This window comes from Porites lutea, chromosome 11 (genome assembly GCF_958299795.1).
Source record: "Porites lutea chromosome 11, jaPorLute2.1, whole genome shotgun sequence".
NCBI lineage: Eukaryota > Metazoa > Cnidaria > Anthozoa > Scleractinia > Poritidae > Porites > Porites lutea.
In genome coordinates, this window is record NC_133211.1 from 14,630,586 (window position 1) to 14,701,368 (window position 70,783).

Below are 70,783 nucleotides of genomic sequence, written 5' to 3' on the forward strand. Positions count from 1 at the left end.
TAATATTATTATTAAGAAACAGTGTTTATCATTTTTAATAATATTTGTCAACGATAATACTATTGTTTGCTGTACTAACCACAAACAAAGAAAAAGAGACACATCCGGTTTTTTGAAAATATCTGAGAATAAAATGTGAAAACCATACTCCCTTCATAATGGCAAAAAAGTTCATAAATAATATGTTGTTCTTCCGGGTTCAGTTTTTTCAAGGAAATCAACAAAAAAATGTACTCTTAATACTGTCATTAATAGATGCACCCACCAAATAATTTGATTAAAATTTGGTCATATGGCTGAGTTCTGCTGTACCACCTTAACCCTTTCACTCCCAAAAGCAGCCAAAGTAACAAAAAAATCAAATCCTCATTTCATTTAGTTTAATGTTGAAAAACAAATACAGTTACTGTAGTACTATGTGGTCCACCAACTCAAAAGTTAGAACCACCTCTCAGGAATCAATTCATCGTGCACTGCGGACATTCTCTTCAGCTGGGGAAAACATTATGCTTGGGTAACTGCATTGCTGAATTCTAAAAACAGTGAGAAGCTGTGGGGAATCACAGTGGGTGGAGATGCCAGAAAGAAGTCTTTTTGCCACTCCTCCCTTGTCTCCTTCTTTTACCATTATGCCTACCCCAGGGGTTGATATTTCTACTCTATCTCTCCTGTCTTGCTTAGTGATATTCAAGGGTGGCAGTCATGGCATTACAAACATAAACAAGCTGCTTTCGCTTGCCCAATAAATAAGCCTGCAGATGGGACACATTTATGTACCATGTGCCTAGTTTATCTTGTAGGTGGTATTTACAGTATTTCATCTTTTTTGTAGAGTATGGTGAAAAAGAAAATGACCAACTAAGAGAGCGATTTAACATCAACAAGGATGACTTCCCGGTATACAAGCTATTCAAACAGAATGAGGCCAATCCAATTGACTTCAAGGGAGAGGTCAAAGCTGATGAACTCTCTCAGTTTATCAAAACAAACGCCCGTCTTTGGATAGGTAGCTGTGATGTATTACTGAATAGTTTTCATATGGATGGTCCTACTGCTCTCATAAAATAATAATAATGATAATAATAATAATAATAATAATAATAATGATAATAATGGTAATAATAATAATAATAATAATAATAATATTTTTTATGAAGAATTAGTTGTTAATTTAATTTTCAAAATATGTAGGTAATTTACAAAAATATTTGAGATAAAAAAGTAAGCAATATATAGCACTAACAACTATACAGTCACAAATTATCAAGAAATTCAGTAGCAATAATGATTTTCCAAATACTTTCCTTGTGGCTCGGATGCAATCATTTCTGGTAGCGCAATATCACTTGCACACAATTCAAGTGATATTGTGCTACCAGAAATGATTGCATCCGAGCCACAAGGAAAATCATTATTGTCACTGAATTTCTTGATAATTTATGACTGTATAGTTGTTAGTGTTATATAAAGAGAATAAATTAAACCTCGCATCCCTAACTGGTCTAAATGGCACTTTCTGCATTTCAATCTCAATGTCAACACTTTTTAAAATGTCATACCATGAATTAAGCGCAAATCATTAAGAACCACATATGCAGGGGTCTTTGTGTGACTTTTCGTAAGAGAACTCGTGTTTCCTCCCTTTTCTTTTCCTTTCTTTCCTTTTTTAATATTATGTTTTTTTGGAATCAGCTCTGCTTAGAAAACTTAGAAGACTTAAAAAGCAGGGTTAACGTAAGTGTGTGATAAAAGGGAGAATTTTTCTGCTCTATTCTCACTGTATATATAATGAGCGCTTTTCACCCCTCCCACCTCCCCTGGTGGCGGTGACCACATCACCAAGCCTTGCTGCATATCTTTGACAAGGAATTCGCGGATTTGTGCGATTACTTAGTTTGCCAGGATACGACAATACATATGCAGTGAGGATAAATTACTAATCCTGGCCAGACAGGGTGGCACAGAGGCAAGGTGGACAGGCAATTAAATATTTTTCTCTCATTTCAGGGATGCCAAATTGCATCGAGAAATTCGACAAACTCGCTGAGGAACTCTTGAAAAGCGACAGCTCCAGTTATGCAGACATCATTCAAAAAGCAGAAAAAGCTCTGGAAGAAAGCACAGACGAGATGGAAAAGACCAATGGAGAGATTTACGTCAAAATCATGAAGAAGATCCAAGAGAAAGGTGTTGAATACGTTGACAGTGAAGTGGTGCGCGTTCAAAAACTTTTGAAAGATAAAATAACTGACAAAAAGAAGGATCTGTTTAAGAAACGATTAGATATTTTAACATCTTTTCAGCTTGTTAAGCAAGGCAGTGAAAAAGATGAATTGTAGTATTGTTTTAGTGCCACCCTCACCTTAGGGAGGTTTGTAGTGAATTTCTATTTGAATTGCTAGCATGTTTGAGAGGTCTTTTTCAGTTGCAGCTATGCATGCCACTTTATCTAACAAATGCAACTTTTGAACATAAACAAATAAAATCGAGGACGGTAGTATTGAAGACTTAACGTTTTGAATGGACTGAGTCATTTTCTCAACCAACTGATTTTTGACAAGCATCTTTGAATTGATAATAGCTGGTTTATTGACCTGTGACCACACCCCAACGGTGACGTTGGGAATGTCATAACTTTAATAAATAATGGTAATAGGACTGAGTGGAGTCCAGTTAGGTCTGTAATCATAAGAGTGATTTACGATGGAGTCCCATTTGTTTAATCACGCGTATGATTGCAGACCGAATTGGATGACGTGTTACCAATTGGTCATAACTACAATTTGTTTTAGTTTTACCAGCTAGGGTTTTTTTAGGTATTTTCTAAACTTAAAACACAAAATATTCCGAAAGTGATTTTACTCGCAGTGAAAAAAAGAAAAGCTGCTTGTGTACAGATGCCCTGTCGTCTCTCTCCCCGATTTTTTCTGAGGGAAGGGGGGCGTCTGTACACAGGCTAAAGTGCACCCGTGATGGTGCGCACTATCCAATTACTTAGGCATGATGCGTACCGTCCTATTACACTGTACTATTAGTGCTGAAATCACGATAGTTGATAGCCAATCAGATTTTGTTATAGTTATGATTAACTAACTTACTGAGATATAAAATATCAGCAAGTCCACAACAACAAACCGTTGAGTGGTGTAGGATCTCTCAGTTGTATACCTGGATCAGTACAATAATGACTTGTACAAAATCATAAAACGGCAAACTGATCCTTACGGCAAGGGGATGAAGAAGTAAACAAAAGAATAGAACGAAAAGTATATATTTAAACAAAATTGCCCAATATTTCAGTTTGAAAGCAAATCTTTTTCAGGGGCTTAAAGAAAAACTTTAACTTACTGAGACACAAAGCTCCGGCCCACCGAAAGGTTGGATACTCGCGTGGCAAGCGTGCGCGCCAAGACATACGCTGGCAAAATATTAAACAGCAATTATTGAAATAGTGGCAAGTGTGCGCGCCAAGACATACGCTGGCAAAATATTAAACAGCGATAATTGAAATAGTGCAAAATCACAAAGCTTGGGGAAGTCGCCGCGATACTCATAGCCTGCGAGCAAGCTCTCCTGTTTGGGCGAGTGAAACAGGTCTCGCGAGAACGCACGAGCGAGCGGCGAAGCCCCTCGCTCTCGCGAGGCTCGCTTCGCTTGCCCAAATAGGAGAGCTTGCTTGCAGGCTACGATACTCACGGAAGAATAGCGACATTCAAGAGGTGAACCAGATTTCTTTGAATCATAATAACAATACCTCCAAAGGGAAGGAGGGAGGGAGGAAAGTATACAAAGAAAAATTTTAAAGGCAAGCAATCTAACGCAATACTGCTCTTACTACTGCCTGGTTGCAGCCGAATCAACATTTCTCCCTTAAGAAACATAGTTCTTGAAAATAAAGGGAATGTCGAACAAGAGATCTGGGAACGAGATTTCGTACCGAGAGTAATTAGCAAATGCAGGTGGTGATAAGCGCTGTAAGCAGCAGGCCTCTAGCCTGCTGGCAGACGTTCGAAAGGTCGGAAAAAAGGAATTGGGGCGTGAGAAGGGAGGGGGGTCCTTCGCGCTTCTCACGCGCCCAAAATCCCCTTTCCCTTTCAAACGCCTCGCACATGTTCTTGTGGGTGACGTGACGAGCTCAAACAACGTCTGCGTGGAAGGCTACTCGTCACGCAAGCTCGGCCACCTTGCGCAGTCCCCAAGATTAGGGACCAACCTCGACGTTGTCCAAAATTCCGGAAAATTGCCCTGGCGTCCCGATGATGAAAATCGCTTGCCCCAGTTTTTGAAAAGGTGGATATAAACGCTATCCCAGGGATAAATCTCCATCCAGTGGATAGCACAATTAGTTTCCGTTGTACTTATCTTCCGGATAGGGATTTATGGTCATTTATCAGATGGATAGTAGCCTGCGTAGCTGGCGGGATTGGCAGCGAGTGCTGTTGTTTTTTGGCAGCAGAACTGCGTACCCCGACCACAGCAATCTAGCCTGTTCCAGGCGTTCAGATCGTGGGGACGGCGCAAAAAGATGTGAGCAGAAAAAAAACACCTTATTTTTTTCTCGCTCTCTTCCTTCGCGTCGCACTCCACTATCCGAACGCCTGGAACGGGCTACATTAATCCCGCTGGCTACGCACGCTAATGGATGGCGATATCTAAGGTCTGAACCATCGGCGCCAGGGGATAAATGAATTCTTAGCGTAAAATGTTAGCGCTTTTCGTACAAAAAGCTTTTAAGCCTGTATTGCCGTTCAGGCAGCAGTATAATCGTCTGTACTGAGATCGAGACCGCTTGCTTTCAGTATATGTCGCCGAGCGGCGTTGCTAAAACGAGGGTAAGGGTAACACAAAGAGTGGGGGTAAGGGTAAGGGTGGGGGTAAGGGTAAGGGTAAGGGTGACTGTTAAGAAGGCATATTGTCATTAATTCCCTGTCATTAAGCATCATCTGGCATATTATTGGAAAACGGTGCTCTTTAAAATGAAAGGCTGGTCCAGAGCTGATCTAATTTCAAGGTTTGGCTAGCTTTCGCGTTTCTGTTTCAGTTAAGTATTTGCAACAACGTGACCGCAAATTAATTTTTTGCTCTTGAAAGGCTTGAATAAAGGCATGGATTAATAGTCTTCGATCGTTCTCTGTACACTAAAGGACTGTTTATTTGGGGATGTAGGACCCTGGGTTGGCGAGGTGATCCGCAAAAGGGTTAAAAAGCAAACCGCCTTTTCATGCAATCTTCGAACGTCCACAATCCCTCATGTTACAAAACATATGCCGACAATCTTTCAGATATGTTACATTTGGAGACGAGCAAACTGTACATCTAACACTCAGTTTCCCTTAAAAAAGGCAAATATATGGTCTTCAAACCGCGCCAAGTCCAAGACGTACGAATTGTAAAATTCAAAGAAATATAAAGTATAAAGAAGACAATTTTTGGGGGGAGAAATTTTGGATGAAAATCTAAATTGGAATTCCCACAACAATTCTCACCCTTTCCCTTACCCTCATCCTTCACCCCCACCCTTACCCTTACCCCCACCCTTACCCTTACCCTTACCCTTACTCTTTGTGTTACCCTTACCCTCGTTTTAGCAACGCCGGTCGCCGATCTACCTGCAACATACCCGCTGTAAATGACCGGGAAACTGAACACACGCTGCCGGCAACAAGAAACATCGCAGGTCTTTTCTTGTACCGCCGAATATTTGGGTCCCTCCCTCCCGAAACCGCGTGTACCTGGAACTAGTGTATTGCTTGCTTGTGATCTTTCCGCGCTGAAAAGCACGCTGTGGTCCACGCCGTTTAGTCGATCGCTTTTTGCGCGTTTGTAATCACACAGACCTGAAAATCAAGGTAGGTGGAAATTAAATGGTTTGGTTTTGTGTTTAAGGAAATAATAGGGTTCAAGGGTGGACTTAATCGTCAGTGTAACTGAATCACAACATCGGAAGCGTCCCATTATTGACTGCGTAGTGGAAGCTTATCAATCTTCTCGGTCGCGTAAATTTTCGAATAACTTGTAAGACTTAACTGCCTGTCTGCGTTTGTTAAATGCCAATGTATTTTTGTAAACTTTGGTTTGTGTCGCGTAGCATTTTTTCACTTCCGCAATTTTTAAGTTTATTCGCAGAGCATAAACGTTTGTCGAGTTAACGCGACGCCATTAAGTCTCGCCGTTACTAAGAATGCTTCGTTGTGTGGCGATTTTACGTCAGCTATGAGTAATAAATTATATTACACCGGAGATGAGCCCGATATTTTAGGTTACTTCAAAATATTATTCAATGTTTGGTTGGAACGATTCAGGCTGGTACGATCGTAAAAAGGAAATGTACAGGGCTTTCGTTGCTTTTAGGGACCGTCGCTCTAAAAACAAGTAAGTGCGCGAGCAAAATGACGAGTTTAATGCAACGAAGAAAAATAATGTCATATGTTTAACAATAAAGAACGCAAAAATACAAATACTGGTCATTTCTGGATGCATCTTTTAGCCACGAACGATGAATATCGCAGACGGGACATTTCTTAGCAATTTTTTGGATTTTGGCCAATTTAGCGTAGATTCAAGAGAGGTTAATATAGAAAATAACGAAAAAAGATTAATGTTTTTTCTCGTTCTACTCTCTACATTTGGCGTGTAAATTCGTCATGTTGTGGTGAAAACTCGTCATTTTGCTCGTGCATTCAGTTAGTTTTTTCCCGTATAAAGCGACGGTCCCCTAAAAGTAACGAAAGCCAGTTACAGTGCGTCAGTTTACTTTTTGTCAGAGCACAGTTGACATAAATTTTGTGGTCTCCGCTATTTTAAGCAAACTCTCTGTTAACAAGATCAAAGGGTGCCCATGGCTAACTTGTGGACTAATTATTTTAGAAATGAAAGGTGATAATAAAGCTGCAATTATTAGTCTACTGGTATATTGTAAGTCTGTCAAAAAATGAAAGTATGTTTTAAAAAAAGCAAAATAAGACAAATCAAAACGACCAAAAAAGGGAATAAAGGTCTCCTTCGGGGGGAGTCGAATCCCGGACCGGTTATCGATGAATGATTTTCCAGTAATCGGAGACCCATGTTTTGCGCACAGGGTTCTGTGATCGAAAGGGGGCAAACATTGTGAGTCGCTACAAGGAAATGTATGGCGTGGAGTTGTTTCTCTGTTAAAAGCAGTGTCTTTGGTCATAGAATGCCACATTTTGCCATGATTTTATGAGAAACGGAGGTGACTCATGTTGGTGCTTTGAAATTTCAAGTTTCTGTGTGATTAATGTGATAAATTCTATCGATAAACACTCCTTGTGTGAGGTTGAGTGTGAAATTTATGTTTACTGAATTTACACAGTGATCTACATAAAGAAAAGGTCTTGAAATATATAGTGCAAATTTAGGTATACATGTAGGGGGATTGGCTCATTTAAGCGTTTAAGTGATAATTACGTGTGGTGATATTTACAACGAGTGTAACTTCGCTTGGCCGCGATCAGCGCTCTGCGGCGCTGTGCGTGTTATGTCAAGACAACAATTGAAGGTATGTACGTGGCCATAAAAATAAAAAATCCTCCTTTACTTTGGTGTAAACAAAGTGACATCTGCGAAATATTTCATGGAAAGTACATGGTATTTAACCATTAGTAGATGAGGCAGAAATCGTATGAACGACTAAGATTTCCGATACAAAAGCAGTTAGAGTGTGTAAATAAATACCAAGTTGATATGCAAAATTCAGAGATTCTATTTCTTCCCTAAAAATGATTGGTGCTCTGGATCATGACAAAACATTTCGCTTGTGTTTTTTTGGCGAGAAGAAATCAAAATACTAATGTGGGGAAGATGTTTTTGTTTTTAAAGTTAACACATATCAAATTCAACAATACATAAACTTACCGCCGATTGTTGTGACAAACCAGCACAGCATTGTGATCGCTGCCGAGCGGAGCGTAATTACGCTCGTTGTAAATATGAGCACATGTAAGTACAACTGGAAAGGCTTAAATGAGTCCACATTCCCCCTCATTTATACCTAAGTTAGTACTATATATTTCAAGACCATTCAGACTGTAAATTTCACAGTCGACCTTAAGCAAGGAGTGTTTATCGATAGATTTCATCGCATTGATCCCACAAAAACTTACAATTTCAAAGCACCAACATTAGTTACCTCGGCTTCTCATAAAATCTCAGCAAAATGCGGCATTCTTGTCCAAAGACACTGCTTTTAACGGAGAAACAGCTCCACGCCATACATTTCTTTGTAGCGACTTGCAATGTTTGCCCCCTGGCGATCCCATAATCCTGTGTGTATAACTAAGTCTCACATTACTGGAAAATCATTCATTGTGCCAAAACAGCTAATGTAAAACAAGGCTGCTAAATTAATTATATTTAAAATTTTTTGCCCATGAAATTCTGCCAGAGGATGCTGTTTGAAGCTGGTAGAGCTTTATTTATGAAGAATTGAAAGATATATTCAAGGAAAACAAGCAGGGTTTTGACAGGAAAAGCCGTACTTTAACTCATTTCATTGCATTTGACGAATATATGGTCAAAAAGTGTCTCGCAAAACCGTCGCAAAGTCTCTTGCTGACGGCATTGTACAGCTGGCAATTCCCAGTCTTTTAATACATAAGGAGAATCAATATAATGATTCAGCGACTGTAAACATTTCCGTTTTTGTTGAACAAAGAAACATTTCATTTCAGAATGATATTTCACTAAAAAACATGAGATTGGGAGTCCTGTCATGAGAAAAGTGAAAAGTCATGAGCTTGGACCAGCTTGGGAGTTGAAGAGCAATTCAGTTGCTGATCTTTTTGTCATGATTATAGCCTGGGCAAATCAAGAAGCTTGAAAAGTTCTGTCTCAAAGTTAGCCATAGTGCTTATTTGAAACATTTAAAGTCCCCATGAAGACAACTTATCGTCCTGTGAAATGTACAAAGTCATAACATCAAAAGCTCTGGGCAATCACGGAAGAGGAACGATCTATGACGGTTGTTGTTTTTATATTGGGTGCTTTCGTGCGGAGCCAACTATATATTACGAACGGTGTCTACACCTGAGTGACACATTTGTATATTGCAGTGCCCACAATAACTTGTTCCTTACGCTACGTGTAATCCATAAGTTAAAAAAAGCATCAAGCAGCTATTATGAATTGTGTGTTTCATAACAGTCCGATTTACAGTTAAGCCTAACTGCCAATCATAATGATGTCTCTGAGTTATTGTATAAACTGCTGCAGTTAAAAATACAAACTACAGACTTTGAACCCTAATTTTTGGTCCCAACATCACAATTTATTGTTCTATTCAGGGAACATCATCTTTGAGGAACATACGATCCCATTCTCTACATTTTTGCAGTCTTGGTGCTTTGAATAAGTTGGGCAAGTGTCCCAAGAGTTCGATTCCACTTCAAGCCTGAAATTTTTCGGGTTCTTTTTCAACCACCTAGGCCCGGTTCACACACCGAACTTTTCATGAGCCAAACCTTATACTTTGAATTGAGTATATGAAAAGTTTGGCATCTGAATCATATTAGGGATGCCTGTTTCAATTTGAAACAACTCACCTGTTCTTTCTGCCTAGCCCAGCCGGAATTTCGCCTTTGGAGCAACTTTGGAATGGCTTTGATTCAGATGCCGAACTTTTCATGTACTGAACCTAATGCATAAATTATTATAACATATTTCGTAAGCAGTTTGACCAAAATGAGCATTTTTGGGGTTTTGAACTTAGTTCAGCTGCAATTAAGATCGGCGTCTGAATCAATTCAGGCCATCTTAATAATTTGGGTCAGCCTTAATTGGTATTAGGTTTGGTTCATGAAAAGTTCAGCATCTGAACCAGGCCTTAGGTTGTATTATTGTTCATTCTACTGCTAAGATCGTGTTCGCTTTCGTATCTTGTATCCGCAGTTCAAAATATGATTTGTTTCATATGTTTCATTTTGTGTTCCAAGAGTTAACATAATAATGGGAGTTGATTACCGTATACATATAATAATAATATGCAATTTTGTCATTGAGGGTCATGTGTTTACTAAGAATCTTCCTTTATCCAAAAAATGTTCTTTGTGGAATATTCTTAGAGAAGTTAGACAGACTAAATTGATAATTGCATGTGTTCATTTGTTTTTTTTGCAGATGGTAACCAAAGTGTATGTCGGAAACCTTGGGGATAATGGAAAGAAAGAAGAAATTCAGAGAGAGTTTGAGAAATATGGAAGACTTCGCGATGTTTGGGTGGCTCGTAATCCTCCAGGCTTTGCATTTGTGGAATTTGAGGATGCACGTGATGCTGATGATGCCATAAAGGATTTGGATGGGAAGCACATATGTGGAGCTCGTGTAAGAGTTGAACTGTCCCGACACAAAGGAGGTGGTCGCAGTCGAGGTGGAGGTGGAGGAGGCTACCGTGGAGGGGGAGGTCGCCGTTTTGAAGAAAGAGGTGGCTTTGGTCGTTATGATGACAGGTCCAGGTCACCCTATCGGTAGGTTTTGTTTTATTTTTCAGTGTGCTCTATGAATTATTAATAGATTGAATCCATTGGTTTAATGGGCAATAGTATTAGCTAGATTTAAAGAGGAAGGAAAAATCAGGCTGTTGTTTTGCTTGTAATTCTGCAATCAGTTTGCCATATTTAAACTAAGCTAATCATTTACAATTTGTACCTGTGTACAATCTGACACAAGCACCTTTATATGTAATCTACAGTTTTTATTTTTCAGTTATCTCCAATCATTAGAGAATATGTTATAGCTCTCCATAGTGCACTCCATTATTGTAGCCAATGAATTAACTGTAGTATGTTCTTTTATGTGTTTCATGCCAAATACATGTAACTGTTTGGGTTGTTCTTTAGGTTCATCCACTAACCTCGTCTTCGCATCTTTACCACATTTTTATGGTGGCAAGCTCAACAAAGTGTGGTGCCTAAGTGCACCTTTGTTCTCCATTCAAAATACCAGTACACAGGATGTTCAACAAAACATCAACATTTTGTCCAGCAGATTGTTCACTTCCTTCAATCAACCTCCAAATTCTGCCCTCGTCCATCTGCCACCAACCAATTCAACTCGACCTCCCTCTCTCTTTAAATTCACCACACTCTGCTTTTGTGCACTCGGATATAAGAAAGGATTTCTGCTGTCACCCACAACGTCACCCAAATGCTGCCCACGTGTCGTCAGTTCAAATCCATGGGTTTCGATTTGTTTGACAGCAGCATGCATTCCTCTCCTCGAATTTGTCAACCTCCCCCAGCCAACTCGTTAGTTTACCTCTTCAGCATGTGAATCGACACTCCAGTTTGTTTAACATGGAAACTTGTGTTTTTCCTCTCCTGCAATTAACCAAACTTCAGCTTTACAGGTAGTGGTTGAGATGTTTTGATTAGTTTTAAGGGGCAGTGTCACCTTTATTATTTTTCACTGTGAAAAGGCAAAAAAATTGACATGTAAACAATTCAATAACTTCAAATGAATTGTCTGATGTTATAAATGTTTACTACATACTGTATGCTAGAAGAAATTAAAAACTATTTTTGACTTTTATGTGGCTAGGATGGAAATCATTTCAGTTCAGTGAAGTTTATTATGCATGGTCAATTTGCTGCATTGTTTTTACACTCTGCTCATTCACTCTTACAACTAAAAGCTTTGGAGCAGTTTCCTAATGAATTTGTTTACCAGGCCCATGTCCTATGCCTTTTGATGTCAAATCATTTGCCTACATTGTAGTTACTAGCTTTGCCATGCTATATAGTTAAAGCAAACCATGTGTAATCTTTCATCATATCTGCACACGTAATTAATATTTAAATATTTCTACTAATATTGGTCTTTAAATGTAAAACAGGTCACCACCAAGACGAAGGGGAAGGTCTCCTGAAATGGACAGGTATAACTTTTGTGTTGCTAAATTATTAGCCTTGTTTTGGGACTGGAGTTGGCCTCTGAAAGAAAATGGCTTTTTTTGCAGAGACTTAAAGTTGGGTCTTGCAAAGGTAGCCCATAAGTAGAGCTGTCCACTTACACTGAGTAGAGCGTCTGTTAAAAGAGGGCTTTGACTGCACATTGTTCCATGGAGTGTTTATTGTCCAAAGCTGTTATTTGGGTTCTGTCTAGTGTACCTGTGGCATACCTGTAAATTATGTTAAAATTTTAAATAAAATTTACACCCTGTTATCTTCTTTTTTTGTCACAAGAAAAGGCATTAAACACTTTGCAGTCAATGCAAATTTTAAAGCTGGTTAACCTGTAGTAAGCAATCAGTCAGCCATTTTCGAAAGTGACTATTTGATACAAATTTGGCTGTATTGCCAGACTTGATCAGTTTCACATATTTATTGACTTATATATTGACCTTATTACCCTGTGTAATGTGTTACAAATATGGTTAAACGAACCTTTTTTCTCTCAGGTGGCAGTCAAGAAGGAGCAGATCTCGTAGCCCCAGACGTTTCTGAGTTTGGTCTTAGCAAATGCAGTTTTCAGCAACGGGTAACCTTACTCTTTTTTTTTTATCTTGTTTGATTATTTAAAGAATGCTCTGATATAGCGCAGATTCTGGCTGTTACTCCTGAAAAATTTCTGCTCTGATTTTAATGAAATAATATATTATCTTTCTTCTTTTTTCTGCAGATTTCTGGTGCTAAAGAACTCTAATGACCATTTGATTTACTCAAAACCATGTAGATGGCTACATATTCTTCATTCATATATACAAAGACAGTTTTTTTTATTTCTAATTTAATTGTTTTCCTATTTGTTCAGTTGTTTGTCATAGAAAAATTCAAGCATGTATCATTGAGTTTGTTCAACATTCCAATTTCTATCCAATGAAAGGTAGTTGTCCTGCATTACAATATAAAGCATGGATAGGTTTCCTTTCTCACCTTGCTCAGATCTACCTAATCACAGTAATAATACTTCATTCTTAAGACTTGCTTAACTGCATGTGATTCAATGAATTTGCTAGTTTCAGTGGTGGCTTTGGATAAACTTTGACTCACTGCTCACTACTAAAATCTTTCAATAAATCAGGCTAAATAAAATGAAAATCATTTACAGAAACCTCAGATGTGTACTTCTGAGTAGTCTGAGAAAATAACCAACTTTTCACAATACTACCAAGCAGCGTGCAAAGAATTTAAGTGGTGTTCGATAACCCGGATTTTGCTTTTGGGCTAGTGAATTCTGTTCTTAACTTGCCTGAAGGGCAAGTGAGGTTTTTTAAGGAATTCAAATTGAAAAAGAACTGTGAAATGAATCCTGCTCATCAAAAAGCTTTTTGGACTAGTTGAAATGAGTTTGGGCTAGTAGATGTTAGCTTGAGCTTGCCCAAATAGCAAGCTGTAAAAGTGATTTTCTTTGCACCCTGACCAAGGGTTTCTCGGGAAAATGATTTCTAAAGACAGGGAGCAGAAATTCCATATTGATGAGGTGTGAGTACCCAGATCTTGGTAGTGCTTCTGGTTGGTTGAAAATTTGACCGATCAGAAGTACTACCCAGATCAGGGTAGTGACACTTTATCAGTATGGAATTTACATGCTTGTTTCTCACTTGTCATTTCACGAAGAAACTGTTGGTGGTGTTGCAAAATGTCAGTCTAATGACGGCTGTTTTCTCAGGCTAATTTCTCAGGTGGCAAGTAAGCTTTGGCTTGTGCTTTTTAACTCTGCTAACTGAGTAGTTGACACACATGAAAGGTAAGAAAAAGACAGAAGGCAGTGTTCAAGGCAAAGTAACCACATTTTTTAAGTTTCTGGCCAGATGGCCTGTTGCCTACCATCTGATTTGAACTCTTTGTGGTGATGCACTTGATTTTAAAGCAAGTTTAAGCTTTAGTGTGATTGGTAAAATATAATCTTTTGTGATTTGATACTCTAGAACTTTGTATCTCGTGGAAATGCCATGAAGTCATGATTGATAAATACAGCGAGATAAGTGAGGATTGTTTTACTCAGAAGTGCATAAGAAACTTTTATTATTCTTGACATGTTTTTGCCTTTTTCCTTTATAACACAATCAGTGTGAGGATAGATAATCTTCTTACAGTTTAGAAATCAGTGTTTCTGTTTGTCAAATATAAGTGTTTGAGTATTATAGCCATTAAACTCTGTTATACTGTAATTGTTGCCTCGTACCTGTCTTTCACCTCTCATTTTTGTGCACCAGTACCGGGAGGGTGGTTAGGCATATCCACGGGCACGTGAAATTTTAGAGAGATTTTTTCATAAATCACAGCTCTCAGACTGTAAGGATGTCATTGAAACTTTTTATATAAAATGACTTCTTCCAAATCCTTTGCCCTCTACTTTTTCACTTACGCAAGTGCATGCCGTTCGTACAGGTAGCTACACCCTTGGTTTTATCCCCGGGGGGGGGGGGGGGCACTTGGGTATTTTTTGGGTGGGTCTGTGCCGCCCGGGACTCCAAATTGGCACCCCGTTCTAAAAAACAGTTCCTCTAAAATTGATACCCCATTCTAGAAATGAGCCAATTTTTTATACCCCGTTCAAGAATTCGCCCTAAAACTGACACCCCGTTCTAGAAACGGGACAATTTTTTATACTCCGTTCCAGAAAGATTGTAAATTGAAATAGCCCTGTTTTTTTAAAAAGATATTTCTTTATTTGTTCGACTTATACATCAAATAAATTCTTCTTCATAATCAGCAACAATTTTAAGCAGAAGATAAAGCCGTGATCCACAATTTTTTATACCCCGTTCTAGAAAACGCCTCTGAAATGGATACCCCGTTCTAAATCAGGAGCTTCAAAATCACGACCCCGTTGGGTGGCACATACCCGTATAGGTAATGTATGGGAGTAACCCCCCCCCCCCCCCGGGGGGGGTTTTATCCAAGTCAAAGTTTAACATAATAGGACAGCAGTGACTGAGACGACTTGACTTTTCCCGATATTTCGGACCGACAAGTCGTTCTTCTTCAAGGATCCCCTGAAGCTAACAAGGACGGCTTGTCCTCCAAACTCTTTATCAGCCGATTTCTCTTCGTCCCTTAAACCTGAAGAACGTTTGCTGGAGGAAAGTTATGCTCAAAAATACTCGGATATCCGGACTGAAGTTTTGTTTTATTTGCTTCTCTGCTGAACATGTACACGGTACTCGGAGATGCCCTGTGGCTATTTTCGTTAAAATTTGTTGTCGTGATGAGAAAGACGTGGAAATTCTCCCCGGAAATATCCTCTCGGAAGGTAAAAAAATGCGCACCTCTTCAGAGATAGTTCTACAGTTTTGGAGCCACAGGAGGTACATTGAGTATTCTTTACAGAGCAATGCTTCGGTGTACTCACCCTTTGTTCCTTACCAGGCTCTACCAGGCAAGAGAAGGAGCCTCGTTTCCAGATCAACATTCAAAATGGCGGCAACGTTTGACCGCGAAATATGCTTCTCGATTAGCAAAAGAAACAGCTTAGCCTCTCACGTTTAGTCATGGAGCGCTACCACATTCTAGAGCTTATTGGTGAGGGTTCCTTTGGGAAAGTTTACAAAGGACGGAAAAAATATAGTGGTCAGGTAAGCTGCCTGGAGGGTTCAAATATGTCGACAGCAACAAAATAAATTTATTATCGTCTGAATGTGGATGACCTTGATGTCTCTTTGGTTTCTTTTTGTTCAATCATTTATGTGTTTCATCTTAAACCGGAAACTCGTAAATGTAGTCTACATGTACAGCTGTTTTCTCAAGTGAATTTCATAAATGTTACACATTGGTATTAACTTAAGCTTATATTTTATTATTATTCATTCAAAATATTTCCCCGATTCTGATTGGCTAAAAGCACACGTTTAATTCACCATAACCAGTTACTGATGACCAAATTTGAAGGAATTTTGACTTTAACGAGGAAATGACGTCAAAAATGCAGCGTTTTCGCAGGTTAAGGCACCGTTAACCGAGAAGACCTGGGGACGAGGTTGAGTTGTTTTGGTTGTGAACTTGAAAAAATGGCGGACATTTCACTCGTTTCAAGAGTAAGAACTAGGCGAAAAAATATCTGAAAACATGGCAAGAACAGCAAGAAGACAGCTCGAAGGGCGACATCTGCTAGTTGGAGAATATTTGCGGAGCTGGACAAACCTAAACGTACACTATCGAAGATGAACTGAACACTGATGGATCGATGGACGTAAGCATGTTTTAGCTATGTTTTTGAACAAGGAATTATTTTGAATGAATAATAAAACAGTTATTGAATTCGGCTTTCGTATCATATAAAGAATTATGGAGATCCCAGAGGGTGTTATCCGTCGAGGCCGTACCCTCCTCGATCTCCATAATTCTTCATAAGATACTCAGCCTCATTCATTAACTGTTAAATATTCTAATCCTTTATATGTTAAATGATCAAGTTTAAAACTAACATAAACAGGAAGCAGTGTGCAATAAATGCAGACCCATAGACTGCCAGGTAGACAAGGTTAAAAAATGATGATTAAATGATGTGAAATGGTCTGAAAGCTATACCTATCCCTAGATCTTAAGTTTTCTGATGGTCTTGACAGTTTTCAAAGCTTTTCACAACAATATTTACCTGCCATTGTGCAAGTGTGAGTTTGTCACACACTTTGACACAAGAACTCTTTCTGTGGGTGAAATTTATACTAGTGAATACCGGAGAATTCCTGGAAAAGAGAACTGTACTATTTTCCCAGCATAATCTCCACTATACATGTAGATCAGGCAGCGGTTGTTCAAACATTGGATAGCACTATCCAGTGGATAAATAATTATTGCTATCCAGCAGATAAGTATTCCAGAAATCAATTGTGCTATCTGCTCGATAGAGATTTATCCGGTGGATAGTGCTATCCAACATTTGAACAAGCGGGACCAGGTATGCAATGTTGTACTCCAGTAATTTACCTTGCTAATGTTAACTTTCAGGTTGTGGCTTTGAAATTTATACCCAAAGTAGGGAGATCAGAGAAAGAGCTGAAAAATTTACAAAGAGAAATTGACATCATGAGGAACCTTGAGCATGAAAACATAATCAAATTACTGGACTCCTTTGCAACACCCAAAGAAGTATGTTGTTTTTGTTGCATTTATCAAAGTTTCAGAAAAGACAAATGTATCTCTCTTGGATGGTGGGTATGCTTATAATAAGTTAAGGTTGTAGGGAACCCCAAAGCTCTAATGTTTGAAATCCAGGGTGCCCGGTATATGTTTTCTCCAAAAGCTAAGATTTCCTGTCAAAGAATGTCAGAAGTGTATCAAGAATTTTGGGTTGAAAAAAATGGAAGTTAACTCTCAGAAAGCTCCTCTTGATTATTAACCCTCAAATTAATATTCTTAAAAACTGTTTCTTAAATTTAAAATTTGTGTTTATTTCTTGTAATGTTGTCAGAATAATTATCCCTCGTGTCCCTCATGCACTTCAACAAACAGTAAGCCACTGTATCTGGTTGGGCATCTTTAATGAAGGAACCAAGACCCTGAGGACTCTAGAGAAGCAGTGTGGGGTCCTTGGGCTAATTAAGTTATTCCCTAGCAATATTGACCATGTGTAATAGCAGAGAAGAACAAACTTGGGTGTTGATTGTCTAACAATTTGTTTTGTTGAAAAAGGTTTGTGTTGTAACGGAGTATGCTGAAGGGGAATTATTCCAGGTATTAGAAGATGATGGTTCTCTTCCGGAGCAACAGGTTTGACTTGTTAGGCAAATTATAATCACAAGAAAAAAATAACAGATTCCCATTTTTGGATATTTTAGGGTATGGTGAAGAGTGAAATTAGGAAATAATTTCACGAGTATTACCATTTGATTACCTATTAATATCATGGTGACGAATTACGTTAGCAATCTTGGATTTTTGACATGTTTATCCTGGATCGTATCGATCAACAACTCCACTGTCTCAAATGTTTAGACCTTAAATTTGGCTTATAAAGTTCAGAATTTTTCGGACTTTTTCGGCAAAATACCTGTTAGAATCCTTCTTGATGTTCTTCTTGTGTGTTCAGGTTTTCTAAAGCATCTTTTTGTGCCCTGACATCTTCATTCGCGGCATTTTAAAACTTCGTCGCCATCTTGACACTGAGACATACGGAAGGGTTGCCATGGCAATTTTGTAATTTCACATGTCAAATTACAAATTAATGCTGAAATTTTGCGCCAATATTAAGGAGTAATTGGTCACCTATGATATTATGTTAAAAATATTTTATTAATTTTAAGGCTAATGCTGTTTGGTGGGTTCTGGGGATGAGTGGAGGTTTTTTCTTCGTTGTTATCAATTTCTTAGAAAATTAACTGCTCCCATGTGTTGCATTACTGCAATGCTACCACAATCCTCCACCTTTCATCTGGTCACTGGTTAACAAAAGCAGAGTGTTTGGGCGGAGGGCGGGGGGGGGGGGAGTAGCAGTAATGAAACAATCCATGGACCAAATTCACTGCAAAAATTATGTGCCACACTTCAACATGCAGAAATACACTTCATGTTTCTACAACAAAGATTGCTAAGAGTCAGCACTATTAACCTTCTGTTACCACTAACAGCCATAAAAATACCATCTGCTCTTTGCTATTTAAGCTTTGTTAACCTGGGTTTACCTGTACAATGGAAGCTCTCCTGACGGACACTCTCGTAAGAGGACAGCTCTACTTACAGCCGCCTTCACAAAACCCCATTTCAATTCCCATACAAACCCTGTATTTTCACATTCCTATGAGCAGACATTTCCGTAAGGGGCCGTAGACACTTTCTGGATTTACAAGTTTAGATTTTGGCTTTGTTTTTAAGCTTCCATAAGTAGACCCCTGACATGAAATCCTAATCTTCTCTGAATCTTGTTTTCCAAGAAATCACCTTCAAATCACTGTTCTTCATAGTAAATTTACCAGTACATCTATTCAGTTTCTGTGTCAAGGTTTTTATAAATACACACCAGCCCAGTTACACTTCAAATGCCCCTTGAATTTTAATTTTTTCAGCGTTGTCAGAACAACAGTGTAGTTAATCACTGAAAAAAGTGTGGTGGACTCCTTGACTTTTAATTTTTCAGGTCAGAAAGATTGCATGCCAGCTGGTCAAAGCATTATATTACCTGCACTCTCACAGGATTCTTCACAGAGATATGAAACCACAGAATATTCTTCTGGGAAAAGGAGGAGTTGTGAAACTGTGTGATTTTGGGTATGATGGTGATACAGGATTAATTTCTATCAAAATGGTCATTTTAAGTTGGCAGAAGCAATGTTACATGTATTTTAATTTCTAAATATACTCGAAACTCCCATAAGCAACCACCTAAAATGGAAAGACTTGGTGGTTGGTTTCAACAGGTGGTCCTTTACGAGAATTGAACCATGGGGTCTCTTCTGAGAAGAGGTCCGGACATGTCTACCTCATGGAAGATAATACATTGCGTGCAATTTCTAAGTTGCAAAAATGTGTAGTTCCAAATTGTTGCTTAAGTTCTTATACGCTACAAGTAGCACAGTACACACAGTGAACATTGAGATCAGACCATGCTTCAAGTGGTCCCTTAATGCGAGAAGTTAAAAACAAAGAAAAACTAAAATCTGTTTGGGCTTCAGTGTTTTCAATGTTGCAGAGCATAAACTGCAGCTTGCTTGTGTTAGCTTGTTTAGTATTTAGCATGTTTATCTGCTAGCTTGATAATTCCTTGCTCTAATTTGTAGTGAGTATTAGGTAAAAAGAATTACCACCATTTTTTTCCAGACAGTTAAATTTAACATAAGTTCTAGCCTGCAATCAGTGATACAAATATGCAGAAAGAGAGCTCTGAGACTGGGTATTGAACAGTAGATGTATTTCGTTCTCCTAGCAAAGCAATTATTGCTTTTACTTCCTTCTTGAGTAAATGTAACATTGTTGTCAACCTGAACATGAGATATTTTGAGGATGATGACAGTGTTATGGCCAATCACATCAGAGAAAGGACATTTGACCACAAAGATATTAACATATTGCTGCTTGTAGCTACATGTATCTCATACCTGATTGCCTTTTTCCATGAGACACAATGTACGTAGGCGCTCACCGTTTTCATGGTGGGATCATAATTATAATACTATATATATAAAATTTGGAAATCATGATAAGTTTTTTCAATTTCAGTTTTGCACGAGCTATGAGCATCAACACACTAGTACTTACATCAATAAAGGTACTGTTGTAAAACCTAATTAATGTTTATTGTAAATCTCAACTATTGTTGTATGATGCTGTGGAAAAAGGAAAATCCATGCTCATTTGTGAGCCAAAAGAGCTCTTTCATGGGTCAGAGCTTGACTTACCATGTGCAGTAGTTTCTTTTTGCAAGGGTTCAATTTCCTGGATGGGGTGATTTTTCTTTGTTTTTTGGGAGCTAATTTTTGTGATTGGTCCAGTCTGGTTTTCAGGCTGGGAATTAATTTTTACTATTCTTGGCAATAATATTGCATTCAATTTGAGGTGAAATACAGGCAAAACACCACATGAAAATACATACCAGTTGTCTCTCTTTAAGTTATTACAGTTACGGCATCCATTTTTTGTGATAAAAGTTTTACTAGCAATAGCTTTTTTTGTGGATCTTGGGAAACATCACAAAAACAGGAAAAATTTGAACTGTCAAGAATAAAGTACCACACAGTAGTTATGAGGCATAAATCAGCTTAAGCATTTCTCCTTTCCCATAATCTGTTACTGGATAAACCTTAGTTAGCATTCTGCTTTGTAGCCCTTTCTTTATAAACCTGCCTGGCCTTTAATACCTACTGCAACAAGAACACTGATTGTACTTCACACTGATTGTACTTCACGTCGTACTTGCTTTAATTTCTTGCAGGGAACTCCACTTTACATGTCTCCGGAACTGGTGCAGGAAAAACCATATGATCACAACTCTGATCTCTGGTTTGTAGTACTTTCCACATAATACTTCTTGGTTTAATAAGTGCATGTCTTTGAAGTGTAAGGGATGTTCTTGCTTAACTTTACGTATCATGCTATCTGGGTATGTGACTGCCAATATTGAGGTTTAGTCTCAAACTTGGTTTTCAATAAGAGTAAAGATTTGGGTATTTTGGGCAAACTATGTAATAATTGCATAGCAGTAGAAGTGTATTGTCTTGAAAATGAAATGCAGTTTATTCTCCATTATTTAACGGACATTGCCTGTAGGCAGACACCCCCACCCCCTCTAAGTAGGTACTTAGTCATGGTGCCAGGGACATGCAAACAATGTGTTCTTAGGATGTAATGTTCCTCAAGCGGACATTTTTTTCTGAGCAAAAACCTTTGCTGGTCCCAAAAGTGTCCACCTGTGGATCTTTTAGCCGTAATTTTCCTGGTTTTTGTCTTTTTCCTTAGGTCTGTAGGGTGTATCTTGTATGAATTGTTTGTTGGAACTCCGCCATTTTATACCAACAGTATTTTTCAGCTGGTGAATCTTATCTGCAGGGTACTTGTGACACTTTCACTATGGCACTTTTTAATGTGTACAGTAAAAACCCATGAGTAAGAACTTGGTTTTAAAGAGCCTGTTAGGCTAAAATTTGCCAGTTAGGCCCCCCCCCCCCCCCCCCCCCCCCCTGTACAAGAACCAACCCATTTATCCTTAAATTTGAAACAGGTTCTTATTTTCTAAAATCATTGGAAACAAATTCTCTACACTTGGGCAAATAAGGTAAGTCAACAAACAGGATCCTCTTTGGAGACATATAGCTGTAGGTGCAAAGTTGACTGGGGAAAAGGAAATAAAATTGGCATTGATACATTGTACAATTTTAGTACAATTTTATATAAGGAATAAGCTTAATACCACTAATTAATCTTAGCTATGTACAATGCATTTGTTTTCTTCAGATCCTATTTAAGAACCTAAATAGCCTATGTATGTAAGATCCTCTTCAGGCTAACTTGGGGAAATGTAGGCTCTTACTCATGGGTTTTTACTATACTTTTGCCTTGATTTTAGATAACTCTTTATTTGCAGTTGTTTTGTTATTAAACTCTTCCTTTATGAACAAGCATTATATTATTTTTATTTAGTCTTGTACCTGTACATTTTCCTTTGATGCAGTTTATAATTATATATTTCTTACTGGAAAGTCATGAGGGGATGATTAAATATTAAAAAGGCAAAAAAATCTCTTTGGCCCAACACTCCAAGTCCACTAAATCTTAATGTCAAGGCACATATAATTCTTATTAAATACACCAAGTATATTGATAGTATTTCAAAGAGCCTGAATTATTTTATTAAATAATACTTTAAGGTCAAATTAATAATGATTTATCTTTTTGTTGTTAATTAGGATACTGTTAAGTGGCCTGAGAACATGAGCCCTGATTTTCAGGTTGGTGTAACATCAGTTGGGCAGAAGTTAGGGATTTTGTGATTTCAGAAAGGTTACAAGAAAGCAAATTGCAATAATTTACCAGGTTAGACTTTAGGGTCCATGCGCCCTTTTTGTAGGCTAAAAGAGGATGATTAAGGGTAAGGAGAGAAGGACTATTGTGATCAGGAGAAATATTATTCTTCATGGCTAAGTGAATAAAACTGGGCTAACTTTGACATTGGAGATGGATAAATTAATGAAGTGTCTTTAAATAACATTTTTAGAGATAAGCTATTAGTGCGCTCTCCTTTGATGGCTTTTGGTGTGTTTAGAAGACAAGATTGTTTTGTTCACTGATAAGGTTTGGCTGATATAGTTTAGAGATCATCGTTTTGTCACTGTTGCTGTTTTTGCAGAGTTTTCTTCAAGGTCTCCTCACTAAAGATCCAAACAAAAGACTGTCCTGGCCGTACTTGCTCAGGCATCCGTTTGTGGCTGATGGAATTAATGGTGGGCTTAATTTACATGTATTTGGCCTGTTTGATCACTTTATGTGTTGCTATCATTGTTGAAAAATCTTTCATAATTTTTTCACAATTAAAGCATACAAAATGATTAAAGGTTTTAAACCCAGCGGATTTGTAGGATTTTACAATAATTCTGGAAAAGTTATTATGATTGCTTTTGGCTGTCACCTTCAATGATCTGTTGCTATCATGCTTGGTAAATCTCCTATTTGCATTATTCTAGCTGTTTACATTGAAAGGCAATAGACCGCAAATGACTCTTGCTCCTGGACATAACTAATAACCTTTCAACAGTATGATGCCTAAAATGTGTGCAATTCTACGGTTGGTTTTGCCTCCATTAAATCCTATACCAATGTTGCAGACCTTTATTGATTACATTGTTATTTAAGCAGAAGCTGAGTTGGAAAGGATGAGCGGTGATCCAGAGATGTTTGAACGACCTTCCAATAGTGCCAGCGCCCAAGAGAAAACTGCAAAAACTATAGGCAAAAAGCAAGGAACAAACAAGGTTTGGAAACATCTGAATGAGTTCTGTCTTAATACTGAAGATTGGAAAGAAAAAATGTTTTTTAAAGTGACATCTCGGCATTACATGTTAGGCTTATAAACTATAAGGACCCAGTGCTATAAAGAAGCTTTTCTAAGGAGTCAGGTAGCATTGAAAATGAAGATGATGTTAACTGCAGAAAAAAAATCTAAATGAAGATCTGACCAATACAGTGGTAATTTGCAAAATAAGCTTGAAAAAAAATTTCAAGGCTTCAACGGGATAAAAACCCTTGGCCTCTGGGTCAGTGCTGCAGTGTTGTACTAACTGAGCTTTGAGGACCCACACATTAAGAGCAGGCCAATTTGTTGAGTTTATCTTAACCCATAAAAGGAATGAAACATGGAAACAAAGATGATCTGAACAGCAGGCCATGCACTGCAGTGCTAATGCGGAGGCCATGGGTTCAAATCCTGTTGAAGCCCTGCCAAAAAATCTTTTTCAGGCTAAATTTGCAATTGCTTTAATTGTGATTACCTTTGCAACAGTAATATCTTCATTTAGAAGGCAGTATTGTTATTGTTTTGCATTATTTGCTTGGATTTCATTGAATTCAAATTATCAAACTATAAGTGCCAAAAAAACATTTCCATGGAAACGTGAAGAGTGATGAGATGTCTGAAAAGGCAGATGGCTAAAACTGTGTTGTTTACAGCGAGATTTCATTGTTTTACCGACATAGAATGTTTGAATTTCTTCTTTTGTAAAAACGTACATTTATAGAAAGACAGTGGTGGCACAGAAGTACGTCCATCGTGGATTAGGAAACTACAACAGCAACAGGAAGGAAAACAGCAGAAAGGAAATGAACCAAAGCAGGGCACTAAGGACAAAGGAAAACAGGAGGTGAAGAAGAAACCTTCAGGGAATTCAATAAAGAAAAAGCCTGCCCCTGCAAAGGAAAATGGAGAAAAAAAGCAGGCAAAAGCTAAAGAGGATATTGATGAAAAGAGCGGAATTGCAGAGGAAAAGGCTGGTGATGGTAAGGGATGTCCCTGAACAGAACAGTAGTTTTAAGTTAACAGAAAAGTGTATGTCCAGGTAATACTTTTAGACCGATTTACACAGCACAACTTTGTTGCATATGATGTGTTTACGATAATCCTTTGACACAACACAACATCTCACTTACAACTGACTTGCAGCTGTCATATGTTTAATTTGAGTTGTATGTCTATCTTAAGCATTTTGCCCGCAACAAAGTTGTACTGTGAATTGGTCTTTAGGAATGGACTTCATACCCTAATTTTGCAACACAACTTCTAATGAGACTCAGACACCCATTTTCTGAAGCAAACACGGTTACCTTGTATGAATTTATTACAGTAGCATTTTAATAACGTGATTGTAGATGATTGGGAGGTGCAGATTGAAGACAAGCCATCCAAGGCAGACAGAATTGGACATGAGATTAGTGATGACTATGACAGAGAGACATCAGTCGTTGAACAAGTGCTGGCTGCTGCTGTGAAGAGACGAGAGGAAATAAGCAAGAAGCAGGGAGGAAATCAATATGGGGGACAGGTACAGTCTTTGTGCGCTTAATGTTTTAGAAATGTAAAGGTATCAAATTTATCAGCAATAGATGAAACTGGCGGATGTGCCATAAAAGAGGCTCTCTTAAGTGGTGTATATCTTATGTCTGAATTTCATAGCCTGTAGTCGAATGTTCCCAACGTTGATAACAGCGTTACCCTGGGTGCCAGAGGCTTTTCATACACGGTTTCCGGTTTCGGTCACTTCGCCGCTCGTGTCTTCTGCCTGTGGCCAACAAAGCTCCTCATCGCACGTGAGGAAAAACCTCTGGTACCCAGGGTATAACAGCGTTCGAAAACCGCAACAACTTTCTACCACATATTGTGCAGTTTTGGTTGGTTGATTTCTGACCAAATTATTAGAATACTTGTTAAATATATATTAATTTGATTGCTCTGTTGTACGTTTCTGATTGAGAACTGCTCAAATAAGAGCACTAAATCCACTTCTTGTTTTATTTTCCTCTTTGACATCTCGAAAATAACAAAATCAATGAAAAAAATTTTGAAAAAGGCCACGGTAGGTATTTCTCGGGAGATTTGGTGCTCTAACTGGGAGACCAGGAGATCTGATGAAAAACTTAGAGACTCCCAGGAAAACTGGGAGAGTTGTCAGGTATGGTTTAAACAGGTTTAGATCTGTGAAATGTTTGAATCTTGTGATGTCGTGGAACGCCTGAGACATTTCGCCAGCATTGTTCCCAGTCTTGTGTGTACTTCAATGAAACAACAAGGGCATTCACGGTGGAAAATACGTCTTGAAAACCCCTTGGAATGTGATTTGCGAGACTCCAAATTTCTAAATGTCCCTAGATGCCTCGGCCCTCAAGAACTTGTGCCTTTGGTGTGACCATTCCAAAGCTGTCTACTATTCATTTTCAGCCTGCTACTTAAAAACTTTTTGACAGCCCTGTTATCAGTTAGTTTTCATCATGAGGTTAATTCAAGGAATAGAGCGATTTTTGTATGACCTTGAAAAATGGTTTCAGTAAGTGTTCATTATTTGTTTTATCAGCCAGTGGATTGAAAGATCAAAACATGGCCTCTTCGTTCTCCCGCCAAAGAAAACCCTAATTTGGCGAAGGCATTGCTCGATTGGCCCAATCGTATTGCAGTATAATGTCAAAGCGAAGTATCGATTGATTTCTAGAAAGTTCTTGGGCTTGAAATTTTTTCACTAGAGCGTTTGCTCAACCAACCAAAAGCCATGTGCGTTTGTATCCGTTTGATAAACCAGTCAAATCCCTCTATTTCCTTTAGTTTGTTGTTTCTGTTTTGTTTGCCCATTTTCATTTCAAGGTCATATGAAAATTGCTCTAACTTTTATTCAGGAAGAGCTTGATAGTGAGGAAGAATGGGACTACTTAGTAGAGGTAACAGAACAAGCTGCGGCAGGGGATACATCAACCCTTCGAAACATGAGTCCTACACTAGAAACTAGTATCAGTGAGCAACTCATGACTGACACAGCATTTACCAGAAAAGTACAGAGTGCACTGGAAGGTGCAGCAGCTCAAGTTTTGGACGGACTCCTGGAGGGAGCTTCAAGGCTAAGACAAATTCTTAGGGTGCTAAGAAGTTTGCTTACAACAGCTTGGTAATTTGTCAACACTGTACTTTTTTCCAATTATTTTTTCTCTTTCGCGCAAGTGCAAGCCTCTTTGACATACTGTGACATTCTGAAAATATGCCCCTCCATGTATAAGCCCCTCAAAATGTAAATCCCCCAACTCGTAACCCAAAAAACCCTTCGTTAAATTGCCCCTCCAAATATAAGCCCCCCGGGGGCTTGTGCTTGGAAATTGCCCTCAAATACAAAGTAAAACAAAGCAGAACCGGTAAATTTCCTTTCATCTATAAGGCTAGCCCAATCAAATTTGAAACGCAAATTTCCCTCCATAGATAAGCCCCTCCGAATATAAGACCCTCCAAAAATAAGCCCCTAAAACAGGGCCTTTGAAAAATATAAGCCCCGGGGCTTATTTTCGGAATTTCATGGTATGTTTATATTGAACTAACCTTTCATGTAATGTGCCTAATTGAAGGTTAGTGGGAATAAAGCCCCAAGTTTCATCTGGTAAATTGCTGAACTCTCCTCTTCATTTACCTTAATCTTATTTATGCCTGTTAATCAAAGGAGAATTTGATATTAGATAAGGAGTCACTTAAGGCCTTATTCCACACACCCTTCATTAATTGCCCCAGTAGAAAGTTTCAATAGCAAATCAGAATGTACAGAATTCATTGGCTATTCATGAGTTTTTTTCCATTACTTCCCTCTGTGCATTAAAAACCTTCAATTCACAAAATCCTGTTCCTCTGTAAGTTTGTAATTGTTTTGGTTTTATTTTACAGTTCATCCAAGGTTAAAGTGAGTTTCTCAATTTCAGTTGGGATTCCTGTGGATAATATCATTCTTATAACACAGTTAATAAATAAGCAAGGCCTCTCTCAGGTACATTCTTTGTTTTATTTCTGCACTAGCTTAATTACCCATTAATTTTAACAATATTTGGTTTTTACACTTAATAAATGTTGAAACTGACAGAAAATTTACCTTTAGGAAAAAAAATGATAATTTCACTTTAATAAGCCGCACAAGAAAGTACAGCTGTACAGTTTGATTGGAATGATTCTATCCACAGACTTAAAACTTAGAAGTAAATTATATATTTATTACAAAAGTATTACATAGTGTTTATGCGGCAAATACTAGTTCAGTCTTTTCCATACATTATTGCTTAAGTACAGTAAACACCCACATATATGCGGGTACCAGTGGCAGAACATTAATGACATTGATAACGTACTATTCTATAATAATTTGTAGCAACCTTGGGCAGTGCAAGTTATTGTGGATGTACTGAATGTGGCCACAGCCTTTCTGAAGGAGTGCATCCTGGATGATACCACTGTAGAAAGGCGAGACAGAGACTGTTCATTATGTTCACAAATGTTTGTTAGTATTCATGTGCTAGAGCACTAGACCATTTAGAACAACGTAGTTAAAAAGGTCCAAACTCTTTGTAAACACTCCTGTTAGTGCTTAGGATTTCAAAGGTGCTATAGACCTCTACAAGGTAAAATTGAGGTTGTTAAACCATGCATTAACATGAATAAAAAGATTTTTCTCATTTTATCGCAAAAACAATTGCATTTTGCATAATAGTATAGTGAAACAGGATTTTTGACAGAAATATTCCGGGGGGGTACCCCATTAAGATGGAAGAATCATGGAAATTGCAGGGGGTAGGGAGGTATGACAAGCACTTCCTGGAATGGAAATCCCAACAGGGTAGGGGCTCTAAAGCAAAAGTGCCCTCCATCATGGGCGGGGTGGGGGGAGGGGGGTATGAATATTTTCTGGAACTATACATTGCATTATTATTGCGATGAATGTATATAACTGAGTATAAGTGCAAATTTGATGCAGTTGATATCGCAATTGTAAATAGACTTGAGTAGGGTTTTTTTGTTTACTGCACTTTCACAGAATTTCTAATTGGTATTTTGAACTCTACTTTTGTCCCTAGCAGTTTCAGCCTTTTGAGCTGTGCAAAAAAAATTGTTGGAGTTTTACCAGCGCTGGTGAAGCACATTCAGGACAAAGAACTTAACCTTAGACAAGCTGTTCTTGAGGTTTGTTTAAAATGAGGTTTTGTTTAGGCTAAACTGTTTTATTGGATGTGCCCTGTGACAATGATATGCATGTATAATGACAAGGATTATAATAATGGTGATAACGATGGAAAAACATGGAAACAGCACCATTTGATTTTTATCTTGAAGAAAAAAATGAAGTTGATTGAATATACCAACCTTTTAAGAATTGTAAGTTGAATTAGTTAAATATTTTCAATTGCTTATCTGTTGCACAATGCCATCTTTTTCCAAGTAATTGTGTAGTGGAGGCAAACACCTTTTCACGCAGAGCAGCAAAACGTGAGCAGTGTAGGAAATAATGTTTCAAATCTTCAATAGATGCATTGCAAAGAGTACAGGGATAGTTCATTATGAGAGATAAATGCGCATGGAGGTTCGACTTAATCTTCTTCACTGGTTGTTTGTGTTTTTTTAACAGTGTGTTCAACATATGTGCCAAGCCATGGACAGGGAATCTGCCACCGTAGAAGCAGAAGAATTTTATGATAATCTCGTCACCTGTGATATAAAGAGTGTGGATTGTCTGATCACAGCTCTTGTTATAGAATCAAATGTTCTACAGAGACTCAAAGGTAGTTTATCCCTTACTTTCTAATTACAAACCCGTTAACCAACCTCAATGGTTTAAACCCAGGGATTGTGTCATAAACTTGTTGAGTGTGATCATCCAGTTGAGCGTACGAGAGCTTGTGTCAGTGACTGGTGTTTTGAAAAGCTGTGTGAATTTCATCCTCAGAGTCAAAATGAACAGTTCTTGACCACCCAGAGTCAAAATGAACAGTTCTTGACCACCCAGGTCAACAGCTGAGAGTTTGATACGCAACTCACTTGGACTCTGAAGATGATTACCTGGCAGGATATCGAAACTTTAGTCCAGGGTTCGCGCGCACCTTGTAAGTCCTTGAATTTTAGAATCATAATTCAAGGCCTTGATGAAAGTCCTTGAATTTCAATGCTAACCTCGTAGTTGAAGTAGAACTCGAAAGAAAAAGGAGCAAACACAGAAAGACCCTCGGGATAAAATAAATCATGTTGTGGAAGAAGTAATAAAAACATAGACTCAAGGCTCTTTTTTGCACTGAATGGAGTCCTTGAAAAATGGGAAATGTGTCCTTGAAAGTCCTTGAAAAGTTCTTGAATTTTTTGTTCAAAAAAGGGTCGACTACTGTCCTTCACCCCATGTAAGGAAATTCAAGACAGTCCTGGACTCTGGATTCCACGCAGTGGATTCCGGATTTTTGTCAGTAGAACTTGGATTCCCAGATTCCAATCGTTAGTAGGATTCCAGATTCCTTGAGCTGTTTTGCGGATTCCAAAGCCCAGGATTCCGGACTCCACAAGCAAAATTTTCCCCGATTCCAGATTCCACAAGCCAAAATTTCCGGGATTCTGATATCCAGGGCTGAGTTGTTCCAGGGTGGGTTAAGATAACCCAGGGTTAGTGCGAGATTTGAATTCAGATTTGGAAGCTTAAAAAGCATGTCAGTTTTAATTCTTTTTGTCTAGAAGTTAAAAAAGTTAAAGCCCTAAAAGTTAAAAAAGTTAAAGCCCTAGAATTACCAGAAAATTATCCGTGAAAATTATTTTGAACACAAGAAAAAGAAACCCGGGTTAAGCGCTAATCGGCCTTCGAACAACTGGGCCCAGATTCCCTTACTTGTGGGAAAGTCCTATGCAGGACTACAATCACATTCAGACACTCATATTCTACTTACTTATGACATGACTCTTGGGTTCAAACCATCCACTATCAAAATGTTCTTGTTGATTGCGGGAATTTTTCTAATTTCTTTGTCATTCTCACTCTTAAAATCTTATTTGATTTCGATAGGTTCAATCGGTGATTCTACTTCTGTCAAAGCAAGAGTGATTCATGTGCAGACAGTGGCTTTAACAACTTTACAAACACTGGTGACTTCACCTAATGGCTCTTACAGTGAATCAAGTCCAAAAAGAAACTTAGCCGGCCTTGTAGCCAAAAAACTTCTTCAGCCATCAAATGAAAAGTGTTTAGAGGTCTTATATCTCCTTCTTCATCATAAACTATCCTCGCTGTGCGTCTTAGTCTTTCTTGCCGAACTCTGTGGAGTATCCAGAGATCTCAGCATTCATCTTTCACGACATTCAAACTGGATGGTATCATTGACCAAGTTCTTGTCAAGTTGTAGTGGAAAACATTCAGACCGCAAAGAGACCTGTTCTGTTTTGCTGGTTTTACGTTCCATCGTAGAAAACTCGGAGGACATTCCTTCAGAGTGAGTTGTTTTGTTTTGTTTCACAGTAGAGTCTCTATAAAGCGCACATAAAGGACAGCACATGTATCCCACGAAAATGGGAACTCGAAACTTGGGATTTCCGCTTTGGAGAAGGGTGTCTTAACCAATGCCCTTCCAAGCTATTTGTCGAAGCATCTTATGGGAATTATGCTTGTTTATGCGACTCGGAAGAAAAGAAATCTGTGCTCTGCCAACAGGAGTCAAACCTGCTCTACCGCGGTTTATGTTTATGCGAAGATTCTGTTTTCATTTTGCGGACCAACTCGCACTTGAATGCATAGTGGCTACATCTTTAGAGCGTTAGCCAAAAAAACGGTAGAAATGCATTCCTTTTTGATGCGGACGTGGCGAGGGTGGAATCAGAACCAGTAACAGAGGTGTTTGTCCTTTTCCCGGGATGATTGCTGGCACTGAAGTGTGATGGTACTCAGCTCTTTAGATAAGAACCTGTAATTTCATTGGATCTTCGATAGCGCGCTGCTGTATAGTTTTAGTGCTAGGGTCTAGTGTTACTGATGTTTGTTTGTTTGTTTTTTCTCAGCTAATCTTTTGAGGCCTTCTTAGAGCAAGGCACCGAAGTGTTTATAGTGCCTAACACTTATAAGGGCATGTTCTAAGCTCTGAAACACCGAACACCATGGAACACTCCCGAAAGATCCCCGGGACAACCCGAAAACCGGGGATACTTACCATTTACATGGCAAAACCGTATATTCCGTTTGGAAAATCAAGTGGCTCGCGCATTCCGTTTGAGAATCTTCAGGAGACATGGGCTGTAATATGAGGGGATGTAGCGTGAGAAAACAGCCGACATTTGGCGACGCTAGCACTGGTTTTCCCGCCAAATGACATCTGAGAAACTAGCACAGAAATTCCATACTGATGTCGCTTCACTACCCTGATCTGGGTAGTGCTTCTGATTGGTCGTGCCGCGTGGGAAATTTGATTCAGCCAATCGGAAGCACTGCCCAGATCTGGGTAGTGACGCGTCATCGGTATGGAATTTCTGCGCTCGTTTCTCAGACGTCATTTGACTAGGAAACCAGGCTAGAGGGGATGCAATTTTTCTACTCTTTTTAATGTTCATCTGCTTTGGATATGCTTTGTAGCGTGTGGTTCGCACACGACGTCAGATTTTATAGTTTTATGTGTATGCACAACTCATTTCTACCCGGGTGGTTTGTGTAAATGGTAAGCACGCCTGGCGATAGGCAAAATGAAAAAAAAAAAAACACAAATACCCCCTCGGTAGAAACCCCCTCTGTAGAAACTCAAACCCTAATTTGTAAAATATGAAATGTCAGGGCTGTCATTAAGAGGCGGGGGCCGGAGATTTCCCGCGGATACTATGAACGTGGCCCCCGGCTACTTTCAAAGGAAAATAGAAGAAAATAGAACCAAAAGAAACCCTTAGCTGCTTGATTCCCCGCCTTCTTTTTGCGTTTACCGGGCGACTTAAAATCCTAGTGAAAACCCTAAATGTTCTGTATATTATATTCATTTGACAGCCTCGTTTCATTTGACACATTTCTAAGTGTTGCGGTGTTCCGGGGTTTAGTACATGCATCTAACAAGTGGCCTAAAGCAGCACGTATATGTATGTTAAAAGATGTGACCTTTTTATTCATCGTTTAAGAAACTATTTTCTCCTTACAGGATCATTGACTGCTCTGATCGTGTTGTCTCCATATTTGCTGGCTCAGATGTGTTCGAGATCCAAGCTCTTTCTTCCACTTTGCTGGCTAAACTTCTTACCTCAGACCCCAGATTGCAAACCGATCAAGACGACCAAATTTTAGATGGTATCTCTGCAGCACTAGCCAGGCTACCGCAGGTAATCAATGTTGAAAATTATTTCACCATCGGAGTCAAATCTTCTCCCATGTGGTAACTGTTTGTTTTGCTACTGTGAAATGATTTCAGAAGTCATTTTCACCGGGGAAAACTCCAAAGTATTGTTTGACTTGTTTTAGTCTACAGGACGTTTTTTTAAGAGAGCGAAGAGCATCAGACACGCGCGAAGGGGAAGGATCTTCGTGCTTCGTTCGCCCGAAAAACGCGAAAAAATAGCGCCGGTTCTGCAGGTTAGACTTGTTTTATCCAATTAAAATTGGTTTGAAGGCAAAAGAAAATTAACCTAGAGACTGAAAAATTTAAGCTGTTATCTCTCTGGGCGTAAGCTAGAGACAACGTTAAACAGGTTCTTTTGCCCTACACAATCGCTTTCTAAAAATTAAAAATTCCTCTAAATGGCCTGTTCGTAGCGAGGAAAGAGCTGCATATAACTCTACTTCTTTTTCAGAGACCATTGCGGGCATTTGTTGGGGTTCGTGAAGGCCTCCTTGATGGCATTGTAACGTTACTAGAACATTGTGTTAGTCAGGTTAGTGACTTGTATTGGTGCTTTATGGGTCGTATTCCAGGATATATATGTTGTAGTTAATGTATTATCTCAGGTAATTTTTCTTTTTCCTTCTACCATGTCGAAGTGATGTTAACGTGGAGCCTAAGCAACCTTGACGGCAACAGCAGCAAAAACGTCACTAATGAAATGAATATGTGTTCTTTTAATTCGTCGTGATCATTCCAACTCGCTCAATTTTAAGGGAGAGTTGAAAAAACTGACCCCCACTCCGCGGACTACCCACTGACCCGACTCCGCGGACTACTCTACGGACTACTCCGCGGACTACTCTACGGACTAGTCCGCGGACTACCATGCGGACTACCCTAACTAATCAACCAAATTTACTTTCACGGAGAAAAGAGTTAGAAGAAGCGTACCTGCCTACAAGATCACACTTGATAAACAGCCGCCATCTTGATTTTCGCCATTTTACTCGACCCAGCTCTCCTTTAGCCTCGCCCCAGTCTTCATCGGCCACAAGTCAGAGCACGCCGTTCAGCCAATCGATGACCACTATTGGCGCTGGTAACAGTTTTTGTTATATTCAGCTTAAAAATGTTTTTAAGAACTTACTTATAGCCGTGCTTGGAAGTCACCATATTTTTGGATTCACCTGGCCCACAAGGCCCTTGGAGACGTATTCTCCTACGTAGGGCACGCAGTCGTTATTTGGATCGTCACGCGAGGTTTGGAGAGAAGCGTTGCGTGACGATCCAAGAACGGAAGCTGCAATGGACGTAGCAATGAAGAAGAAGGGCTGGGTCGAGTAAAATGGCGAAAATCAAGATGGCGGCTGTTTATCAAGTGTGATCTTGTAGGCAGGTACGCTTCTTCTAACTCTTTTCTCCGTGAAAGTAAATTTGGTTGATTAGTTAGGGTAGTCCGCATGGTAGTCCGCGGAGTAGTCCGTAGAGTAGTCCGCGGAGTAGTCCGTAGAGTAGTCCGCGGAGTGGGGTCAGTGGGTAGTCCGCGGAGTGGGGGTCAGTTTTTTCAACTCTCCCCAATTTTAACGTGAAATGTGGGTGAATTTTCTCAGGGTTGAATTCTTGATGCCGCCACCCAGCTTCGGAAACAAAAAGAAAAATTCTTCTTGATGTGTTTTTGTCCTCCATGAAACGTGGTTATTAGAGACGTTTACGTCGCTTTCGTGCAGTGACGGCAAAAAAAATATACCTAAAAGTTCTACACTCGTAGTTTGCTTTTGCCCCCAGTTTCTTAGATAACAACCGGTCTTTTAGTCCACGTTGTCTCTCAACCAAGCTGTTTAGCATTGACTCCTAAACAATAAACCTGGGTAAAGCTCTCTTGTACGACCGGTTCCCTCATAACAGGGCCTAGAAAGAAGAAAGCTTTTCAATGACATTTTTGTAACAGTTACCAAGGGCTTACAGTTTCAGTTCTAGTAAGTGGAAAAGTGAGAAACTACTGATTAATTCTTTTTTGTAAAATCCAACTAGTGGTCTATTGTCAATGCTGCGTTCTGATTGGTTGAGCTGCTATTGGGCTATATGTTATAGCCCACTAGTGGCGAAAAGCGCCGACTTTGAAAACCAAAACAATGGCGGCTGAATCGCGTTTTGCTAGCTAAAGTTGTTTTGTCTCGATATTTTTGACCAACTAGTTGGATTTTACTAAAATAATTATTCCTCTCGCCCTAAGGCCTCTGAGTCAATAGCCCATTCGGCCTTCGGCCTCATGGGCTATTGACTCAGAGCCCATTCGGGCTCGAGGAATAATTGTTAAAAAACCTCGATTCGCGAGGAATTCGTCACGTCTCTTAACTATAAGGGAATCCCGAATACTTTTCGTCTCTTACAGTTTACTTGTATGTAAAGGAGAAACCACTGGAATAGTACGTCTTTTAATGGTACAGTTGGTCACGAGGGTTTACAGACAAATTTCATTCATTCATGAACATCAACAATTTGCTTTTGCAGGATGCTGGCTCTAGACTGGCCTCTCAAGTGGTCGAAACCTTTATCTGGAATAATTTGTGGTCTGCAGTTGGTGTTGTTTTAAGCATAGCACCAGCTGAAGCAGTAGTTCTAAGGTAGATAGTGATGTGAGATTTGTGTATTCCTCATTCTTTAGCCATGGCTTTCAAGGCCTGAAAAGCATGTATAGAAGGTTACTTCCTGGTGGGAAAATATGGGATGGAGATTATTGAACCGTGTATAATTTAAGTATGATAAAAATGACACTGAAACGCGGATTATTTAGTCAACCAACTAAAACCAGAGGCAAATATGAGTAGCCGGTCGCAAGGCGCGGGAAAGTCCAATGGACCGATCCGAATTGGAAGGAAACACGTGTAGCCGGTCGCAAGCGCGGGAAAGTCCAATGAACAAATACGTGTAGTCAGTCGCAAGCGCGGGAAATTGCCAGCTAGCGACCCGAGAGGGCTGAGCAAGTCAGGGTTTGCCTAATTTCTCCTTTGTTAGGATTTGTCAGGATTTGCCTGATCGTTTTATTAAGTTCGAAGTAATAAGAATTGTAGCCATTCAGTGACTAAAAAATTCTTCTAATTCAGTTTTGAACCACTGATTGTCGTTCTTGTTTGTTAGTGATTTAGAGTTGTTAGTAGAAGAGGAAAATGGCGTCAGTGTGGGAGCCGTACAGTGGAGGCTTATGTCATATCGGGGCTTGGAAAAGGTCCTAGACGTCGCTCAGTTATTATTTACCAAGGTGAGTACACACATTTTAATGTAAAAGTGGAACGGACAGGCCAGGAATGGAAAGAATAATCGCTTGAGCCACCTATCACACGATTTATTATTCACTATCACGGAAATTTTTGTTTATATTTGTTTGTTTGTTTGTTGTTGTTGAAAATGACTGTAAGCAGTGATGACTGTGTTCCACTTAAACAACTTCTGCGGTTCTTGATTTCTTGACAAGCTTAAAGCCCCGGACACATATCATGTCGAGATCAAATAAGTAAGGAACTTGAAAATGTCTTTTTTCTCATCTACCTAATCCAAGTACACGTAGCTGATTCAATCTGTTTAATCACACAGACCCCATTACAGAGTATAGTAAAGCTGGTTGAGCCTCCCACTCATGCGGTATCCTTTCTGTGTAAAATGCTTACATCACCGTTCGTGGAACAGCTTTCCAAGCAGTAAGTTCTAGTAATATTAATCCTTTATCGAGAAAACGCTTTGTAATCTTTCTTGTCAGTTGTCACTCTGATAGGTTACAAAACCGAACTTCACAACATGTACAAAACAAACAAATCTGTATTTTGGCAAGCCACTATGTTTGTAAACTGCTTGTCGAGAAAATGAAGAAGTGAGAGTTATTGCGTTTTTCTCCTCCTCCACCACACCGTTGCAATGAACCAGGCAGAAACTCAAGCCGGAGCCAAGCGCGGGAAAAGGTCTTTTTGCTACCAAGCTACGATATCTTGATTTGTTCCTATACAAACCATTCATTTAAATAAAGGCACCAGTCAATTTTGAGAATTGTTGAGAAACCGCTATTGAATATCCTCACATCCGGCATTGTTGTATTTGACGCGGAATCAAGCAGTTGCTTATAAGCACTGCTAATAGTATTGATTAATGTTTGTCTTCCAGTCTGGTAGTTTCCAAGCATGAAGATAAAGCGGGGGATAGAGAAATCCTTAAAGAGATCACTAGCAAGGTGAAGATTTTTACTTTTCTAACTCTTTCAGTGCGGGCAACTTCGTAACTTGTAACAAGCAATACTTTCCCGTATACAGAGCGGTTTACTGGGCTTACCTTCCGAAATCTGTGACATGTCGTGGGGACAAATTTGCCTCAAAGTTGCTGCACGAACTAAGCAAACATAAAGATATGTTGCCCTTCAAATTCCTAACATTAGGGAACTTAAGATGGAGACGTTTTCGGGGCGACGGCGACCGGACTGGCAGAGAAAGCCTGGAACTAAGGCAGCCGTCGCTCCCCGTCAAAAATAGGACATCAAGATCGCAGTGAACTCGGAAGGACGGCGCCTTTAATTAGAAGAATACCGAAGAGGAAAATATGGCTTCACATAAAGAATTAAGAGAATAAATATTTGCTATGCAGACAACATGTATCGGATGAAGAGTTTCTCGTTTTGTGGAAAAAATTATGAGTCCAAAAATCCCTATTTTCCTCGGGACAGTTACGATCCGTTCACGCTAAAAAACATGCGGGATGCAGCTGAGTTCAAGGCAGAATTCCGTGTTGAAAAAAAAAAGATCTCCACAGGCTTGCCGAAGCCTTGCAAATTACCGGAACATTAAAATGCTACCAAGGAACCGTATTCTTAGTTTGGTATTGAAATAATTCCCGGGAAATACTTGCATGCAACAACAACAACAACGGCAACAACTTTATTTCAGTATTCCCACGCCGAGTTAGTACATGGTATTACCTACTATTCTATATAATTTTCAATGCGTTTCATTTATACGATATTCTAACGAAAAGAGCGAACTAAAAACACACAATTGAAATATCGGAGTTCATATTTTTTGTCTGGATACTTTTATTTGGCTCGTGGGAAAATTTTGTCCCATGTCAAGCTCACTTACGGTTGGCTGTTTGCCAAGTTGGATCTTGACCCTGTGACATGAAAACATAGAAACATTCAAAGATGTAAGTTTAGATAACAGAGCTTGGAAATCGAACTTGAAATGTGCCTCAAAGAAAACAAGGACAATTTAAGAACGATAATCTGCAAAATGTTGGTTGCTAAACGCAACAAACCTGATTGAAATGAAAGTTAAATACTCACGTTTTCGCCACAACGCCAAACAGACCAGTTTCACGTCGCCGACGGGATCACGACGGCAAGGTGGTGAGCAGGAGCATGCGCAATATCCAACAAATGATGATGTCACGTCCGGTTGAAGTTGCCGTCGCCCCGAAAACGTCTCTATCTTAAGTTCCCTATTTACTCTATGAGAACGGCAAACCACTCGAATGAAGTTTCCATCTAGAAGGCTTTGGCTTAAAAAATACCCTTTTTTGGAAAGATGGTCGGTTATAGGAGATGGTTGCAAATGGAGGTGGTACTGTAGTTTTTAGTTACAGTGTATCAAGCTAAACTCCTTAATACTGAGAAACCGGCTCGGATTGTTTGACTGCTCCCCTTCCCTCCTTTACCAACCACGCCAATTATATATTTGTGTATTCGTACAGGTCATCAGAATTTTCTACTTCCCATTTGCAACTGACGTGGAAGAACATCTTCTCCATGACACCCAGAGGTATAAATAATGGATAATGTTTTGTTTGCTTCTTATTATTGGCATCTAAATATAAGTCCTGATGAACTACGGCAACGTACTAGGCCTCAGCTTAACAGATTTTCTTTCAGGGTTAGTTTTTTTGGCGTTAAAGGAAATTCTGAGGTGTGACTTTTATACGGTAGAATACGTACTACTAAATTGTAATACAGAGCATGTAATTGTAATTTAATAACTAAGAGATTACAATTTACTGCTTTTTAAATAACAGTCTTTCGGATAATGGAGCTTGGCGCGAAATGGAGACCTTGGCGAAGGAGAGGGAGAAGAAGAAAGGAGAGAATGCCGTTCTTTCGCCCTCTCTCCCTACTCTAGTTCCTCTCTGTTTTTCTACTGCTTACTTCTCTTAGCACCATCTCCACTGAATCTGAACACCTGGAACAGGCTAAAATTAGCACAGGGATATGATCAAATCAAGACAATAAGGGGCCAATTGTCACTTTGTATTCCTTGGATTGACTGGATTTTTCTTCCTCAGTGTATTGTACCAGTTCAGATTGGTTCCAATATTGTTAGAGTTTGCTGCAAGGTTTCTACCCATGGAGGATTTGGAACTTGCAATGGGTATGTTTTTACTTTATTACAGTGCGTGTGTTCCGTAACCTTGATATGAAAGGGATATTTTTCGATTCTCAAGGCTGCTATAAGTATATAGAACCTTGCTAGATCTGTTTCTCTGAGTCTCGAACTCTTGCGAAACCTTTTACAACGAAAGCCAAAGCTCGTTTACCGTTTAAAATTTAGCTGTTTAAAGCTCAAGAAAAATCCAAGTTCTAATCGTAACTGTGTGAGACAGTACAAGGTAGAAGAAAGTTCGAATTTTGGGCGGCTATTGTCAACAGAAAAATTGCTCGTGACAGAGCAGAAAATGTTTTTCATAACCTTCATCGAAGGTACTAAAACAGGGAACGGAAAAATTGACAGTAGGAACAAGAAAACCTAACTTTAATCCAGGCCCTTTAGCTACCACCATTCTCTGTTCCTATTTTTCATTTCCCTTTCCCCGTTCCCATTTTTTAAAATGAACTTACTATCCCCCCGCCCGCCCGCCCCCCCCCCCCCCCCCGTTCCCCGTTCCAAAAAAAAGGAAATAATAAATCTTATAGTGCACGGAGCGAAAGCTAACAAAGTGTTTTCTACAGCTCCATTTATATGATAAAGAGGGGAAAAGAAAGGGTTTTTTACAGTGGTCTACAGAGCAGTTAGCTTGATAGAATTAAATGTTGTAAGTGGTACGTAAGTGGTATGGTTGATGCTTGATCCCAGTTTTTGTAACATTCGTTTCTACATATGTCCTTTTTCTTAATTTCAGGTCTCGTTTCTCGTTTGGTGCTAAGCGATGAAATGTTTGTCACTCAACTCGCGAAACATGTCATTAACAACAAGGTGAAACTATGTCTTTGCTTTGTTTCTTTTCCTTCTTCGGCACATTTATTGAGGACGTAGTTTCTCTTTTTAGGCCGAGCCCTTTCTAACTTCACTTGTGTCAGCGGATAACCCTGTTTCTCTACTAAATGATGTCATTGCGATACTTAATCATGTGGCACGTATTTCCTCCGAGTATGTCTCCATGGTTACACAGGTCCTGCGAACCGAACAAGGTGAGTTAACACTAAAGCGCGATCGCTGTTTATGGTGATAGTTCTACCTCCCCCCCCCCCCCAACCCCCATCGCCACATTTCTGTTTCCGATGTTAGAGAGGGATCCAGGGATCACCTCTCTCCCAGCGATGCATGACAAAGAGACAGGGCGAGAACTGGACTGAAAACCTCCCAAGTTTGTAATGCTGGCGTATTTTTGGGTGAGCGAACGCGCTGTATTTCCTGCGTGTGGTCGCCTTGTAATTCACTTTTGAAAGCAGCGAAAGATCGGGACAAAAATAGTTCGATCAACCTGCCTCCTTCCCTGCCTTCCGTAATCGTGCACTACAACCCGAGCGAATTCTAATGCGGGCGCTCATGGCAACAAACACCTGAACTGTAAGCAAAAACCTCCCGAAAGTGGCACCCAGTCGTGGATTTCTGGGAAGTTAATTACTAGAGGTTTAACTTCATTTAGAAGAGTAAGTAAGAAAAATTGATCTTTCTTATCTTTAGATTCATACGAGCCTTTACATCACCTGTTGACGCATCAAAACTCAGCTGTAGTTGCAAACGCGTGCGGAATGCTGGGTAACATACTCAAACATTCTTCCGTCTTCTATTCAACGCTTCAAAGGTAAATAAAAGCGATAAATAATATACGAATTAACCAACGACGACATTCATGATACTTTAACTCTCTCCAGTCCCCCAAGCGCTAGATCTGTCACCTCATAACTCACAAAGGGAAAAGTTGTTAAAAATTATAATTTGACGTTTGTTATATTGAAATATCAAGGCAATTCTGCTCTAGTGATCATTCTCTTGTTTTCATGTTCTTTTTGCTTATTTTGTGTTGATCATACAAAAAGAAATTTGACGCTGATCTTTGTTGGGACTCCAATGGTTACTGTAGTGTTTGTTTTCAGAACAAGTCTACTATCGAGTTTGTTAAGCTGTCTTAAGAGTGACGATTCTAATGTTAGAAAGGTGAGTTTCAAACAGTTTGCCTCTGTTGGGTTTTATTTGGAGGGGGCTAAAGAGAGTATTAATTATAGTGAGTTTCCAGACATACAAGTGATGAAAGTCAAACGTGACCTTGCGTTACTAAACAAACAGCACCTTGAGAAGGTACTGCTAGAATTATGACAGTCAAGGATTTTTTTGTCCAGAGCATGTAAATTTGGACGATCACCTTGTAGGGGATAATAAACAGTCCACTGAGTTGCTCGAATAGCTGAGGCAAGGGCTAACACAGTTTTGCTCTTGATGCCCTGGTATTCACACGCGTGTTCGAGTGCTGTGAAACAACACCCCTTATATGTGCCCTTGTTTTTCACACGCGTGTCCGAGTGCTGTGAAACAACTCCCCTGATATGTGCCCCTGTGTTTCACACGCCTGTTCGAGTGCTGTGAAGCAAATCCAGGGAGTGGTCGGAGTTGTAGTGAGCGCGCGCGCTCACTCTTCCCCAGTCGTCTCTGCCAGCGCCCGGGGAGTGACATCAAACCACGCGCGCCCGCGCACTATTCAGTGGAGGCTCAAAGGAGACAAGTGGGTACTAGTCAGGTTGGAGCGGTAAGTCCACCGTCCTTGTGACTGAGCGACTGACTCTGCCTCTTATCACTTCTCCTCATTCTTGCCCCTTCACTGCATAGGTTAACACGAGCCTCGTCCCCGGGCTCTTCCTTTGGAAAATGGGAGAGGCGGAAAAACTCCTGGGGATGAGATTAAGTTGACGCCTAATAGAGTGTTGGTCACTTCTTTTGGTTTTCACACTGGTTATTGTCATATTAAGAGGTCTGTTAAGGATGAAATTAGTCTTTTGCCGTATTGACTTCGAACTACTGACAGCAAACAAACACAACACTGCATAGGTACATTAGGTGTACATGATGTTAGAGATTTCAACACACAAAATGGTTGTCATTTCAGTCATTGTTATTATTCTAAGGGGACAGTTAAGAGTGACACTAGCGCCATCAATGTACCTTACTGTTCCTATCTGTCTATTTTCAGACCGCCAGTTTCGCTATTGGTAATGCAGCGTACCACAGCGACTCCCTGTACCCAGCACTGAGCCCTGCTGTGCCGCTATTAGTTGATCTGCTGACAGACTCCGTGGCTAGAACAAGAGCTAACGCTGCTGGTGAGTCTAGTTATCATATGACCTTCCATAACGACCAACTCAATATGTTATATACATGTAGTCGTATCTTATGATCGACCAAGGCACAGCACATGAAAGTGATGAAAGTGTACATGATCTGCGCAGTAGAATGAACAACCTAAGCTAGAGAACATCGTGGAAGGATTCATTCTCCGTTGAAGGCCGATGTTCAATCGTTCACTACGTTGGCTTTGTGTTCGAATATCTCTTACTTCCCGAAAATGCATGCCACTTTACCATGCTAATAATACAATCGTTTTAAACAGAGTAGAGGCACTCTGAATTTAGGCACGTTTTCTCACTCATTTTCGTAATATCAACTCCGTTTATTCTGTGTTTCACTAGATGTGACAACACTGATCTATTAACGTGAGCCCTGTTGTCAGTTTAGACGAAGGACTTTATATTTATTTTTTCAAGGCCATCACGAAAATACTCGCCTTGGTGCCTCTAGTAGCTTAGTGGTTAGAGCATCTGAACTAGAACTCCGAGGGTCGTTAGTTCGATTCTCACCTGGAGCTCGACATTTTTTCTGAGCTTTCTGGTATTAAAATTCTCCTTTCTCCCCAAAAAAGTGTGAGATTCGATTCTGCCTTCATTTCTGGAAATATTCGCAAAAATGCGGCTGGGTTTTTAAATTCGAAATGGTAATTTTTTATATCCGTCTTGCAGGTGCTTTGGGTAATATGGTGAGACATTCACCTTTGTTGTATCAACAGATTATCAAGGCGCAAGCACCTCATGGGTGAGGAATTTATTTATTTATTTATTAGTTCTTGTCAGCATTTATCTTCCTCTCTCTTTCCCCCAAGAAGAGGAGCGTTGATTGTCAACTCTAAGGAAGACCCTATTTTATTTTAAGGTGCGTCCAGTCGTTTTCGAACGACCACGCGACGACAACTTGAGTAATTTTCTTCCTTTAACAACGTGTTCCATATCTTAAATATTTCCTCGTAAATTATCATTTTCCCTTATGCCAAGAATAGTTGTTTTAGCAGAGTCTTATTTGTTCATGATCAATAGCACCCGCGATACTCTCGTCAATTCACGCCATTTCTCTCTTTCTTCCTTTGTTTCTTTCAAGCTTGTAAATTTGTCGTGCATGAGAAGCTATGACGTCAGCTTTCTGAAAAATCTCCGCTTTTGCCTGTTCGCACTACAAACGAGAGCATTTTAATAACCCATCCTCTGTGTATGATCCTTGTACTGTGGGTGCAAAGCAAAATGCTTAAAAAAAGTCTGCGTTTTCAACGGAGGACGCATTGGTGTGAGTGGTTAGCAACATAACGGGAACGTTCATTGACGACGGGAAAGCGCGCGGAAAGGACTGAGTGCTACTTCCAGTGCCCATATTGCCGCTCTGCTATTGGTCAACCGGGTTTTTTATTTGCGCGCACCGTTGTCAAACCGTTGTCAATACCATTGCGTTTTCATTTCTTTATTATATCCGTTTTGAAATCACTGGTGATCCCTTCAATCTGATTGGCTCTCAGAAGTGTGATTTATTCACGAATCGCATCATTTTTTGTTCTAAACTGCACCATTTTAGCTCTATCGTCATATCTTTTTCGAATACAAAGTGAGATGTAAAAGCCTTTTTGTTTCCACTTTTCAAAAAACGGGCTACTCGATCAATAAAATTTTGGTACTGACTGAATTCTGCGATTTCAAAATGGCTGTAATAAAGTGGTAATTGAACTTCGCGTCGTGCAATTTTGGTCTGAAATCAAACTTGTGATTTCAATCGAACTTGCACTGCGCGTCCGATTTTAAATCACTCAGCTCAATTACCATTATAAATTTGCCTTTTTTCTCTGATTACACGCGTTGTAACGTTTATCTTTCTTAGTGTTCTTGATATGGCGTGCAACGATGGGCACGCTGAACCTCAGGACGCAGCTTTGAAGACGCTTAGACTCTTCTGCAGAAACCCGCGCTGTAGGCAGGTTCTTGTTTCTCTCGGCATCCAACAACGACTAGTTAGGTTTTTAGAAAGATCCCGGATGTCTAGTGCCTGTAGTCAGCAGTCCAGTGTCTCGTCAGTTCCTAGTACTGCGCGGACAAATGATAGTGTTGTGTCTGAACACTGTGTGCGTATCTTGAACAAGCTTAAAACACGCGGGAATGAGACGTGACGGAAAGCTTGGCGGAAAAAGCAAGAAAAACGCATCGGACAAAATATAATAACTGACCCAGAAGAAAACTTGACAGAGTAGAGATGGATACCCTTTACAACAACTGACACAGATCAAAGGCAGAACAGTGTACTAGATGTTAGCCAGGAATAACACAAGCCTCGTTTACTGACGATTTTTTACAAGTTGGATGTAGAGAATTCTTAATCAAGTTTGAGAGATCAAAAAAGAGAAAATAGCTGTGTTTATATGCAGAAATATCGTGACGCCTGTACATAATGTGGCTTAATATCACAGGAGCTATTTATTTTTTACAATTTAACAATAAAACGAGCAGAAGACGTAACGGCACAGTGTTATCTGAATATCTTTGTAAAGTTCATTCCACCTTCTCGGGCTCCCCTCTCCATTTCCCCGTGCCGGCTTCTCCTCCTAGCGCCATGATGAGAGATTAGGGCTAGCAGGAGTGGGGTCCTGTTGGCTCTGTCGATCTTCAATGTTCCAGGAATGGGATGTGTGTGTTTTATGAGATTATCAGTGGGATCTTTAAAAGTAGGCTAGGTAGCCACGGATACACTTGGTTTTTAGCCTGCGAACGTAGACGTATTTCCAGTGGTCGCTTTACTTTTCAGGCGGAGAGAAGCAATGACCGTAAATCGTATGCGTTCGCAGGCCACTCTAACAGGGACGGGATAATGAGCAAAAAACCCAACAGGCAACGTGAAGTTTATAAAAAAGGAAAAGCAAGTGGACACTTATTCCTACCCATCTGGTTCCACCAAAAAATATTTTTGTGGTCAATCAGAAGACTGGAGAAGCCTGGGTCTTCTTCCCTTAGGATGGGTTGTGAGAAGAATGGAAGGCCTGGTAACTAGAATGTTTTATCTTTGAATTTTTGAAAAAATTATACTTCTTTCAAAGAGAAGAGTTAACTTTTTTCTCTCTACCCACGCCTCTAAAACAGGTGGTAACATTTTGTGGGAAAATCATTTTCGTGATTGTTAGAACATCTGTTCCTTTAATCGACGATGCATTCAGAAAGTCTTTGTTAATAGTGGTGTTTTCATATTCTCAAACAAAGTGTCCCTTTTCAAAAAGGGGGGACTATACCTTCAGCCGTCTTTTGTCTTCTTCGGCTCATAGGATTACAGCCTTAGAAATAAAGAATCAGATTAGAAATCGAGGAATATATCTTAAGTACTTTTTGCTTTAATAATTTATCAGTTTGCCAACTGATTGATCGAACCGACCGACATAATACAGATTAAAGGCATTAAAAAGCGCACATATTTTTTATTGAGGAAATATTTCCCGTAGTAAATTCAGTCCGCAAAACCACGGTTTCATAAATATCCCATGAACTTTTAAGGTTAATTGGGAAGTAAATAAAGATCAATCGCTTGTTGAAGTAGTCGCAACGGCAAGGACAGTACGCCTTTTGATGGCCTTTAATTTACTGTAGAGGGATTGAGACGTGAAGAACAACAACGAGACGAAGGAGAGTTCTGCTCTCTTATCAGCGCGACTCTGACCGGTTACGATTAATTCTACTTTATCTTAAATATCACGGACTGTCCCACGACATTTACGGCAGGGGGCCGTGGGAGATGGGAATGTTGACGTCGGCGAAAAAAGAGCGGTTTGAGAAAGTCTATTCTCCTTGCTTGCTGTTGTTTACCGCAACAGATGTGTTGGAAAGAGTTGCTTTCAGTTCGTTGTTTTATTGCTTCATAAGCACTCCATCACGCATGAAGTTGTGTGGCACCGTATTACGTACCGTACCGTACCATCTAGGTACAAGTGGAATTTCGACCGTAGAACACGAAAAAGCACAGAAGTTTTTATAACACCATCAGCTTTCTAAAAAAACATGAAGCTAACCAACAAAGCCTAATCCAAACCAAAGGAAGGCAGCAAAGGAATGAACAACATTTTTTGCGTCAGAGCAAAAAGAATTTTCACGACTATATCCACCAACGCAAACAGATATCACTGATTGAACTGATAATAATCATTTTGGGGGGTGTAAAGGTTTATGCCATTAAAATTATACGTACTGTTGACCATAATAACCGAAAATATACGTAATCATCATTAACCATGATAATCCCTGCTGATACATGCTTTTTTTTCAACCACCGAATAAAAATACTCCGTGCAAATTGTCATTGTTTTACAACAAGCAGTTAGCCTTTGCTGCGAGCAAGCTCTCTTGCTGGCTGGCAGCTGTAACAAGTCATATGCATATATAACCCATGCTTCTGTAACAAAAAAACAACAATTGGTTAATAAGAGCAAAACAACAGTTCTGCGCGTGCGTCATTCTTTTAATTTCATTTCTTTGATGTCCATTGTCCACTGCACGACTACGAAGTAAAACCTAATTCGACCTTTTACGGAGGTCGTGAACACACGACGATGAATTTTATTTTCTCTTTTTTAACGTGGATATAAAGTCATAGAAGAATTCAACTCCAGCAAAATTCACCTACGTTTGACAAAGTAACCTGGTCAAAATAGACGCGACATGATTTGAAAGGACGCCAATTCAATTTTTTGGCGACGTTTTCATTGCCGTCGTCGTCATCGTCGTTGCTAAAGCTCCCTCGAAAGCGACGCAAAGCCCCGTGCAAACGGAAGCAACAAAAAAAATTGTTGCGTCCGTTTGCACACAGCTAAAAGTTTGACCGGTTTCAAACTTTGCGCAACAAATCCCAACAACATGTAACAGGGTGTGCAAAAGGACGCAACAAGTAACATCCACTAATGTTGCGTCCGTTTGCACATAGCTTAAGTGGACGATGGCCATGGGACCTAGAGCTCCCAAAACAATAGGTTTATGAAGCAAAACAACAACTTTGCACGTGCATCACGCTTTTTTGTAAATTTCTTTCTCGTACTTATACAACTGAAAACGGGACGAAATCCTATGATGTAACCACTGAACTGAAATCATCTCCACGTTGAACACTGATTTCACTTTTTTGCAAAATTACGATTTGGGAAGTTACCAGACTCTGCGTTATTCAAGCTTAACTTTCTTCTTCTTCTTCTTTTTTTTTAACTTGATGCTAGTATTCTGTTGTGATTATTTCATTTAAATATATCAGCGCCACCACGGGCAAGTACGTTTCAATCAGAAGCCTGACTGCATCACATGAGTAACGCCCCGTTTATATGAAGAACACCAACCCCGGGTAGAAAGGTCTCCATCCCAATCGAATCAACTTTAGCGAGCGTTTATATGAGAAATAAGTTGACCCCTTTGCTCGAGCCAACATTGCTCATGCTTGTTCTTTGTCTCAAACAGCGCTCGCGCATGCTGATTGTCTTGCTTTAACTGGGCGAGCCAAAGTGCTTATATGGAGAAAAGTTGGCCCGACAAGGAGGGTGACCCTACGATCCGGCAGGCTGGACACCCTTCTAACCGAGCCAACTTTTTGTTTCTCATGTAAACAGTTCGCCATGTTTTTTAGGATATGTATGAAAGGGGAGCTCGGGTAGGCGGTCGAAACAACTTTTCCCCGGATAAACGTGGCCTAGAAGCCTTTCTTTCTAGACTGCGACTGACTGCGAGCAGTCTCTTTTCTTGAAATTCACTGAGGCAGCTCGCGCGAGCGGCGACCTGCAAGAAACAAGGGCGTAAGCCCGTGAGGATAAGAACGTGTTTCCACGCGCTTACTGTCTAAGAACTCGGCGGATTTAAAAGACAAGGTAGTCTTCTTTCTTTCTGACCAACGCACCATGATGGAGTGATGCCAGTCGCGTTCCGCGCGTGTTCTTTCTTCGCTCAAACAAAAACCTTGGCCTTCTGAGTGACTTATTGTAAGTGGTTGAATACAAAAGCGTGATAGGCGATTCGGAAGGTGGTAATCCTATAAGATCTTTTAATCCACTAAAGCTTATATTTCTCGTACACGTCAGTGGATCTTGAATTCATTTGCATACCTCTTTAAAAGCGAAACCAACTCCATCAATCAATCAATCAAAATTTATTTATAGAGGGTAACCCATAGTTAGAAAACTAATAAACTTGTGGCCCCCTTAAATATCGTGTTATCTCTGTCGCAATATCGACGACGCGTACGTGCCTCTCCTGCGGTAGTTCTTTTTCCATGATTAAAGTTTTGCCTCGGTAAAGACACGTTTTTTGACCGAACCGAACCTTCCTCTGACTTAACCTTGATTCTTGCCTTTTAAACCCCTTGTTTGTATTTATCGGGCCGTCTTTGTTGTTATGATCCCATTTCTCAACAGTCATAAAAATGAGCTTTTTGTGTTAAATTTTTTATTATGTATCATTTATTTCTTATTTTAGACAGGTAAATGAGCCCCTGTTTTTTTGTTGTTTTTACACCTGCAGTTAAAACCTTTGACAATATCAAACTCAAAACTTCTTTCTTCCATGATTTCGAGGAGTCAGTTTCAGGAGCATTCTTGCAGTTTATTCGTATTGATTTTGTGGTTCACAAAATTCATGCACAATATTATAGATAATAACGTTTGACGATAAAGCTTAAAGATGTCCATAGTGCAAACGATGGCTTGGCTTCGATAATAAAAGTAAAAGTAAAACTGACAGCTGGAACCATAGGAGTTGTACGACGTTCGTTGCCTGCAGCAAATGGATTTTGGAATTTTTGTCGAAGTCCGACTTTGGCCATCTCTGTACGTACCAAGGGTGAAAGTTGATCAAAGTTGAGCTCACTGAGCTCACAAAGTTGAGCTCACCATTTAAAAATGCCTTCAGGCACCCATGAAATTCTTTTATTTCATGACTGGGGCCATTCCAACTGCGCTCTTAGGTCCCCTTTATTGTCGGAGGAGAAGAAAACTATCAAAGGCTGCCACTAAAAAAGCGGTGAAATAAACTTTTTGGCTTCGTGGCAGGCGTTCATGGCGACTCACCAATGAACCTCCCCATGTAAGGATCTTGGATTCTGGATTTTACGCCGTGGATTCCGGATTTAGGTACTGGATTCCAGTCTTTGTCATTGGAATTTGGATTCCAGATTCTAAACGTTAGTGGGATTTCGGATTCCTTGAGTTGTATCCCAAAACCCAGGATTGCGGATTCCACGAGCAAAAATTGTCCAGATTTCCCTTACACGTGGCGAAATGAAGTTCTCGCGCGCGGCTGATACCGGAAACCATTCTGACTAGCAAAAATAGCAACGTTTAATGTAAATAAACATCAATTTGATAGTCAGTGTCGCATAATACACTCATGGACTTTGTTTTGTTTGTGTTTCTTTTCTAAAAAATCGATAATCGTAGTCGGTTCACTAAGGGAATAAAATTAAGGTTTTTCAAAAGGATTGTTGGTCTTTTCTGGGCAGTTAGCAAAGTACCCTTTTGGGGGTGGGCTGGATACCAACTATCATAGAAAAACTACTGGTGCAATCTGTAGAACATTCACTACAACACACTTTTCAAGGAACACTGTATTGTAGCAATAAGCCTTAGTCGAACTGTAATCAGCAGTTATCCAGTTATCCGGCTAGACTGTAAAAGGCGCGCATTGAGCTTATTTTGATATATTTTTTTTCAATGGGATTTGATTTCGGCGTCTCAGCATTGACTGAATCCAGTATTTAAGTCACCCTAGCTATATATATATATGACAGAGGTCTGCTTCTTTTAGGGATTCTGGCTTGAAGGCTGTATTAAGCATTTGCCAAGTCTGACAAAATAATAATTATTTTTAAAATAATAATTTATTAATTTCTATTGCGCAATTAGAAATGTGAAAATTTTCAATTGTGCATTAAAATGATAAAAAAATAAACATAAAAATTTAGAAATGACTAGCTATAGCAAGCTATAAAAAATGTAGACATAAAATGTATATAAAAATAGAACGTAGATTTAAAAAGCTTTCGCAAATAAAAAGGTGTTGAAAGCTTTCTTGAACTTTGCACAGACTTGATGTTCCTTATCATAATTAATGTTTGATGTAATAAATGGAAGATCGTTCCGTTGTTTATGAAGGTTAGCGGCGGCTACAGGGAAAGAACGATCCATTCCGAAATGTTTCGTCTAAAGCTGAACTTGGCACTTTTTACAAAAATTTTTTTGTGAACGTTTTTTTTTACCTCCACATGCAGTTTAATACATCATCTAAAGTTTCCCGTTAACAGGGAAGACATTTATTTTGGAAGAATATTTTCGTCGGCGTGCATTGGCGATGACGGAGCTTTGGCGAGTTGCCTTTTTTAAAAGATATTTCAGGGCCGCACTCTTACCGATCGACCCTTTTTTGTCATCTCAAGGCTCTTTTTCTTTTCACACAAAACATAAAGAATTATTCGGAAATTATTATTTCTGGAATTATTTGAATGTACAGTATCGTATGTTCAATATATGAAATATAACCAGGAGCCTCCTGATAACAAATTCGTGATTTTCTTGTGTGACTGTTGCCTGTTCTTGTATCATTTTTGGCAGTCTATTGTTGACAGATTATGAAAGGAAGTGAATTCTTAAAATTCGTCTTTGCTTCCAATTATAGATTTTTCTCGTAAAGTGTATGAACCCGGAAGGGGGGGGGGGGGGGGTTACTTGGGTTAATTTTTGCTGGGTATGTGCCGCTGGCCTTTCAGAGCCCCTACCCCATTATAGTCTATTCTGTGACCAATTATAGACCCCATCTTAGTCACTTTTTTGAGATATGTAATTTTTGCGATCCCAGCTTAGTCACTTTCTCTTTTTATGAATTGACTCATTTTTTAAACTGAATGAAGAACGCTTTACTTTTCACCTACAGTACAAACATTCTGGTGAGTTTGCTAACCGTAAATATGAAGAACTGTCTTACCCTAAAAAGTCCAAAAATGTGCGACCCCGTTCTAGTAACTCTGTTGAAACTGCGACCCCATTATAGTCAATCCAGTCGTGCAAATGCGACCCCATCCAGCGGCACATCCCCATTAGCCTCTTATAAAGAAGTACCCCCCCCCCCCCCACCCATACAAGCGGAGCTGAGAAGGAAGAAAAAGAGGTCGAAAAACTCTGAGAATATCATATTGATCGAGGCAGACATCCAAAACTTGAAATTTTCTTGTAATAAATGGTTAGCATTTTGAACTATTGTAAGGGTAGAATCTCTATCAAATCGAAGTTTTTTTTTTTAAAATTACGATTAAAAGGTGGCTGTTGCGAAACCCCATGCAGTGCGTTGTTCTGTCGACGCAATTCGCGCGCCAAAGCGAGGCTAGTTAGTTGGTATATAACCATTGGCCGTACCACTCGCGAGCACATGCTCTTTGTAAACACCACGAGGAGAGAAATTGTCCCTGTATTAACCGGCCAAAAACTGGTTTATATCCTGTGAATATGGAAAAGAGTACACATGGGGATATGGATTCTACCGAAAAGAAGTTGATCGAGAAGGGAAATGAGGCAAACGGGGAAGAAAACGGTGACTCAAGTGGCAGCAATTCTGCAGTTGTCGAGATACAGGATGAACGCGAACAGTGGGGAAAGAAAACAGATTTTTTGCTTTCCTGTATCGGATTTGCCGTCGGTTTGGGAAATGTTTGGCGTTTTCCCCATCTCTGCTACGCCAATGGTGGAGGTAAGAAAGCAGGTTATGTTACAGCGTGTATTTAACGTGTTGTGTTTGGACCATGTGAATGACCTGAATGAACTCAGTCCCTCGTGAAATTTTTTGATGTTTGACCTGTTTTCTTGTGTAGATTGAAACACACTAAGGCATTCGCCAAAATATTAAACTCAAAGCTTCAAAACAATACGATTTCACTTATATTTCATCAGTAAGGGGAACCAGATAGGATTTCGTTTTTACTGCCCGTGGCTGGCTATTGTAGTAAACATTTATTGAATGCAAATCATCTGGAAGTCAAGTGTTATTGACTGTCATTATATTAACCATGCATGACCAGTTTTCGCGCGTTTTGCGAGTTTACTTTCTTGCGTTCGGCCATTTTTGCATCTAAAAATTTGTTTTCATCACGGACATTGCATAAGCTATTTTATTATTATTTTTTTTTTCGGACAATGAAAATGACTTTGTTATTTCTTGTCCGAATGTAATAGTACTAGCGAATCTCATTTTGCCAACATCTTTTTTGACGCGGAGTGATGTTTTATTAACGTGGCTGGTAAACTTCACTTGCCAAGGTGGTCTTACAGAGAAAATAACTCGTGTGGGAGTGTTTTTTTAAACCTCTTTTTTTTTACCGCGATTTCAACGCCCCCAGAAAACCGTGTTTGGGTTTAATACAAGCTGGGTGAACTTTGAACATCATCACCAGTTTTCAGGATTATCGGTCAATGTCCATGATTTATTTGATAAACATTACATTCGATACCACGAGACCTTTGCTACATATGTTTAACACGGAAATACTTTCCAGATCCCACCCTCCCAAGGATATCCATTTTATTGTGATTTTACACTCTTCTCTTGACATTAATCTCTTGTCTAGACATACGCTGTTAAACATTCCAAAATGAAAAAGATCACGATGGATCACGGTGGTTGGATGTTTGTGTCGAGTACAATTTATTTTCTTTTGGCAGTCCCCAGTTGAATTGTGCCACCTACTAGATCAATCTCTATCCACTAAATTTGTATTATCATTTATTCTTAATGAGCCTGTTATGTAATTTGTTTACCCCACTATTTGACAATGCACCATTCAATGGCTAAGCCTACACTGTATGTTTTGCATTCAACATGTACACTGAATTGAACAAAAGTGGTGGTATATGGACTTGCACCCATTCAGTAGTTGTCCAGTGAATACAATAGGACCAGGTCTACAACAAAAATAAGCTTGTAGGTCAGGACTTGGTTTGTTTAGAAAATAAAAGACTTCATAATGGAAGCATCCTTTATATGTACTGCCTGTCAGTTTTGTAAAAAACATTAATTTTTCTTTTTTGCTTTCTAATCCCAAGACCACTACTAATTTCTATTCCATGTATATAAAAGAAAACTATGAGTCTAGTCTGTGAATACATGATTGAATTTGTAAATATTATCTGTATGCAGGTAAATGATCAGCCTAGATTGTAAAGCTGAAGTATTAATGCATGTAAAAATGTCAGTAATATTATTGAGTACATAATTTATGCTCTCATTTACCCAATAAAATGCTTCACCTTAATTCTCAGTCACCCCTCCCTCCCCCCCCCCCAAAGAAAAAAATCTCTCAGATGGTTGATAATGCTCAACTTTGAGAGGCTTTTTATTAATTCTAAGCATTTTTTAAAACAAACTGTCAAAGGGAGTTTACATGTAAGGGAAATAGAAATGTATAAGTGGTATGACAATGATGTTTACAAGATAAAAGTTTTTACCCAGCAAAAAAATGATCCTGTACACCACTTAAGGTGAAAATTATTTGAAAATTATTTCCAGGAGGACCTTAAGTCATCATATCTCTTTAAAAATGTGTCAATTTATTTTCTGTGACGAAAAGACTAATTTTACAAAAAAATGCCACTAAAATGTGTGAACAATGCCTAAAATACTTTTGCCTCACTAAAATGCTCAAACGAATGCTAGCGTAATATACAAAAGCCTAAGGTCTGGTTCAAACATCGACCTTTACATGTGCCAAACCTAATACCTATTTAGGTCGACCCAAACTATTGAGTTCGATTGTTGATTTAGACGGTCGAACTTAACATGTGCCAAACCTAATTCGCGGCAAAAACAAATATCATCCTTACTGCTTAAAATAGGGAAATAAACTGAAAAAAGATAATTCACCAAGCCTGAAAATTCTTGTTTTGATTTTAGTGTGATTTGTGTTCTGTTATGGCAAGAAGTGAGCTGAGGAGATCGTGATCACATTGTCATTTGGACAAAATAAAGTAATGCCATAAATTTTTAAATATAGTATGATTTCTTTATGGATATAAAGAAAAGCACCTTCATAGAAGACCATTTTAAGCTGTCCAGTTTCAGTAAAAAAATCGACAACTAGAATGCTGGTTAAGTCATTACGCTTCTGTGGGTTCTGTCCACACAGGCGTGAAAACCCACTATATAGCCAATCAGAAGTGTGGTTATATTGAAAAATACGTTAACATAATTTATGAATTAGGTTTGGCGCATGTGAAGTTCGATGAATGAATGGAAGTCGATCTTTTGCTGTTCTATTCGACAAGCTCAGATGAATGGAATGGAAGAGTTGACCCAAATTCAAAAGTGTCATTCATACGTCAAAGTTAACATGTGCCAAACCTAGGTTGGGTACATGTAAAGTTCGAAGTTTGAACTGGGCCTAAGACGTGGCTTTGCAAGTTACCTTGATTTGGTGAAAAACGTTTTTATTAATGGGTTCTTTCTCTCCATACATACATATACCATAGACAAAACCCATCATGGCTAGAAAGTACAGTGTAGATGTTAAAAGTTTCAGAATATTAAGTTGAGACTTAAGGTTTGAAAATGCCTCATTTGGTTTGTTGTGCTATCAAGATGACATTATTGTGTAAAACCTACTTTAAACCTCTATTTAAGCTTTTTCCTGTCCTGAACAATCCAAAAGAACCCTAGTATGATATTAATGTGAATGCCAGTATTACATTTACATATGACAGAAATTTGGAGGAGTGCCATTGATTCAAATAAAGTTGTTGATATAGTGCTGGTAGATTTCCAGAAAGCGTTCGACTGTGTCTCCCATAATGTGCTATTACGTAAATTAGAAAATGATTTTGGAATAAATGGAGTGCTACTCGACTGGCTGCGCAGTTACCTTGACAATAGAAAACAATATACTGTCCTAAATGGTATAGCATCAGATCTTAACACTGTTAAATCTGAAATACCGCAAGGTTCTGTTCTAGGACCGACCTTATTTTCTCTTTACACAAGTGATTTACCTGAAGCTATAACCACTGTGACAACCTACATGTATGCTGATGATACTACCCTATATTGCATTGGCGATTCTATCGATGCAGTAATTTCTGAACTTAACAAAGCTTTGGAAGAGCTTCTATACTGGTGCAAAACAAACTCCCTTGTGCCTCATCCAAAGAAATGCGAAGCAATGATCCTCCATCGTGGAAGATTCACTGGCCCATTGAAAGAGTTAACGTTGGCCTAGGACACGATCAAATGGGTTACACACTCTCGTCTATTAGGCGTATTGATAGATGATCAACTAAACTGGTCTAAACATGTTAGTGTTGTTAAAAAAGGCTTTGTTGATAAGTTAAACTTGTTAAAACGTAGCAAATTTCTTCCAAAGAATATGTTATTAGACTTGTATTTTAGAGTTATTATGCCGTCGATCGTATATGGTATATCAGTATGGGGAGGCCTCACAAATAAGGAAGGTTTTAAGGCATTAGAAGCACTGCATTGTAGAGCTGCAAGAATTATCTCTGAGCTACCTTGGGAGATATCTAATGCAGATGTTATGAAAAAGGCTAATTGGTCTTTTTTAGCCTTTATGTATAAAATTAGCTTAGCTAAGCTTATGTATAAAATCCACAATAACCTGACTCCAGATGCTATGTCAGCTATTATTAAGAACAATGATAACATCAAGCGATATCAACTTAGGAAGAAACTGAAAATTGATGTCCCTCGTTTTAACACCAGCTACATGAGGAACTCTGTAGCTCGTAGAGGAGCAATAGTTTGGAACACGTTGGTTCCTCAACTCAATGAAGATATAGACAATGTTAAGAAATATGCGATTATGGCAAGACGGTCAAAGGCTCTGCTACACCTAGATTTCGATTGTATCTCCCCTCAAACATTAACCAGAAGGGAGGAAGATTTTAAGTATAATTAGTGTTAATACCTAATTAGTTGATACTAGAGTACCACCTTGTACTTTAGAATTTTAAGCTTTTATCGTTTTAGACTTGTAAGTAGTAAGTAGCTATATGATTTTAGCTGGTGTATATCATTTTTATTTTCTAATTCATTAGTTATCTTATTTAATTATTTAGACACGACCCCACAAGCGAAGCGTCGCTTTAAATACTTATCGTGTATAAATAAAGATTATTGATTGATTGATTGACATGTATGTTGTTTTTAATTTAGCATTTCATTATTTTTTGTGGTTGCAAAAGATGAAACTTTTCTTTGGAAGTTGTTAAAACGTGTGACCAATTAAGTTATTAAAGCATGCTTTTGTGGTGGAATATTTTTGTTTTTTAGGTTTTTATTTGTTTGTTTATTCATAGGAGCTTTCCTCATACCCTATATAATTTTTCTTATATTGTGTGGAATGCCAATGTTTTACATGGAACTGGCTGTTGGACAGTACTTCAGTCTTGGTCCGCTTGGATCATGGGGAGCTGCCTGTCCATTGTTTCAAGGTAATCATTTTGCATGTACCTATCACCTTCTTGTGTTTGTTTTTGTCCTGTAAGTTTATTGAGGGTATTGCTAAAATGTTAAAGGGAAATCTTTACTTTCTGATCTTAGCAAATAACCCAGTGACAGTACCAATGTGAGTCTTTTTCTTTTGCTAAGTTATCTGTAAAATACTTGTTGGCTATTGTCACTGATAATTTATCCTTCATTCAAGATGCCCCACCAGAGTCAGGAACAGTGTAAGGATTGATAAGTGCAGACAGATAAAACTAAGTTCAAAACCAAGCACTTTTTCACTGTCTTTTGATTCAAGATTCACCCACTACCACCTTCTCCTCCTATGCACCCCTCCCCCACAAAAAAAGGAATTAAAGAAATGAAACAATATTGATCCTGTAACATTACTCTCTACCAGGGGTTGGATATGCCAGCATGATGGTTTCTTTTCTTGTGAGTGCTTACTACAACATCATCATAGCCTGGTGCCTTTATTACCTGTTCTTGTCCATGAAGAAGGAGGTTCCTTGGAAATCTTGTGGTAATTGGTGGAACACTGACAATTGTTTAGCAGGCCGTATACCAAATAAAACCAGCTGTTCTGCTTTTACAAATAACACAGCAGCTATTGCCAATGGTACTGCTGCACTTGCTAATGCAACATTTCCAAACTGCAGTAGTAATTCAACATTAGAAGACCATGCCTCACCATCTCTGGAGTTTTGGCAGTAAGGACATTTTCTAGTATTCACTGTTGCAGTAGCAGACTTACATGTATCTTTAGAAGTTGCATCCCCCTGCTTTTCCCATGCCATTTGTTTTACTACATGGACCCAAATTTCTTGTGACTGCTATTTTTGGTCATTGATTTTGTTGTTTTGGGGGTCCAAGGTTGTACAATCTCTGTTTCTGGTCTTGTTTCTTTTCTTTTACAGACATTATGTCCTACGTTTGACGGACAGTATTGGTGATGCAGGAGATTTCAGATGGGAGATATTACTTTGTCTAATTGCAGCATGGGTTATAGTGTACTTTTGCATGTGGAAAGGTGTCAAATCTTCTGGAAAGGTAAATTAGAGAAGAAAAGTGATCATGTCACAAAAACTACATTTGTGAAATTATGGGATTGGTTGGCTTACCCAGAAAGAACAAGATGAAAAATGTTCACTTGTTAACCCTTTAAGCCCCAGTATTCACATACAAATTCTCCAAACATTTCCATACATTTCTTTAAAGAATTAGTTGAGAGAATTTGATGATAGATCATTAGGCATTTTCTCTTGGGTGATCATTTTATTAATTCTCATAACTTATCTCTTGACAGTGTATGGATATTGTTAGGAGAAAATTGATCTTGGTCACTAATGGGACTTAAAATCAGCCTGTTGGTGTGAATTGGTGGTGAGATGTAAGCAATGTTATGCTCCGATTACTCCATACAACTTCTTCTAAAAAAGGCACGGATCATTAATGTTATGGTCCACGCCAATTTTAGAGAGATTTGTAAGGAGTCACCGGGGCAACCTGGGGCTTATATCTCCTCGCCAATTTGCACTAACCGGCTGATTTTTGGCAAGGGGGCTTTCTCATCTTGTACTTTCTGGATATGCTAACCAATCCGATGATTTTGCAAAGTTGAATTTTTGTCGCATCACACTTCTTGCTAATGTTAATTATAAAAATTAACTGTTGTACAGTCCATGTGAGACCACCTCCCATAAACGACCACCTGTCCAAAACACTGAAATTTTCCCATTGAAACCCCTACAATCAGAACCTTTCGTAAATGAGCACCTCTCATAAGTGACCTTGACCTCGACCACTGGTTTTGGCCCAACAGTTATTACTTTCTATTGTTTATAACCTTTTTGTAAGGGACCACTTGACACATAATGTGGTCTTCGTTCGCTGTATGTACTACGCCCCCAGAGTGTAACAAGAACTTTCAGTGACAACATGTAACTATCCTTATTTGTAACTTAGAAATTGCATGCAGTAAATTATCTTCCAAAAATTACATGTGTTGGGACCTCTTCTCGGAAGAGACCCCATGTTGTTGATTCTTGTTAGCAACCACTACCTACCGGGTGGTTGCTTTTGAGAGGTTTGACTGTATGAAATATTTGTTCTCTTGTTCACAGGTTGTGTACTTCACTGCAACCTTTCCTTACATTGTTTTGTTTATCTTGTTCATCCGTGGTGTCACACTTCCAAATGCAAGTGAAGGCATCATTTACTATTTGAAGCCTGATTTTGCACGTCTCAAGGACCCAGGGGTAAGATCATAAGCAGATTTTGAAATTAACGGGCGTCCAGTCATCATGGATGACCAGAATTTGACACTGACAACCAAATCACAGATCATGGTTGCCCCTTGGACAATAGAATTAAGCTGCCCTTTACCTGAAGATACATGTCTGAACGGTTATTATAAGAACCCAAAATTATTATTAAGTTGATATTTCTGCTTGATAAATGGCACAGTGTAATAATTATCAATCCATTTGTTTACGATTCGTATGTACATGTACACAAACATTCGTATTGTCTGCCATCCTGTTTTGTGTTTTGCTGTTGTGCATGAACACCCAAGCTCCAGGAAGATTCCCAGATTTACATGCAATATTACGGCGGATTCACCCATGTAGATTTAGCACATCTGGCAAAACCAGAGTGCTGGATGCCAAGGAAACAAAAAGAAGAATCAAGTCTTTCTGAAAAAGAGACTGGGGAAGAAGTTTCAACCATCGCTTTGGCAAACAAGAAAACTCAAACAGAGGCAGGACACTCAGAACCTCAACAAAATGCACTGATTTAGAAAATTTCAGATGCAGTGGGATTCATTTATTTAACTATTGAATTAAATACTACACTATGCCATGTGTTAGTAAGCCTCAAGTATTTCTCTGATAATGTACATTAAAGTTCAGTTCACTTCAGTTTTTTCACACTTATAATATTTACACTGTATAGAATAGGAATAAAATAGCAAATAAGAGAAAAAAGAGAAGAAAGAAATTAATGGCTTTGATAGAAGTGTACGGTGGTCAGAGGAGCTTAGTTTTCAAGCTAACCACCTCTTTATTATAAATGAAAAAACTTAATATGTGCTTTAGGTACCATGGCAAATACGGACAATAATGTGTAGCAGTCATTTATATGTAGTCAACTTTGAGAGTTACGCAGATTTCATTAATTGAACTGGTAGTGGTTGAGTGTTTTTACGTTTGTAGGAATCTCTTGCGAGATTTTGGTTATGGCAAACTTAACTGTGTGTTTGCCATAATTTGACCTTATACATGGTGCAAGTTTTGGCTTCTAGTTCACCTTAGTTTTATTTGGCACCGAGATTTCACCGTGGATGCTTACAGCTGTATATGGTCCCTCACTCTCCTCTCTTTACTTGTCCTTGTCCTTCACCCCATAGTATTTTGATTCCCTCTACCCAAAGCTATTCAGTTTACATCACATTCCAATCCAACTTTTATCTAATGAATATCTAATATATTATGTCTTCAAGAATTCCTTGAGTTAGATTTCTATTTTCCTTCTTTTGGACCTGTTAATTTAGAAGACTGAGTTTGAAAACAAAGGATAGTGCCATAAAAAATTACCATGCAAAAATACAGCATGTCACTCATTTTTTTGTTGCAATATTATTGCAGTTTGAGAGCCATGTTTTCTGTTTTGGTTTGTCGTAGGTGTGGGTAGCAGCTGCTACTCAGATTTTTTACTCACTTGGCATTGGGTTTGGTTCTTTGGTTACGATGGGAAGTTACAATAAGTTCCATAACAACGTGTACAAGTGAGTGAAAGTTTTTTGACCATTAATTTTTTTTCTTAACAGGGCCTTACATCTAACAATACTTGCATTTTGTTAGTGGAGAGAATAACGGCTTTACAACAAATGATTGACAAGAAAAACACATTTTCATTTATTGAATTGATTTTGTCCAGTTTTTACGCAGGACAAATTTTGTCTGCAGTGCCAGTTTGAAGATTGTCCTGGCTCAGACAAAATTTTGTTAAATTGGGAAAAACCATCTGCATTTGTTAAGCGTTGGCGATGACAGAAAATTTGCCTAAATAAACAGCTTTTTTGCTAGTGCAGATAGTTTTTCTTATTGCCGTTTTGTCTAATGTATGGTGTTGTTTTTAATGATTAGAGATGCCATGATGATTTCGCTGATCAACTGTGGAACGAGTGTTTTTGCTGGCTTTGTTATCTTTTCCACCCTTGGTTTCATGGCTGGAGTGCTCAACAAAGACATCACATCAGTTGCAAGTTCTGGTAAGTTTTACCGGTAACTGCATAGTGTGTTCAAAAAATCAGTAACCTTTACCTGTACCCTTAGTTTTGTGAAGTAGAATCTTCTGAAGATGAAATTGTGACATATGTGAAAACTTCTCTTCAAAGGACCTGGACTGGCTTTTGTGGTGTATCCAGAGGCTATAGCACAAATGCCAATTTCTCCGTTGTGGGCTATCCTGTTCTTCTTCATGCTGCTGACTCTGGGTTTGGATAGTCAGGTACAAAAAATAATACACACCCTATTCCAAAATGTTGGCAACTTGAGTAATTCTTTTCTCCACAATAATTGGCCCTCATTGTCTTATTTCAAGGTAAAAGCTCTTTTGAATTCAGATGCAAGTGATTCAAGAAGCAATAACAACATAATTAACATAAGTATAAAAGAATTAAAATAGAAAAAGATAATTCCTTTATATTTATGTTAATTATTATTATTTATTAATAATAATAATTGTAATATTGCTGCCATTTTGGAAAAGGGTGTATATGGCTAGTTGTTTTAATGTTTTTATTCTTTACAGGTACCTAAAGTTTCTTAACATTTATTATTAAGTTTTACACTCAGCAACGTTATCTTATTAGGGGGAAGGTGCCTGTTTAACTAGTTGTAAGCTGTAAAACTGACTTTCTTTGCACCCTGGCCTTAACAGTTTGTTTCCTTGTGGAGTAATATACAGTAATTTGTTTCAGTCTAGAATATGGTTAATCACTTTTCTTTCCTTCTAGTTTGGCATGATGGAAGCAGTAATCACAGGATTTGTTGATGAGTACCACATTCTCAGAAAACGCAAGGAACTATTCATCTTTGTTGCTTGTATCATTTGCTTTCTACTTGGCCTGCCGTGTGTAACCCAAGGTGGAGCATATGTTCTAAATCTGTTTGATTACCAGTCTGGAGGTGTTTCTCTTTTGTTTTTGGCTTTCTTTGAGACTGTAACCTTGGCCTGGATATATGGTACAGACAAATTTGCTCTTGACATTGAGAAAATGATTGGATGCCGGCCAGGACTATGGTGGAGGTTTTGTTGGAAGTTCTGTGCACCAGCCATCATGGCTGGAATCTTTTTGTACAGTACTTCACAGTGGGCTGGAGTCTCCTACGGTGATTACAAGTATCCACCTTGGGCAGAATTTATAGGATGGGTTCTTGCTTTGTCATCCATGCTTTTGATTCCTGGAGTTGCCATTTGGCAGTTGTATCGCACTCCTGGCACATTCATGGAGGTAAGTGCTCCGAAATTGTGATCGGTGATCTGTTCAACAGAATCACTAGTGACACTGCATGGTCATAAATTATATGACTTGCTTCCTCCTTAACACAACAGGGCCCTTAGAGACAGGGACCATGACTTCATATTCCTTAGAGTGAAAACTGTGCTTTTGTAACTTATGATATCTTTTTAGTTTTATTTTTTGATATCCTTTTGTAACTTATGTTTTGGAATTTTGTAATACATATATATATTTATTTTATTACTGATTGTAAAGCCACACCTATGTTGTGTCTGATCTCTTAATTATGGAGACTTGTACTACTTTTGAAGTGTTAAAGGAGCTATGTCACAGTTTATGGTGCAGAAGTTTTCAAGTTTTTTTGTTTGTAATCTCTGGGAGTTTCCTCCATCCTACACCATGGTTAGTCATTAATGTCACTTGCTGTTGAATAGGACACAAATTATGCACAAGGACAAAATGGAGCAGGGCTTTTTTATTTACATGGTTATCAAATTTTAATATGCTCTTTAAGTTCCTGTTAACAAAATTTTCCCAAAGCAAAGTGTTTTTGTGTTTACAGAAAGTTGAACATGTGATCAACTTTTGCAAAAGGCCTGTTCTAAAGTAAGGAGAAGGGGTGAACCACTGTCGCCCACCCAAGATAATAATAATATTATCTAAATTTATTTAACAAATAAATATGAAATATTCATATTAATATATACCTTTTGCTTTCTTTTTGCTATTAGCGACTTTATATATGCTTAAAACCAGACCCTGTTATCCAAAGGGAGATAGAAGAGAAGCAAGGTCTTGAACATAAAGTAGAACTTGTTAAAGTGTAAATAAAAAGGTGAGAATTTTGGTTCTTATTTGCATCAACTTATTTCCAAAAACCACTGCCCTCTTAGCAGTAGAACAGCAGAATAATGTATGTTCCCACCATGTGTTCTCATGTCTTTTTTTGTGGTATTTTGCAGGTTCACAATATAAAATGTAATAATGTTTATAGTGTTTCGGTACTCTGCTTGTGTAAATAAAGATCAAGAGTGATGAAGAAATCATGACCTGTACACCAAGTCTTCAAGGTGATCAGATCTCAAGACTCTTCCTTTCACTCCTAAAGACATTACCATGTTATTGGTAACAGTGGTATGCCATTTATACTCATGGAATAAAGTGGCAGCTGCACCATTGCTTCCATCCTCAACAGCTCTGAAGTATCACTAAAGAACTTAAGTTGTCTTCATGGGAGATTGTGTTCATAAAATTTTGAAGCAGAAGAACGTTGGTTAATGGTTTCCTGTGTGGTGTATATAGCAGACAGGAATTTGCATTGAGTGCCACACTAGCAGAGTTCAGTGGGTGGCAGATGTGACAGAGGGGACGGGGAGTGGAAAGAAGTCCTTGGTACTCCAAGGACCCCTCCTCTTACCCCAGGTACACTTCCCCCCTTTCACAAAATACCCCTTGTGAGCTTGCAATCACTTCCTAGATTTGGCTGCCTTGGTTCAAAATTTAAAATGGTTTCCAATCTTTTTCACTCCTCCAGCAGGTAGTCATTTGACTGGGGATAGTGCTATCCAGGTCTTATTCGATCAAAGACAGCTCTTGAACTGTAGGAGTGAAGAGCATTTAAAATGCAACATACTTAAGGTTGGCTCTATAAAATGTTTCTTGTAGTGAGATGGAAGTAGTATTTTTGTTCTATGAATCTCACTACAAAGAAAAGGAAATACAGTTGTGGTGCAAGAAGGTTGGTTGAATGCAGGCACGGTTCATCAGTAACATATCTTTTTTGTGCTTTTACGTCAAGACCCTATGAAACGAGATTATGGCGATGTTCGAATTCTTCAAGCCCTTTTTCTGTCGCATTGCTATAATAAGCACTGCCTTTATGCTATTTTGCCTGACGTTTATTTCCTAAATTAGCTTTTTGCAGCCTCCAGTATCAGTTGGTGTATGTTTTTGTACAAAATGAAAAAAATTGTGTTTGGAGTTGTACATAAGGTCATCTTTTCAGGATGTAAGGAAAGTAAGTTTTTCTAGTTTGTCTATCAAGTAATTAATTTGGATTTACTAATCCAAAAGGCATTCTCGACACTTTTCTCAATTTCAGAAAAAAATTATGGAGACACAAAATTTTGTTCTTTCGAGTCCATGAACCAAAATAAATAATGTTGTGCTGTTACCATTTTAAAAAAATTTCTTTTTGACTCTACTCTCCACCAGGTACTTTTTCTCTTTCACTATGTCATTTCATCAAACCATTGATTATAGAGAGATATTTATATTTAAAAATTGTATTCATCACCTGTAGGTCGGGTGTAGTTTTTGAGGGAGCAGGCTCAATATTTTCTGCAGTTGTCAGCTTTGCCTTCGAAAGCAGAGGAAGATAAGAGAGAATAAAAACTGTGATTGAACCCAAGCAAATTCTTGTGCTCGCCCTCTTGTCCCGTAACGATTGCCAACCCCCCACCCACCCTGAGCCCCAAGTCACCACAGGGTAGGGAATAGGAAGTGCTTCATGGTTCTGTATTTGGCCTCACCTGGGCCCCTGGATCCGCCACTGATTACAGAGACCTTATTCTTATGTTGTTTTACAAGAATAGTGAATGTTCCATATGGAAGTGTTGGCCAACCGGTTTGGTAATTTTACTACTGCAGAAAATACTGTGTAACTCTTGTGTGGGTAATATACGAGATATGTGTGATTAATGTTTGAATTTGTTACACTTTTTTAGTTCCGATTTTGATTCCAAACGTAATTTTGTGAAGGTGGAACTGGCCTACAAGCTAAGAATGGCTTTTTGGAAATTAATCAAATGGTTTGGCTTTGAAAGTCCGCAGTCCATTTGCCGGTTCATTCAAAACGTCGCGAATGAGAGCTATTTTTTCTGTGTTCCAAAGTTTACAATGTCAGTTCAAGTTTGTTTTCTCACTGGTTGGACTTTTTTCTCTATGCTGTACTACTATACTTATTAGCTTCAATAAAAATGACAATAACAAATTGCATAGCTACAGTAAGTGAATGGATATAATAAAGTTATATATACTCCAATAAAACTCTGTGGTCTTTTTTGTGTTTACTTCAAAGTCAAACAATTGCGATGGTGGGTGGAGTCCACTTAGAGAAGAAAGAAAGGTGGAGAAGAAAGAACAGATGGCTTTGAATGCGCAGTTTGCATGTTACTAGTACATTATTGGAAAAACCTTCCACACAATTCATGTAGCGGTCACTTCTTAAAAGGTAAACGGAATGTTGATTCCCCGTTCCAAAAGAGATGAAAAGGAGATCGTCGCCTTTCATGTGGCACATACAAGAAGCTCAAACAACCACGACAGTGAATTTGCGCTGTTTCAAACTTATTCAACTACGTTTAATCCGTCAATGTTCGCGATTTTTTCCGGATTTGATTTCTTTAAGGGCTGTATCCACCTTTAGGGAAAGAAAGAAAAATAGTTGTCTTGTGTTAAAGCACGACGTTTAACGTCGTAGTCGTGCAGTGTTGTAGCCTGCGAAGCGCAGACGCATTTCCGGTCGTCGCTTCTCTCCCTCCGAAAAAGACGCTATTTTTCGGAGGGAGAGAAGCGACGACCGGAAATGCGTCTGCGCTTCGCAGGCTAGCAGTGTTGTTGTTTTGCTTATGAAATTCGCCGTCGCCATATGGCCGGAAACCGGTCAAGGTTTTCAAAACACTTAGTGACCGGCAGTCCTATATTCGCAATAAATTTCAGAAAACGAAACCATGTTTTGTGACACTTAGAACTTTTCTTAGTTTCCTCTTTCCTCTTTCCGCTTTTCACTTTCCTCGCGCTTCAGGATCGCTTGACTTTTCTTACTAATTTCTTAGTAATCGACATATGATAGTTTAGATTAGATGGATTTTTTCGATTTGTCTAATTTATTGAGAATATAGGACTGCCGGTCATTTCGTGTTTTAGAAACCTTGACTGGCAGTCGACCTGAAAAAAGTTCTAAGTGTCACAAAACATGGTTTTGTGTTCTGATCCCAGCGTAAACGAAACGCTAGACTTGAGATCTAGTATTTCAGGATCGCTTGACTTTTCTTAATCGACATATGATAGTTTGGATGGTTGGGATTCTTAGAGAAGTCAAATTGATTGAAAATACCGGACTGCCGGTCATGTTACCGGCCATATAGCCACGGCGTTTTAAATTTATCGCTTTTTTGGCGTTCTTGTCGCCGTAGGCATACCCTGCTAGCAGAGTCCCTTCGATCTTTCCTTGATATCGCCCCATGTAAGGAATTCTGGAATCCGGGAAATGTTTGCCTGTAGAATCCGGAATCCAAGTTGCACTGACAAAGGTCTAGAATCCAGTAGCTGCAATCCGGAATCCACCGCGTGGAATCCAGAATCCATGACTGTCTTGCATTCCCTTACATGGAGTGATGGATAAGTCGGCTCTTCCCGATTTATCTTGGAAAGATCGAAGGAGACTCTGCTGGCAGAGAGCCGTAGACGTGTCGAGAGCATAACTAAGTTAAAAGAGCTAGTCCTTATTGTTAGTCAAAGAATGTTATTTTATTACGTTTGAATTATTTACAGTGAAGTTTTCTTCAAAACATAACTGTATTGTTTTTTTGTCGACTGTACTTGTTATGACCTCCATCTGAGAAAGAAAACAGAAAACACAATATTTGAGATCTATGCCACTTGTTTTGCCCCAGCGATTGGTGTGTGCGTATTTTCAGAGACAAAAACATCTTTCCCGGCATGATATACGTAATGTGAGAGATGATTGTGAGGTTCCTTGGACTTTCACCCCGTTTCAATACCACAGCGCAGACGATTTAACTTTGGCCCGCTGAGTTATTTGTTTATTTTACCCTAATAACACTTGATCGCTGTTGGACTCAACAAGGGGAACAGGAAATGGCTCTTATTAAATGTCTGGCACGCAATAATGTCCCAACAGCATCTTTCACCCCAGCCAAACCCGCACGCAACTCAGCGTGGCAGATGCGAGGAATTTTTCAAGGTCATCTCGCCCACACGCACGCCCGTTTTTTATTTTTTCGTCTTGTTCCACTTTCTTTTTTAACACGCGCCTCGTGTGAGCGGGCTTTAATACCGCGCATTCTGGTATTTAAAGTACGAATGTTTCTTTATGGGCGTTTTTAGAAGAGCAAGGGTTGCGCAGCGGTGAGAGCACTCGCATCTCACCAATTTGGCCCGGGTTCAGACCCCGGCGTCGACGTCATACGTGGGTTGAGTTTGTTATTTGTCCTCTCCCTTGCTTCGAGAGGTTTTTCTCCGGGTTTTCCGGTTTTCCCTTCTCCTAAAAAACCAGCACTTCCAGATTCCAATTCGATCTTGTACGCACGAACACATTAAAACGAGTTGTTAAGAACTTTTTAAGTGTTTCGTGGGTAAACAACTTACAAAACAAATTACAAAAATTACAATTAAGTGTAAAATAGGCGCAGTCTATGAAAATTTTTCCTCTCTTATGAAAAAGTAAGATGGTTTTTGCCGACGAAATGTCATGAAATTTCTCTTATATAAAATCGTGGACAAAAGTCGTACGACAATATTGCATTTTTTACAGTAAACATGCCCTCAGAATGCCCACCTTCTTTCGCAAACCCACAAACAGCCTTGCCGAACCTGTATATCCAGAATTTTCTGGAATTTTCAAGATTGTATAGAGTGGGGGTTAGGTTACCCTGCAATTTTTATTATTGCATGACTGTACAAAGCACTTTTTTCCAGCATTGTAGTTACTCCCAACTTTTGGGATCACTTTCGACTTTCGTGCTTATGGACAGTAAAAATCTATCGTTGCGGCTAATTACCCTGGGAAGTAGTCAACAGGCCAGATTCCTAATAGCTCCTAATCGACCTAATCATGTCTACTCTACGTATCAAGAGCCCATTATGGCTCTTGACGTATCTATTGCTCATGTGAGAAGTGAGGCCACTTACATTTTCAAAACTTTGTCTTTGCCTCCACTTGCAACTCTGCTACCGTCTGGACTCCAGTCAACACTGAAAACCTATAAATGTCAATTTAAATACAGTTACTTACTATAGTCAGGAGCCCATGGAGACCATAAGCGGCAGCGTGCAACTCCCATACTTTCACAGATCAAGTTATTTTTAGCATCATTTTGGAGCACTTTTATCCGTAGCCTGAATTTTCCCGCGAAATGGAAGCAACGTTCCGTATGCGTGCGCATCCACAGTACGGTAATTACAAAGAGGAGAGGTAAATGCTATCAAAACATTAGAAATACTTTTTTCTGGTCTCCGGTTTATGATGACTGATTTGCTAAAAATTACTTGATATTCAAAATTCGGTGTAAAGTCGATCTCAAAATAAACTGGTCTGTGAAAACGCCGTTGCATGAGCACAATCGAGTTGCTCGCTCCTGGTTATGGCTCCTGCTACAGTTAAAGATCTCGCAAGCGACCACTTTGAGAATTCATAAAAGTGGTCGCAAATAGAGGTGGTCGTCTACAAGACAAAGCTCTCGTGCTCCTCGTTGCTTTCGCGACTCGCTGTCGCCGCTTCGCGGCTTGGTCTTGATCTCTTTCGCGAAGAAATATCAAGAAAAACCTCTGGGACCAGGGTAGCTCATAAGCGACCATGAGATAAACGTATTGAGGGCAATCGCTTACAAGATCTTTAAGCAAAAGCAATACATTCAGGAAAGATAATATTAAATAGTTCCTTATTTATTACTTATCACACTCGAAGTTAAAGAACCATAATTCTATAATTCGTCATGACTTGACCGTGTTGAAGCGGATCAGTTCTCTTCTGGTTGGCTGTTGTAATAGTCCACTCTTGGCTGTGATTGGCTTAAAATTTAGCCCGGCTATTTTTTTCATCAGACAGAAGTACAGTGGAATCTCGATAAAACAAACCTCCATATAACGACGTCCTCGGCATAACAAACGATTTTCTTTATCCCAGCAATGGTAAAATATAGTGAAAAGAACCTCGATATGACGAGCGAACAAAAATTGCCAGTCCCTTGACCCTTCGTTATATCGAGGTTCCACTGTAAACGAAATTCACGCGTTTTCCCGCGCTTGGCACCGGCTAAACAAACAGTTTTGGTTGGTTTGTTGGATAAGGCCACTGCGAAAAATACCATAATATTCCCAAATTAATATTAAAGCAGTATCCATAAGGCAATTTAAGGCCGGAATATTATGGTATTTTCCGCAATGGCCTATATTCCATGAAAACCGCTCTTGCGCATGGAGGAGCGACATACGACAGAGAGTGAATTACTGGTGGTAACGGCCACGCCCTTTTGATACCAATCAAAGTTTGCCTACCTCATCAGCGTGTCCTGGAAGATCTTCCAATATTTTCTTCGTTTTCATGTCCCATACCTATAACAATAAGACAGTAAACCAGTTTAACTGAGGAACAAGAGTAACTCTGTAACTCTATGAGAAAGCGTTTAAAAGAGATCAATGGGGAGCAGAGGGTCGCTTTTTAAAGGAATCTGCAAGGTGGCTGAACTGATCTCAGCCATTGATTGTTGAAAGACAAGACAAAACCTCTCCTGCTTGTTTTAACCTTTGAGTATAGAGCCAAGAGCCAATATTCTGTAAAGCGGAAATCAGTGTTTCCTCAGGAAATAATTCAATATATTTGTCAATAAACTTACTTTGAGGGTGCTGTCTGCACTTCCACTGCACAGTAGTCGGCTGTCTGCAGACCACGCAATCTTAGAAACATAACAAAAAAACATCAATGAAATTTTAAAAACTGAGTCTGAGGTGCCGAAACTAGCGTCGGAATCAAATGTAAAACAGTTACTGCGAAATTTATAACTGAAAATGTTTACTTACTGTCAAAAAAGATTCTAAAAATGGCATCTTACTAAAAAGACCCTGTTTGTAATGTTTGACTCAATATAACAACGTTAACTCCGCCTTTCTACTTTGATGTATCGCATCATACATGTTAAACGACATACTTCAACCCTCCATTTTACTGAAATTTCTGTAAAACTACTTCATTTGAGTTTTGCTCTGTTTGTGTTATTACTGTTTACCTGATATACGGAATTGACATGTCCTCGAAGAGATGTGATATACCTTGAAAAAATAATAAGTCCACTATTATATTCAGGACATTGACTAAAATTCGCAATAAAGACTGGCACGTTTTTGAGCCCGGGCAAGGCTCTTTCCCGTAATATAGTGTTCAATAGCCCACGTTCGAAATATTAAAATTCTAACATGAATCCGAGGCTTTCTGGTCATATTTCTATATTTAGTTTGGGAATTGCGAAACAATGGAGTCGTGAAAAATTTGCAATTTTGTCCCTAAAGCCTCCCTTCCAAAGGGGTATGGTGAGGGAGGAGGGAGCCTCTTCCCCTTCCCTACCCCCCCCCCCCTCCATCTGCTCGCGCGTTCTATCTTTATCTATGGTCAGGAGCCCATAACTTTTAGGCTCCTGCTACGGCCTACGTGTATAATTCACAAGACAGCCTGAAGAAGAATGAAGATCTAGCACTCAAAAGTCAGCT

The 70,783-nt window shown here is 39.1% G+C and overlaps 5 protein-coding genes across 8 annotated transcripts in view; 4 read left to right on the top strand and 1 right to left on the bottom strand.

The window, feature by feature from the left end:
• The window catches only part of LOC140953133 (endoplasmic reticulum resident protein 29-like), a 20,225-nt gene extending 17,713 nt beyond the window's left edge, over positions 1-2,512 (top strand). For both annotated transcript variants that reach the window (XM_073402634.1, XM_073402633.1), the window contains 2 exons: positions 833-1,006; positions 2,008-2,512. In XM_073402634.1, the coding sequence (XP_073258735.1) occupies positions 833-1,006; positions 2,008-2,339 (506 nt within the window). In that variant the 3' untranslated portion in view covers positions 2,340-2,512. The remainder of the gene's footprint in view (positions 1-832; positions 1,007-2,007) is intronic.
• A 3,212-nt stretch (positions 2,513-5,724) lies between these two features.
• On the top strand, positions 5,725-14,125 carry LOC140951656 (serine/arginine-rich splicing factor 3-like). 3 transcript variants are annotated; one of them, XR_012167314.1, is made up of 5 exons: positions 5,725-5,849; positions 10,135-10,481; positions 10,854-11,362; positions 11,849-11,890; positions 12,413-12,492. XR_012167314.1 is itself a non-coding variant. In XM_073400951.1 (5 exons), the coding sequence occupies exons 2-4, from the start codon at positions 10,135-10,137 to the stop codon at positions 12,456-12,458; spliced, it is 435 nt and encodes a 144-aa protein (XP_073257052.1). In that variant the 5' UTR covers positions 5,725-5,849; the 3' UTR covers positions 12,459-12,492; positions 12,634-14,125. The 3 variants fall into 3 exon arrangements, 2 of the variants coding, with proteins under 2 accessions (XP_073257052.1, XP_073257053.1); XM_073400951.1 differs by lacking the exon at positions 10,854-11,362 and adding an exon at positions 12,634-14,125; XM_073400952.1 differs by lacking the exons at positions 10,854-11,362; positions 11,849-11,890 and adding an exon at positions 12,634-14,125.
• Positions 14,126-15,399: 1,274 nt separating this feature from the next.
• On the top strand, positions 15,400-44,763 carry LOC140952032 (serine/threonine-protein kinase 36-like). Its single transcript, XM_073401431.1, has 33 exons — positions 15,400-15,532; positions 16,905-17,045; positions 17,589-17,666; positions 19,030-19,160; positions 20,109-20,157; positions 20,821-20,888; positions 21,345-21,435; positions 22,292-22,333; positions 22,732-22,825; positions 23,238-23,353; positions 24,116-24,374; positions 24,744-24,916; positions 26,259-26,524; positions 27,283-27,382; positions 27,758-27,849; positions 28,464-28,566; positions 29,009-29,162; positions 30,422-30,845; positions 32,523-32,700; positions 33,169-33,249; positions 35,211-35,323; positions 35,838-35,958; positions 36,291-36,394; positions 36,852-36,918; positions 38,427-38,494; positions 39,012-39,097; positions 39,846-39,919; positions 39,993-40,134; positions 40,631-40,751; positions 41,044-41,104; positions 42,132-42,261; positions 42,955-43,027; positions 44,132-44,763. The coding sequence occupies exons 1-33, from the start codon at positions 15,449-15,451 to the stop codon at positions 44,415-44,417; spliced, it is 4,170 nt and encodes a 1,389-aa protein (XP_073257532.1). The 5' UTR covers positions 15,400-15,448; the 3' UTR covers positions 44,418-44,763.
• A 6,879-nt stretch (positions 44,764-51,642) lies between these two features.
• Positions 51,643-65,326, top strand: LOC140951502 (sodium- and chloride-dependent GABA transporter 1-like). Its single transcript, XM_073400761.1, has 11 exons — positions 51,643-51,993; positions 56,604-56,738; positions 57,152-57,461; positions 57,669-57,801; positions 58,875-59,009; positions 60,435-60,538; positions 60,900-61,024; positions 61,151-61,263; positions 61,772-62,269; positions 63,010-63,113; positions 63,241-65,326. The coding sequence occupies exons 1-10, from the start codon at positions 51,753-51,755 to the stop codon at positions 63,103-63,105; spliced, it is 1,890 nt and encodes a 629-aa protein (XP_073256862.1). The 5' UTR covers positions 51,643-51,752; the 3' UTR covers positions 63,106-63,113; positions 63,241-65,326.
• An 835-nt stretch (positions 65,327-66,161) lies between these two features.
• LOC140951453 (notchless protein homolog 1-like) overlaps positions 66,162-70,783 on the bottom strand; it is a 15,246-nt gene continuing 10,624 nt past the window's right edge. Inside the window, exons 13-17 of the mRNA XM_073400701.1 lie at positions 70,306-70,348; positions 69,916-69,975; positions 69,578-69,634; positions 68,213-68,283; positions 66,162-66,896 (exon numbers count right to left, since the gene is read on the bottom strand). Coding sequence (XP_073256802.1) covers positions 66,884-66,896; positions 68,213-68,283; positions 69,578-69,634; positions 69,916-69,975; positions 70,306-70,348 — 244 coding nt within the window. The 3' untranslated portion in view covers positions 66,162-66,883. The remainder of the gene's footprint in view (positions 66,897-68,212; positions 68,284-69,577; positions 69,635-69,915; positions 69,976-70,305; positions 70,349-70,783) is intronic.

Bases quoted from the DNA above. Each gene is read 5' to 3' on its own strand.
- LOC140951656 (XM_073400951.1), top strand. From the start codon at position 10,135: ATGGTAACCAAAGTGTATGTCGGAAACCTTGGGGATAATGGAAAGAAA. The intron at 10,482-11,848 runs GTAGGTTTTGTT...AATGTAAAACAG, and splicing joins AGGTCCAGGTCACCCTATCG to GTCACCACCAAGACGAAGGG. The intron at 11,891-12,412 runs GTATAACTTTTG...TTTTTCTCTCAG, and splicing joins AGGTCTCCTGAAATGGACAG to GTGGCAGTCAAGAAGGAGCA.
- LOC140952032 (XM_073401431.1), top strand. From the start codon at position 15,449: ATGGAGCGCTACCACATTCTAGAGCTTATTGGTGAGGGTTCCTTTGGG. The intron at 17,046-17,588 runs GTATGTTGTTTT...TTGTTGAAAAAG, and splicing joins CCTTTGCAACACCCAAAGAA to GTTTGTGTTGTAACGGAGTA. The intron at 22,826-23,237 runs GTGGGCTTAATT...TTATTTAAGCAG, and splicing joins TGTGGCTGATGGAATTAATG to AAGCTGAGTTGGAAAGGATG.
- LOC140951502 (XM_073400761.1), top strand. From the start codon at position 51,753: ATGGAAAAGAGTACACATGGGGATATGGATTCTACCGAAAAGAAGTTG. The intron at 59,010-60,434 runs GTAAGATCATAA...GGTTTGTCGTAG, and splicing joins CACGTCTCAAGGACCCAGGG to GTGTGGGTAGCAGCTGCTAC. The intron at 60,539-60,899 runs GTGAGTGAAAGT...TTTAATGATTAG, and splicing joins TTCCATAACAACGTGTACAA to AGATGCCATGATGATTTCGC.